Consider the following 72,089-nt stretch of genomic DNA (forward strand, 5'->3'; position numbering starts at 1 on the left):
GATAACTGGTGACACTACGGATAGTTATGGGGTAAATAGATAAGATGAAGGCATCACTGAGACTTTTTCCTTGTACCATTGATGTTGCACATTGTATTTATGCTAATTGGCAACAAATATAGGGTATCAGGTGCTGTGGGAGTATGCTATAAACCTAATTTACAGATGCTATAATCTCACACAGCAAGAAAAACTCTCTCAGGAATCCCAAAGACTCTTTGCTGACAAGCGATAAGAGACCGAATAAATGTACTCTGCAAAACACTGTTGGTGATTCAACAGGCATTTGGACTCATGATTGAATGTTTTATGATCCTAAAAGAAGTGAGGGTAAATTGTGTTTAAGGCAATAACAAACCTCAATCTGTTTAGGTTCTCTTGTTTAACCAAAGAGCGCTAAATATTTGGTGACATCGATCTATGTCCTTCCTTGAGGAAAGGAGGGGTAAGTGACGATTTGCAGACTGCACCACAATAGTATGCTACTGATCCCCAAGGTTTTTATAAGTGTACTCTTTTCAACCTGCTCCCTGGCATGGATCCGAGCTCCCTTAGAAGCACATCTGCTGCTTTAATGATCCACCAGAGTTTATGGAGGTCTCAGCACAGGCCAAAGCTGCACCTGCAGACCCATCTAAACAAGAGGAACAGCACTTGTACAAAAAAGTGGACTCATGACGTAAATATGTCTTCTGTCTTACTTTCTAAAATCACATAATCAGATTGTCTTAATAGTGTGGGAGTGGTTTACATAGTGATTTCTGGGTCGGGTTCTGGCATGCTTCAAAATTCATGGAGTGAGCGGCAGGTGGCGTTGTGAAATTAAGAGAGGGAGATAAGGGGACGGTCCAACTCCACCAAAATATCTGCTCTGCGCTTAACCCAAAATCCTCCCACTCCCCGCTCACTCGAGCTTTGCTCAGATGCTCTGCTTGCTGTCAATTCCTCTTCCAGTATAAAGAATCACTGAGGCCACCTGCACCAGATGCTGGCTAGGATCATTAGGCGTGTGGCTCAAGGAGAGGTGCTTACCCAAAGAGGTGAGCTGTGTACCAATCCCACTTGCCCAGGGATAAGAATCTCCATGGGACTCTTAAGCTGAAAGGAAGAGTGTGCCGAGCCTCTCTTAAACAGATGAAGCTAAATAAAACCGAGGCTATTTATCAGTGTAGCAGCCACTCGACTTGTCACACCTCCTCCTGCCTCCTCTCCATTCAACCATTCATTCATGGCAGCGCTATCAGCCTACACAAAGCAAATCAGATGCATGAATCAGGACGAGCAGTATGGCTGAAGTAAGCCAAAAATGACTTCTCCAGCTGGCCGAGAGGACAAATGAATAGATAGAGTTGGGCACAACTTGAGAGCTGCCATTTGACTTTCATTGCACTTTGGATTATGTTGAACCACAAGTTATGCCTGGATGTTGCTGTTGGTAAAGGGCATTCCCGTGGCCTGGCCAAACACTTAAGAATGACCTGGCAACCACACCATTATCCAATCACCACTGCTCCCTAGGAAGGTCCCTGGGATTTACTCAAGATCACAATCAAACACCACAAATACTGCAGAACACGTCACTGTTTGGTCAGCTGTAACCACCGGTGGTTCCCCTGAACCATCCACGTCCATCTCAAACCTCATCCTTGCAATAGTGAGTTGATTTCTACGCTCCATTGGTCATGTCAGGAGCCAAAAGCTAAATTCTTGTCGGAGCTGAGAGAGTGATTCCTACTGCTACGGTGTATCACTGACGCTGCTCCCTTGTGGCAGATTTTCCAAGAGGCACACAAGGTGTTAGACATATTATTTTCACCAGAGTAACCCTCTCTAGGGGGCAATCATTTTGTGTTACAGTGGAGTTAGTAACAGGGATAAAGGTACTGTCCTCCAATACAGTCTACAGAATTTCACTCCTTTCCCAAAGTGGTATTAAAACAGAAGTGATTATGCATATGTTAAAGAAAATGAATGATTGCGGCCTGTACAAGTAAAGTCTTCCCTCCTTTACCATTACCACTGTATCGTACTGGAAAGACAATATGGGGAAAAGTTAGAAACCTGCATAATGGGACATTTGAAACAGACAACATTTTCTCATTATGATGCATTATACCAACTCCTCAGAGCTGCAGCCTCAGAGGTTTAGTCATTTTGGGCCCACACGTGTATTGTTTAATCAGCATTGTTATCATTACCACTCTTCCTCCTCCACTCCTCAACACTGAAGTGCTGAAGCAGGTGAAATACACCCTAGAACTCCACCACACTCAAGTGGATCTGTCCACTGTGCTTGTATCTGAACCACTAACCCCTCACTAACCTTTAATGATCAGCTAGCGCCCTTAAAAATAGATGTACCTTGCAATAACAGCACTGCCGTACGTGTTTGTTTTTTGAGGCATCATATAATGAGTCCTAATCCTGGAAATTGATACGTCTCCTCGCTTTTGTAAAACCGTAATAATAAACGGCATCAATGCTAGGCAAACCATTCAGTGCGATAGCCATGACTAATGGGGCTATAATGCAGGGTTGAATGGCTCTATCTGCTGGGGAGAGACAGCTCTCAGCAGCCCCTCAGGCCATCGCCTCAGGTCCATTTCAGAGGAAATTCTCAAGAGTTTCATAATTTCCACTAATAAATGGCTTGTTTTGATCACTGAGCTATACCATTATGTCTTTTTAGCAGGAAGGTGGCTGTTTGACAACCCAGACCATCAACTTGGTCATCCTTAAAATGGTTCCTGCTTGTAATCGAAATACAGACAGTTATCTTGTAATTTATATAATCGTGTCACTACTACAGTACAAAATAATCTAACAGTGTAGGCACACAAGATCAGGGTAAGAGATAGAAAAAAAAACCGTCTGGATAAACATGAGAAATGGCTTCTTTATTTATTTTTATTTTATTTCTTTATTCCTGTGCGCTGGTCTCTGAGGAGTGCTGGCATCGATTGCTGATTTAATGAAAGTCTGTTCCTCTCCCCCATTCCTCACTCCTCCTCCAGGTCACTCTGCTTAAAATGCTTCCGTTAATCAGATTTCTGTTAAAAGCCGTAAATAGAATGAAAGGTCTGGTGCCAAGACACACCCCCCCTTTACTCTAGTCTTCACTCTGTTGCTCCCTTCTCTGTGATTTTCCCAACTGCAGTAGTGAATTCGGTGGCCTTCCCTTCTAACAAAGCAAGCACATGCCGATCAAAATAATTGGCAGATCAATCAATACTGAAAACAATTATTTGTTGTAGCCCTGGTTGGTAGCCATGTTGGGATAGAAATACATTTAAATATTGTCTGATTCCAATCTTGATGAGATGGTGGAACTCTGGACAGCTGTTGATCCTATTATACCAGGGACTTTATTTACGTTTGCATAATTGTAATCAGGGTTGTATATCTCTAGCTGTTTGGTTTTTTTGCAATTAGAATGGTATAATTGGCTTATAAATTCTTGATTTATGGCCAAAAATGTGTTTTGTGAGCTCACAGTGATGTTGACCATTACCCACTAAGATCTAATGAATTCACCCAGCCCAGGTGGATGTTTGTGCCAAATCTAAAGCAATTTGCTCAAGGTGTTCCTGAGAAATCACGAGATTGGGACAATTCACTACAATAGGCAGGCGGAGGGACGTACGTCTGACGTACACACACACAACCCAAAAATATGACTTATGCCACAGCTGTAATTGGCGTGGAGGCATAATAATGTTTAAAAGCCACTTGTGATATAGTTCTCTACCTATATCTAGCTCTTGTCCCTTTTGAGATTGAATGCACTTATTGTTCAAACGCGTAACAAATAAATGTAATATTACATATAGTCCAACGCTTACTTCGGAGAATTGAAGGCTAAGCATGCACCACTTCCTGAATTGAGAGGTCTACATGGGATTGACAAAAGTATTATTGCAAGTTCCTACCCTAGCCATTCAAAGATCATAAAAGTATAGTAGTGTGTCACCATATCACACTCAGCTCACTCTTGAATGTGCCTATGCGTGTGTAGACACAGTAACACCAAGGCATGTGTGGGAATAGTGTATGCATGGTTTCATTTATACATCCGACCCCTAACCCTAACCCAGGTGTTTGCTCGAGTTGTCTGTTCAATGAAATGTACTGTGTAATGGTAAATGGTTAATGTATTGTATAGTGCTTTTCTACTCTTCGACCACTCAAAATGCTTTAACACTACATGTCATTCACCCTTTCATAGACTAATGGCAGGGGCTACCATGCAAGGTGCCATTTTTGATTCCAAGGAAACATCAATATGGACTAGCAGAGCAGGGGGTCAATCCTCTGATTGAAGGACAACCCACTCCATCACTGAGCCACAGTCTGTGGTAGGTTATGCTACTGAAATGATTATTGCAGTTATGCAGTTCGCCAAAAAAAAAAAAAACACTTCTTGGGCTGATTAGTTATAAGCTAAAGGATCCTGTAAAATGGGAGACTTTACTTTTCTTCACAGCAGATAAGCAGCACTTAGACTGCCACGAGGGCTAATCATCACATTGTTCCTGATGAATAACCAGCCAGAATGATTATGCACTCTACAAAAACTCTTAATTAGCAAAATCTCTTCCTCAATCAAGTATCTAAATTACATTTGTACAGTTCAGTGATTACTGACCAAAAGGAGGATTCTTGAGCTGTAAAGAATACACTGGGCCATAAATGGTCCCATCGAATGGGTGACCACTCACTGAATGAATCATGTCCTAATAATTAAATTGTATGGCATGCTGAGAGTGTTAACTTTAGTGGATGCGCATTGAGCGGTTCTGACTTCTCAATAGGCTTTTAAAGAAATTAAGCGATGGGCTTGGACAATAATTTCTCTTTTCTGGGTCATTGATTGTTCTCTTTTTTGGCTCCTCCAGACACATTTTGCTCCTCTACTTAAGATTTGCATTCAGGGACTCTTGCCTTATCCCTATAACCTGAGACAAGTCAAGGCAGTAAAGAGAAGCATAAGGCTGAGCTCTCACTGTTGAAATGTACTCGTAGAAATATTGACTTTGAACTTTAATCTTTTAATATATCTCTGGAAGTTACTCACTCAAACAATTAAATTGTTAAAAAAAACAATGGATAACAACAATAAATGTGTATTTCTTTGGAACATTTGGCCATTTAGAACAATTTGTATGCAGAAGAGTCACTTAACAAATTCAAGAAGAAGGACAATCAACACCATCTCAAACAGAAGTGTAGATTTGTCTCAATTATGTTCCCTTGCTCATTAAGTAATGCCAATATTAAGTGTCTACCTGTGCAATGTACAGAGATATGACATTCAATAACAGACAGTTTTAGTGAATCCTCTCATCTGTTAAAATCATTTTATTTCTGAATACATTTTCAATCACAACCATCAGGATAACAATGTTTAAGATCAATCACAATAAATCACAATCTCTATACATCAAATTCTCAATATTTTTAATTTGTCATTAGATATATCATCACTTATGTCTTAGTCTTTAAAGTGATAGGCTGTTCCAGATCATTTTTACTTTACATTTCCACAGAAACCATAATACCATATTAAAATCATAGATTCAGATAACAGAAACAAGCAGCTGTGTTTGGTATCTAAAATGTTTAATTATTCAAGCCAGTCAAAATAACTCTGATAAATTTGTAGCAATAAGAACATTTGTTAAACACATGAAGACTGTCAAAACAAAAAATTAGCCACATCACAGGAAGCTTTTTCTTCTTGTTATGCGTTCATTTTTCTTTATCTTTTTTTTTTTACCTCAGAGAACCAACAATTTGCTGCAATCAGTTGGCATCCAGCTATTAATCTACTGGCTACTGAACAGCCTGCAGGACTGTTTTGATTTAAGGGCCATAACAGCGTCTCTTCTCTCTGCTCGAGCATCTGCATTCCATTTGTTTGTGTTTCTGAGCCGTATGAGCCACCTGTCAGCATGTCATAATATTAGGCCAATAATCAAAGTCAATTAGTGTCCTTCTGCCTTCCCCCTGCCATGCCTCCAGAACTAGAGAACAAATGTAACTGCCTCTCGATTACAGTTTTTAGCTATCCAAAGGCGTTTTACCGATATCAGACTTCTTCCTGATCAATAAATAGAACTGTAGGCTAGTGCCATTTATCACCTCCAAAACAGCCTACCTGCCTCATGATGAGTGATAGATCCCCCGTGCAGTCTGTAATCTAAAATTACTCATAAAGACTGATTAAGGCCAAATCAGAACTGTCCTCTTCTGAATCCTGTACATATCATCAAAAAAAATGCTTTTTAGAGTCAAGCAGCCGTATGATAGACGAGCATTTCCAAGCACGAGGCCAGAGTATTGTGCATGCCATGAAGCTTATTTTATAGGGTCCATGATAGATGTTGTTTAGAGCGATTTAAGCAGCCCTTATGCTGGTGTCAGCATCTGACCCCTCCGCAGTGATAAAGCTATCAGAAAGAGAGAGTAGAACCAGAAGTGAAATATGGAGGGAGGGACGTGTGTGCCAGATAAACTCCTGCATACTGGGCACCCGCCCAGCTCTGGGAGGGGAAAGCCTTCAGTCTTATCTGCATAAAACTTCAGGAGTGCAGAAAGAAGCGTTTCAGTGAAATAGGTTGTGTCCACTAACAACACAACTTTGAAAACATGAAATTATAATCAAGAGCATTTCCCCAAGAAAAGGAAAGTGCAAATTGACTCTGCATTGCATCAATCACAAGTTTAAGACATAATTTAGCTAAGTAATATGTTTGTTTTAACCAAACCTGTCGCAGCTACACAGTGCACAATTCAGTAGTGAATGTAGAGGAACAAAAGACTCACTGGTAACACATGCCTTTGCTTGATGCCAGACGTAAACAGAATAACAAAATGCTTGACAATAAATTACACTTAAATAGAGTGTAATATAATATGGTAAATAACAAGACTACTTATCTAAATTATAAAACAACTATAGAACATTAGGGCAAGGTAGAATCATTAAAAAGGGGGAAAAAAGGCTGGAGATGCTTAGGCCAAAGCTGAGAGGTGAAGACTCGTTATAAGGACCGGCATCTAGGTATTAAATATAAAAAAGTGCATCACTCCAATTAATAAAGAAAGTTGTTCAGCCAGGGAGCCCTACTAGTCGATATCAGCTTCACTGCAATTCAAAACATGCAGTGTCTAAAATGTGAGTTGAGTGATAAGAAGACCCTCAAAAACAATCAATATTAAAAAAGGCACAGGTCACTTAAATCACAAAAACATATATTCTCAATTACCGCTAACAGTGCATATCGATTAGGGCAGTCCTCACCTAATGAAATTCTTAGTCAACTAACACTCATATGATTTTGCCAAGTTATCGTAGCTTGATTTTATCGATCTGTAAAACTCCACAAAGAATTATGTAAAGCACCACTTTAAATCTACTGTTTACTAAAGATGGGCTCATAGGTTTCTTGGAAATAAGTTATTAGGCATAAAAAAGCATTAAAGAAAATTACTTATTACCTAAAGAGATCTTAGTTGACCAAAACAACAACCCAAATTGCTTTACATGTAATATTTGCTTTACATTAAAGACAATTGTCACAATAAATAGTATACCAAAATAGCTATTAGTAATTCCTGTTGGCAGTGTGCCCACGGATGTACAGACAACTATTACTTGATTAATTTATAATGAAGAAAACTTATTAAAAAAAATGTGATGATTCTCTGGCAAATTCTGAAGTTTTAAGGAGCATCTTTCTTTATATAGTTAAGCCTATTTATGGGCATTTATTCGCCATGGACATAATATCATCAGACTGTGTAAGTCACACTGAGTCTAAAAGAAAGGAAATTGCATTAGTCGTGTATTAAGAACCTTAATTGCCTCGATGAGCAGTGTGTCATGGCCACGATACGTGGGTCAGATCAGCAGACAAACAAAAGTCACAAATGTTCTGTTGTTTCTAAAACACTGGCACATACCTGTCCTTTTCACCTCACACATTACCTTTACCTCACAGATGATTGCATCACCAAGTAATTTGTGTGCTAGAAAGCACATCTGAAATATGAAGTTTAGCTGTGATGTAACATTTCAGTAGCTTATAGCCTATAACTGGTAAACAGAGACAATGTTGTATCTAATTACTTTTAACCAGGCCCAGCTTTACAGTCTATTAACACCAGCTGGAGTGATTTGTCCGCTTCCTAAAACTTGCAGACCTTTTGTGTGGCTGATAAACTCGACTATTTACCATCTTTAAACCACAGACCCTGTTGTCACATTGCATCAAAAGCTCTGTCAGTCAAATTAGTGAAAATATGTGTTAATTCCAGCAAGTGAACTCAACTTAATTTGGTCACCACTCATTAATCTCACCATTAAATAAATAATTACGTAGTAATACGCAATAGAAAAGACTTATAAATAAATAAAAATGACCAAATCAGGACTGTATTCAAACCAGCTTGTAATGAGCTAAAATACTGAGAACAGAGAACAATGAATGGAGTTGTACTGCAGGTAAGGAAAAGTGCTGGCACAAAACAAATACTCTTCATCATTGAGGTTACTCTTTAAGGAAGGTATAACACACCCAATGGGACATTAAACCCACCACCCCTCTCTCCTCAAAGCTCTATAACACAGGCCCTGCCTCAAATGAGTAGTTGGTGTTGTCATGTCAAATTGAGACCTATTGGTTGTAATCAGGAAATGCGACGGGCCTGTCCTCTCTGCGAGCAGGTCACCTTTACTCCCCCGCCCTCTTCCTGCTCTGATCTGTTCAGCCTTCACGAGTCCCATGTTTTATTCCTCATTTCTGTCCACACACATTGGCCCCGTCATTTTTCACCCCGCTGACTGATTACCGGTTACACTCTTCAGCCAATCTCCACTTACAGCTCCTTGTCTTCTCTGGCTTTATGACATTATTACATGTCTTTATCACCGCCATCAATACTCCTGACCCCATAGTGAGATGTTTCAACGCTCAGTCCAGACTATAGGCACAAACACTATAAGCTTAGCCCACAAAACTTCAACACGCACTACATTACAGCATTGTGTCAGTTGGACAGAGACCTGAAGCAATAGACATTTAACTAAGTTAATATATTATCAATTCCACATTATTACGCATCATTTATGAAGTAGTGGTTACTTCACTAGACCTACTCTGTTCAGCCTGGGATATCATTATTTTTCTGTCTGGCTGCACAAACTTGACTGTGATAACAGAAGTTCAATAGTTTGAATAACCAAGCATGTGTGAAATTTGTAATGGGATTCTTAGTCCCCTAACTCAAAATGAAATTCAGTTTAAGATCAATGGAAACAAGGCAGTAGTTCCTATATCACCCAGTCTAATAGATAAAAACATAGTAGTGGGGAAATTAAGTCACATAGAGGGCCCATTGGAAAAAGTGGGTGAGATCATATAAAGCAGCAGGGAAGAAGACATCTCTTTATATTGTACTGGGTTTTACACTACTGCATGTGTATGCCTTGTAAGAATACATTCATCCCATTTTGAAACTAATATTTTTACCTCTCTCAAACCACCATAATTCTTTTGGCTGCATCTCCTTTTTGTCTCTGTACACACTACACATTAAAACCTTAACTGTTCACTGTTAAGAAGAGATTACACTGACTTTAAAACGTAATAAAATGGAATACATTCAAATGATGAAAAGAAAAGAGGCAAGAGAGAGTTGAAATTAAGGGAAGAGATATCTCAGCCAAAACTCTAAAACAACAACTGTAGCCTATTATTGAAATTGAACTCTGACCTTGGAGTTCAAGGTCAGAGTTCAATTTCAATCTACGTGTGTGCATATAGAGGTTCAGGTTTTAAGTCATATCAAATGTGACATTTGTTTGTGGATTCCTGACCAGAGGTGGTAGTCGCACAGGTATTCTGTTACAGTTCAGTTCCGTTTATTTGCACAATTGCAAACATTAAAAGAACAAAAATGAATGGCCAAAAATAAAATGGTGTGGCAAGTTTTCCCAAAAGCCCTTCCCAGAATTCAAACCAAGTGGAAGTGAGATTTAATAAGTAAATTTGTCACAAATTGTAACTCAGAAACTCTATGTTTCGGTTAATGTAACATTTTCTTTAAATAGGCACCGACTCTTTATATTCTATCTAAATGTCAAATGCATTTTAAAATCAAAATGCTGATTCATTTGCTCATCGTGGATGTAAGGGTGTCCACAGCAAAGATGCAAAGGGGTTCGTTAATGTTAAATGTATAACTATTTTTTGAGAGTTTTATAGTATGTCATTTTAATTAATGTCAATAACAGCAGTAGCATATTTTAGCTTGTGCATAAACCTCCTCAATCTCCTGTTTGTAATGGGAAGGACTGAGCAATTACCAGACGCTCACCACCGTCTAGTAAATATGTGTCTAATAATAAACATTACAAATGTTAAACGAAAAATGAGCAACACTTATCTATGTTTTACAGTCACTTTTCTCAAATTTAACTGGAAGTACTTGTGTGTGTATGTGTGCATTAGTGTCGGTTATTTGAGTGCAGTCATGCATGCCTGCCCCTGGGTGGGTGTGGGGATGTGCCTCTGTGTGTGTGTGTGTGTGTGTGTGTGTGTGTGTGTGTGTGTGTGTGTGTGTGTGTGTGTGTGTGTGTGTGTGTGTGTGTGTGTGTGTGTGTGTGTGTGTGTGTGTGTGAGAGAGAGAGAGAGTGTGTCTGCGCACACAAGAGCTTGAGCACATACAGTAACTTGATTGAAATTGGGAATTTTAACATGAGAGAAGCGTAATCTCGGTCTCACAACAGGCCGCCTCAATGTCAGAGGAGCCCTGCACTGGTGGCAATTACTATTGACATCACGCTAATTGTAGCTGAATAATTAATCCTTACTGTTCTGGAGTACAGGGACCAGAAAGGGTGAGCTGGATGTGGCAGAGTTGAACTCTTCCACAGTAGAATGGCAACTAATTGGATTTAGGATCATTGTGTTTATTGGTCAATCACAATATTATCTATTCCAGCTAAGGTCATGTTTAAAAGGGACATAGTTGCCATAATTAGACTCTCATGACTACAGCATACCAATTAATAACAATTACAGTATGAATTCAAATATCCTCACACAATGTTCTTAAAGCTTACCATACATTATATACACAATTATTGGATATGCAATAAAGAAAACAATGTAGTCCGTGTCTGTATAAGTGAATGAGCCAAGAGAAGCAATTCAATTTGTAGCACTTGCCTGTCCTCTACTGGACACTACGTATAAATGTCTCGTTCCTCTTCCAATGATTCAGCGCAACGTGTTATTGGTTACATTTTAATTTGGGTTATCACAATGGATTTAATGATTCTTAGAAAGTTTAAAGTCACAGTAGTCCCAATGGTTTAGGCCAAACAAGACAACCTTTATTGGTTATAATGCATGTTTGTAAAATTCCTTTATATTGTTCCAAAAGCTGTAGTGATGAAAACCCACATTATTATGATGCTTTGAGTAGAAAAAGCCGCCAAACAAGAAAACATTTTTAACTTGAGCAATACAAATATTCCCATTATACTCCAGTGTAGCTCTCTGACCTCTGACCTGCCTGAAGACACAAAGAGAAATGTTTGAATACAAATAAAAACTAAACACTAGCTAATAAAAAATAATAATGTGTTTTGTATATTCTCATGGAATTCTATCAGAAACTTGGGTCATTGAGAACTACATAATGAATGTAATAATATTGTTCTCTTTGAGAAAAAAAAGTATCTTTTTTTAAATTTGAAGTGTAGCATTCATCATTTTATCAAGCCATGTTGTTGTCTCATTCTTACATGAGAAAATGTACATCTATTTTGATATTAATCAGAAATGCCTTTGTAAAACACAAATATGTTCTCAAACATTCATTCATTTTTTCTATCTAATTAGCTCTTTTCAAAAGGTTCTCTGACACAGGACATGAAGGGAGGTAAAATCTAATGTGGTTTGAAATGACATGACACCTTGGTTCAGTGACCAGCTTACAGCGGAACAAAATGTACAAGTGAAAAGGTCATTTGATGTACAACAGCGAAAGGAAAATGTGATTCATCCTGCTCAACATGGACGTGTGATACAGCTCTGTAATCTATGTCCATTATCTTCTTATAGTAATTCAGAATGGTGCCATACAACCTATTGAGGTTTCATTATTAGTGGAAAGCTGACTCATCACAGCATTTCCTAATGAGTCACTATTGTAAATACAAGACTAACATTGTAAGTGCTGAGAACAAATCCATTTCCTCTTCCCCACTAAAGAAACAAGAGTAAGATTTAACATTTAGAGAGTAGCCAGACCTTCTTTTAAATGTAACACAAACGGGAGACTCGTTTCTGCACTCTATTGTAAGACAATGTTGCCATCTAGTGAGTGACACAGCACAACATATTGTGAAAGGGCCATTGCCACCTATAAATAGTTTTCACTTACTCTCACCTTGAGTAAATGAGATATTCCAATATTATTTTTTTAAATAGTTGGGTGTAGTGCTTTGTTTTAAACTGAATGCTTCAAAGTGCCTATATTTTGTAACAAGGAGGCGGGAAACTGGTAATGTCTTCTTTTAGCCAAACTGATGGTCATAAAAGTTAAAATTATAATCTATCCATCTGAATTGCCTGTCATATAAGAATAATATAAAGTGCAATTCATTTTTATCAACTTTATCATTTATAAGAAATGTATAATTAATTAGAGGTGAGAGAGTGAGACAGAATACAAAAGTGGGAAAATGTTTTGACAAGCATCAAATGACAGTTGTTGAGCAATAACGTGGTCACTTGCCTGACTGTCAGTTAGCTCGTATAGAGCGCTTCAGACACTTCCTCTCTCCACATTAACATCAGCAACAGTGAACTTGTTTCTCCATGCACACAATTAATGTTTCCAACATAGTTCATTTTATCTTAGCCCCCACAATATTCTCTAGTATTAATATTTTAATCTTGCATTGTTTCATTCTTTTAAGCTCAATCAAATACCCGGGCCAAACTTTTTAAGCTTAAATTGTTTAAATTGTTTTTTGACAGTTTAAAGAGCTCTCTAGAAGCAGCATGGAGTTTTTCCACATGTTTATCACAGCATTATTTTTTGTATTTATAGCCTGTTTTAAAGTTTCTCTTGCTACAATACATTTCAATATAGTGCCAAGGCCAGAATAGATCACTTGAATGTACACTTTGCATTTCCACATCCTTAATAAGTGCTATTCAAAAGTAGCTTAGTGTACGGAACATTTTTTAATTTTTCCACAAGCCAGACCAGTTAAGCCCATCACGATGAACACTGTTAGCTTCAGTAGGCATGTGCAGTTCAGGAAGGGCCTCAACATTTACAGTCATAGCAGCAGGTGTATAGCCTAAAGTTGCCATCCTGTATGTAGTGATATCTATGTTAATGAAGGCAATATACGACATACAGACAAAGTGATCAAGCCATGATGCTGTGTTGCAGGCTTCACTAACATCTGTTAAACAGTTTATAGACAACAGCCTTTGGAACAGTTATTATTAATCCAAAACATGTTTAAATATCTCTCAACATGTCTGATCGTCAAACAGACTTGACTGAGTACGGATAAATACAAAATTGGTACAAGGTTAACTCGGCCCTAACTGTGTTAGAAGACACAGTTTCAATAAGACTTTCTAAAATGTTAATTAAATACTGTAGCTGAATGCAAGCAAACAAGGCACCGTATATGTAAAATTAACAACATTATAGATTGCACAAAAGACACCAAACACATGCAGTATGTCTGCCTAATAAAACCAGCAGCATATCACGAGCTAAAAATCAAGATACCTTTTTAACCACATTTCAGATGAAGTTGTAATATATAACTGCTTAGTCATGTTTTGACAGACCCAACAGAGAACAGTGGCAAGAAGTCAATAACTGAACGCATAGCTTGTTCTGGCATTTTCTCTGGTTCCCCAATTTCTTTGACCTGAACAATAATTGAGACCTTAAGTCAATGTAAGCTTAGTGCACTATCTAGAGGACAAACCGTGTTACGACATGCAATCCGCAACACGGTATGGGATTTATTCAGTAATGATATTTCAGGTGCTCTGAGGAGGGTTTTGAATTTCAAAACATTGCCTCAAGAAGAGAAATAAAATATTTATTTGGAGCCTTACAGTGTGCAGACGTCCTTCTTATCCAGGAGTTCTAAATGCATATGTAAATGGCACAAGAAGCCTTTTAATCCTAATTTATGGATTTAAAATCTGACATGGTTTCAAAAAAAATTCAAAAACATAATGTAAACTGATAAAATAAAAATAAAAATGTGAAACTAAAACTCGCCTGTAGTAATTTCAGGTGATATTTGCTTTGATGGTGAAGTTTCCCAAACAATTTGAGTTGAACATCATGTGTTGTAGGGTGCTAATTCTGTCTGGAGAGGATGCTGCTGTTGATGAGGCTATTTATGCTGCATCAGCAACAGAGATGAGTGTATTGGGTTTTTTAAGGAATACAAACTACAAAATGTATTAATAAATACCAGCATTTCTTTAAAGTTACTTAAATTTTGCTGACCTGCAGCTTTGCCACACATACAAATGACTGCCCTTGTCGGGTTTAAGGGGTGATTAAAACTTTAATGGCAAGGGTGGTTTCAGTAATAAGTGTCTAGCAAGACATGAGAAGGAGCAGAGAAAATTGCTAAATGTAAAAACATCTAACTAACATACGATGTACTGCGGCAATTAAACCAATTCATTAAATCATTTGAATACCTGAGTAAATAAACGCCAAACTCAGGAAAATGTCACACTCAAAAGCCAACATTTCAAAATCAATGTACTTTTCAGCACTCACAATTGAATCAAGGTTATTAAAAAAGATAAACTAACATACCTTTTCAGAGAATCACAACAGTGTTCAAACTGCTGATTTCAAAATTGCAACTTTGAAAACACACAAACTCTCAGCTTCTCTGATAGCCACGTCAGCAGTGTAAGACCATGGAGGCCTGTGGGCCAACACACAGACCCCAAAACCTGTAACACTCACAGCCAATATAAAATCCATGCTGTTTGCCAAAACAACTCAGACTCAAAGACAACAAAACACCCAAGCACCAGTAGACTGTGCATGAATGCAAGATTTGTCCAATTAAATCAGCTGCAGGTTATCAAAAGAGAAACAGTAAATTCCTCTATGCACATCAGTGATTCATTCACAAAACACCTGTTATTAGAAATAAAAATGCTCTTCCGTCCATCCAAAGTCCTCTAGATCCAACAAACCTGAATTACAACAACTGGTACAGTACCAGTCAAAAGTTTGGACACACCTTCTCATTCAATGGTTTTTCTTTCTTTTTTCTACATTGTAGATTAATATTTAAGACATCCAAACTATGAAGGAACACATATGGAATTATGTGCTAAACAAACAAATGCTCAACAAACCAGAATATGTTTTAGATTTTAGATTCTTCAAAGAGGTTGAATGAGAAGGCGTGTCCAAACTTTTGACTGGTACTGTACCTTCAACTGTACATTAAAGTTAACACACACACACACACACACCACACACACACCTACACACACCTACACACACCTTATTTTGCCAGTTAGCAAAGCATTGAGCCCAAAACCTTTGCACTGCTTATTAAAACCAGCGATCATACCTTACAGGTGTTTCTTGTTGTTTGCTTTGCTCCTGATGATTCAGTTCAGTCTTCAAACCACATGTCCAAACTTGAAAAGGTGCATGCTGTCATGGTTCTCTTGCTGGTTTGCACACGTTAGTTGTCTCCGTAGGTTCGCTGTCATCAGCAGGGTTAACATGATCGAGCATCATCAGTGGCTCCATCACAGCAGTACTGGGAGTAAGATGACTTTACCACTGCCTCTCTGTTTGCATCGTGCAAGGTGTCCTCAAACTCAGTGGTGTTATCCTCCTCAGGGAAATGGTTTCTACATTTGCTTCGTCTTATTTCACAACACAATGTGTTAATTTATGTAGCATGCTTGCACGAACTGGTCTGGATGTGCTGTGTACAAGTTTGTTTCCATCTCAAGCGGTGCAACCTGAAGTTCTGTCCTTCTCTACGCGCATTACTACGCATGCGTGCGGCAGTGAAACCCGGTGATGGGGAAAGTACAAAAAAAATGTATTTGGTCAGAATGGAAGTTTTTTTTTTTAGCTTACATTTATACATATAACACGACAAGAACTGCTGGTAATTTTGCATGTCTTAAAACGTGCTTTGCTTTGCAGGACTGTTACAAAAGGCGGGGCCCTTATAATTAAAGTCTACCTGTGCGTTTCAGTCAAAATGGCTGCCATGAAAAAGGTATAGTAAAAATGCTGGGTATAAGAAAACAAAAGCACACTATTGGGCTTTTTGTGATATGCCAATATCATTTCATCAAACATGTGTGAGTAAATTAAGAATCACCATGCTCATAACTTTTTCCAGTCACTCCAATGAGCACCACACACACAGGATGAATGGAGATCATCAGGTGTAGTTTAGTAAGGTTTCATAGCTACTGAATAATGTATTTCCTTTAATAACTCAAAACATGGAATGATTCATGTGAATGGTTATGCATTCTTTTATCAATGCAATAGCCTATTATACTTTAATGGCGGCCTTGCTGAACCGCCTTTCATGTAATTATCTGATTTAGCAAATTTACAAAATCCCGCTCCAGGTCATTTTTTTCTTTGTTGTTGCATCAGACACCAGTTCTCCTCAGCTGCCCTTCATCAGCTCCACAGCAGCATGTGAGATGCCGTTGTATAATTTGTGGCGACATGGCTTGCTTGGGTTAAGCCATGTGGTGGTGAATGATTGAGGGTATTTATCTGGGGGAGTTGGCGCGGTATGATTGCCTTTGTTGTTGCCTTCACCTAGAAGCTCTAGCTGCAGCTACAGCTATGTCTGACTGCAGTTGATGCAGCTGCCCTTTGACTCTGGCCTACTGGAGCTTGTTAACACATTATAGGTAGAACATTTCAACACCATATATTGATGTTTAAGACATTAGAATCGATTAACAATATAATGCAGTGCCTTCAAGTGGGATTGCGTTAACCATGTCCACCAGAATGATGTCCTAACTGGGAATAACAGAGCTGGGCTGTTCTGCTGCTTTGACATAGTGGTCACAGTTAAATCTGCAGGTCATGTGATGAGCTGGCTCCTGGATAGAACAATGACACTTTTTTCATAAACATCTATTGCAAAAAGAAACCACTGTAAATCTTTTTTTTTTTTAAATCCTTAATGTTACACCCATTAATGAATGAATGATTATGAATAATATAGCTATTTAGCTTATATTCAAAGGCCATGCACACCCATGGGACATCCACAAAGGTGATTGCACTTACATTGACTGATTAGACGGACTGTGTTTGATTGACATCTCTGTAACTCTCCTGTAAGCCATTTTTAGATTTCACAGCAGGAAAAGCACAGGTGTGAAAAATAGAATGAATGATGGCTATATTCCATGTAGCCGCTTTAGTTTCAGGGTCCTTGTATTGTGCATACTTGCTCACTGTCACACTGATATGGCCTGCACTTGAATACAACAGTACCATTGTTAATGCTATTATTTGTTCTGCTATCATTGTCCTTGCAGTCCCTTAAGTCACAGTAACCAAAACACTTTGATAGTCAGTCAAGCTTTGCACTATCACAATTTGCAATAACAGGGGTAGATTTGCAAAGAACCCACATAAAACACACAAGAGCATACAACCAAAGGTCACAAACACTGCTAAAGTTGTATTTACCGAATAGATATGATCAGCAAGGTAACCTGAAAATACTGAGCGTGCTTGACAGGGACCAGACTTGCTTAAGTCATGCATGTGGCACTTGGAATCCTGTTATTGGATTCACAATATTGAGATATATTGCCTTGTTCTATTTTTACTAAAATGTGCACTATTTTAGTTTTTTGTTTGTAAAGCACATGTAATTGTAATTGACTTGACAATCAATTATAAATAGACTTATAAAGGCAGTGGATTGAGTAAAAGGTTGCCTTCTCCTTCTAACATCTAAGTTAAAGTGTAACTTCACCCCTAAGTCTCCACCTAACTTTACCTTTAAGTCCTAGCACCCTTTGCATTATTTTGAAAAATGCAAATGATTGGGCATGGACTGAGAGATGAAACCAAGGCCACTACAGTACGACAATCGCTTTTACACAGCATTGACATATGACAGCTTCAGCAGATGGGAAAATAGCGATCTGATAGCTCATTTTCTGTTACCAGTGTAGCGTTAGCATGACAGCATGGTGGAATTTGCAAGCTAAGGTCAGCTAGCTTACTAGCCAGCTGCTGAAAGGGTAAAATTAAAAGACTTCATCTTCACACTCTTGTCACAGCGTAGGAAAGCACATTGATATGGCCTGATTATCAGTCATCAACACTGATTTTTGGGATTTTTTTAATGTGCTTGATTTCCAGTCCACAGAAATGAGTCATCAGGCCTTTTGTTGTGCTTTGATTGTAATGTTGCACAGTGGTTACGGAAACAGCACTATGGGGAGAGGTAAGGAGGGAAGTCTGATTAGAGGGTGTTAACATTCTTTAATTTCATGACATAGATTAGTCCCAAACTGTCTACTCCATTTTAGGATTGTCCTTGTAAGATTGGGACTTATTTAAAAGAGTAGATGGCGTGACTTTACATAATCTATCCGGACATTTGATACATTTTGGTCCACTGACCTTAATTTCCTGCATCCTGGTGAATTTGTGGGGGATCAATTTATGTTGGAATTGTCTTTACTTAGTGTCTGCACATTCTAAATATTTCCTTGAGTAGTCAAGAATAATGTTGTAATATTTTGAGGCAAAAGTTATAATATTATGAAAACAAGGTTGTGTTTTAAAGAGAATATAACATATCTACCTGCCCTAAAGTCTAATTAATTATTGAGAGGATGTCCACCTGATAATCGTCTAGACTTGCCTGTACTTTTACATTCAAACACAACTTCACATTGACATTGAAAGCATAATATTTTCGTCGGCAAGACAGGTCAAGGGACATAATTCATGGAAAGCAAACTATCTAGTGGCTATTAGCAACACTTGTACAACTAGACAGTGATGGTGGATGGAAAAGTGAGCAGAATTCCAATGTTTATTGACAGAATGTTGTCACAATGACGGAGAAGGGGGGTTTTATTGGCAGATGATCACTGATTACCATTAAAACAGCATTAGATAGCGATTGTCAACTTGATAGAGTGAGCTTCCGTAATGTTTTTTGATTAACAGCAGTCTGAACACTTTGTAACATCACAAGATATCTTCGCTCCTATAAGCCATCACTCTTGAGGATGAATATAAACCAGAGTAAAGATTTTCTCAGTAATTCCACTAAATTCTCAAGGTGTAGCCTTAAACAACAGCATTCAATAGAGGTTCATGGGTACTGAGGTACATATAAGCTTCTAAGTGCTGGGTAAATGCTAGTTGACATACAAGAGAAAGAACTGGTTCAGTTCATGTTTCTGAGTGGAAATGTGCAGTGTAATGTTCTCACTGTGATTGGCCTTATATGATTGAAGGTTGGCGATGATAAAATCAACATTACATGCAAACATCTAAGCGGACACACCCCAGAATGAGTTTTAAGTAACCAAACAGTGTGCATAGAAAACACAGAGTCTTCCTTGCACCACCTGGGGAGAATGGTAAGCAACATGGGAGGTAAACCACAGGAGTCCAGATGTCCTCCTCGCCAGCTAAGGTGGCAAGACATTTTTCAAGAGGAGAACGTGTAAGAGACAAGCAGCTTTATCAGTGTGAAGCACTACAGTGACAAAGAGAAGCACAGAGCTGGCAGTGTGGACTGTTTGAAGACAGATTGGTGGTAGTCCCATTGGAGGGAGTTATTTAAAGGGAGGATGTCAAAGCAGCAATACTCTTGGATGCTCAGAGGATGTTTCTTTCTTAAGATGTAAGTTATGAAGAAGGGAGGTGTGCAATGATAAGCAATGAGATGTACAAGAAGCTGGTTATTACTGCTAAATATGTTCACTCAGGGCAACTTGATCCAGCCTATCAAAGTAGTTTTGTTTTTGTTTTTGTTAGTTAGCAGGATGTTTCGGAATCAGAAATGGTTTATTGCCAAGTATGTTACACATACAAGGAATTAGGCTTGGTGATTGGTGCGTGACAAACTTCATAACAGATTTAAATTTGATTAGGCAATTTTCGCTAACAATTGCTTAACCATAAAGTTAATTGGTCCATAATTTGTCCAAAATGTTTAACATTTGTTGGGATATGCTATGCTTACTATAACTGATTGTGAAATAATGTTAATAATTTGCCATACAATTTAGCAATTTTAGACATTTAAATAAGCGATTGTAGAACAATCAGCATCAGTTTCTTGTGACTATAAACATGATTTCTACCTAAGCTTAACCAAGTGTTTTATTATTGTAACAGTAATGATGAAAGTCTTGTGAAATGCAGGATACCTTTAAATGACCATAACTTCATGGTTTAAGTGTTCTCTTGTTGGATTACCATAAAGGTACCATAACGTTCAGTTTAAATTGTAAGAATCTCCAGAAAACTCAACAAACAATAAAATGTTAACACATTGTTAATAATGAATTTCATTTCACATTATCATTTAGTCATGAAGATGTTTTTTTTCAGAAACGCACTGCTTCAGAGTACACTCTGAGTGCACACTGCTTTTTTTACACACAAGAACAGAACATCTGAACTCCTGGTTGTAACATGAGAATGAATCGGCATTACGCAATGGCTAAAAATATTAAGCTAATTAAATAATCATCACTGATGACGATTTAAAAGTAAAAAAGAAAGCCAGAAACAACAAATATTACTCTTTTGATATGTTGTCATCTTCACCAATGGATAAAGTCTTTAACTAACTGTCTCCTAGAAAAAAAGCTAACTGAAATCTATCCAGACAACACTTCCTGTTATGCTACTTCCTCATCCTCCTCACATATCTACAGTTTAAACTGCTTTTCATTTACAAAACAGGACAAACAGCAGGACTCCACTGAGGGAAGTCCTATGTTTCCTTTCCCATTCACTCAAGAACATTACTCTCCCTGGCTTATTAAAACACAAGGGCAAGTTTACAATAGCTTTCAAAGACAGGTGCAACAGGTGAGCACCACATATAACAGATGTCTCACTAGCCACAATAAATGGTGTCACAGGATCCCGAATCCTTTTTTACATTTACCCACACAGACACACATACATTTGAACTTATATACTTGTGAGGACCTTGATGACATAATGCATTCCCTAGCCTCAAGCCCTAACCTTACAATTTCAAATAAATGCCTGACCCCACACTGTTCTCTAAATTGAACCTAAGCCTGCTCTAACCTTGACCTTAAAACCAAACAGTGTTTTCAGCTACTTGTAAAATATATAGACAGGGATACTCTGATATGATGGAATACCAGTTAATCATGAGAAAGCATCTCATATTTACACACAGAAGTGTTTTAGAAAGTGTGAGCTCTTGATAATACATCACGACCTCCATCATGATATTCAGAGAGAGTAGGCAGTTTTTAACAGCATCACAGACAAGACCACTCAATTCATGTTGGTAATGTTAATGTATTCTAAAAAATATATATCTTTAGGTTCAGCAGCTCCATGAAGTGCCTTTGAACTTCCAATATTTTTGAAAATAAAAATTGAGCTTATATCTGTCATTCTGTTATGTCTTTGAAATTCTTCCAGAAAAGCAAAATTCACATTAATATTAAATGAAGGGCAAAATAAGGAAACAGTTTACAGTTGATATTATCGTGGTCTGTTAAGCATTTTCAAAAAAATGAAGAGCCCATTTTCTTTTTGAAAAGAAAATTGTTTGATTTTACAAAGATGGTATGTCTTTCTTTTTAAACAGCATGGGGAGATATTTTTTCTTTGTATCTCACTCACAGAAACAGATATGCTCTAAAGTGTGGCCTGGAGAACAGTTGCAGTTGTGGTTTTCATTTATGCTCCTAGACACAGAATTGAGTCATGTGTGGTCAACATTTAAAATTAAAAAAGAAATAATTAATGACAGAAAGAAAGTCAGAAAAAAAGGGATAAACATTGAGTCAGTTGATCTTTTAAAATTGTCATTTTAATAGTAACAAGACATACAGTAAATCAGCTCTTAATGATCTATAGCATATTAACATTAAGTATCAGTCTACTTATTTTCAAATATGAAAAACTTATCAACAGTTCAGTTTGACCCACATAATTTTAAAGTCACAAATAGACTAACCAATAAGTCATGATGACATGCTAAATCATGTGGTACCCTAACCACATGAAGCCTTGGCGTAAAACACTGACAATGTTTTGTTGATGAGAAGCCCTGTGTCCTTCTTGGATGAGGTCATTTTATTATGTGCAACAGGGTGATTGTAAAATGATCGTAAAATGTTAGATTTTTTTTTTTTTTTATCTTGTACTTTTGCATGTACGCTCATTGTTTATTGTAATGATTAATCCATTTTATTCATGTCTGCATACAAAGTGTCAAAAATGATGGCAATTTTCTGGTGACACTTAGGTCAATGAAAAAGGGGGACCTATGCATGAATGTCAACAAGCATAGTTTGGAGCTTCCAGTAAGTTATCAGTCATTATAAATAGTTACAACGCATTTGTTCCGCATGTTTCCTACATTAAGATTAAATCATGTCTTCCGTTGACAGTACAGTGGGACAGGTAGAGTGAGCAGAAAAAGAAAAAAAAAACTGTCTCAGTTGGTGTCTCTCTGAACACAAAAGACATCTAGCATATCATCTCCCGTTGACTAGTTGGATTGCAACAGAGGGCGCATGCAGACCATCCGGCTGTGCATTCTTAGCTGGGGACTAATTTCCAGTCCTCCACTTAGCTCTGGGTAAACAGCACCGCCCCGATGGTTGTTTGTTTTAAGTGTGGAACGATCCATCGCAGCGCGCCGGGCTCGATTGACACTGTCTGCTGATCTGCTACTGCGGATTGCTCAGAATAACACGGCTGCTCGCTAATTCCCGTCTATCGGGGCTTTCGCCGAAACACCGAGAGACAGAGAGAGAGAGAGAGAGAGAGAGAGAGAGAGAGAGAGTAGGGTCCAACAAAAAAAAAAAAAAAAAAAAAAAGCCAACAAGGCAGGCAAGAACGCCGCGCCGCCGGAGTCCGCACCCGAGAATGGCTTCAGGAGACCTTTACGAGGTAGGATGAACCCATGTCCAAGGGAAATGCTCTGTAATATTGACGAATAATGGAATTAGGAAGTAAAGGGGAGGGCGTCGCGTATGTAAAAAAAAAAAAAAAAAAAAAAAAAAAAAAAAAAAAAAGCGGTGTACTAAGCCCTTTAACAGGCGAAACTAACCCCGATCGTGCTTTGCGAAGACGAGGTTCGTTAATTTCTGCTTCTACTTTGTATCGCTTCTGATATTACTTTGACATAATTTGCTCACGGCCGTAGTAAAGAGATAATATGCCATTTTACGGGCTGAACTCCTCAGCCTGTCGCCGAGTTGAAAGTCGTGGTAAAGTGACAGCAGCGCTGAGCGGACGGACATGGTGAATAGCTACAGACGGAGTGATGGTTCTCAAGGTGCGCATACATGCCAAAAGAGATCCTGTCATCACAGCCTGTACAGCGGTGTGACTGTTTTCACAGGCTGGTTTTTTTTTTTTTGTTTGTTTTTGGGGCACACAAGATGAGACATTAGTTTATTTATATCGAGCGGTAGGGACAAGTCAGCGTGATCTGCTTTCACGGTTGATGTGCGAATTTGTTAAATTATGACTACAGTTTTTTTTTTTTTTTTTTTTGGGGGGGGCGTAAAAAGTTGCCCAAATGGGGCGTCAGGAAGGTCACGCTGCCCTCGTGCGCAACATCACTCAGGATTCCGGTGCCAGAATGTGCATGAAGCCTGATTTTTAACATCAGTTTCACCGAATCAAGCACTTTATTGTCATTAGCACTGGTTTTGCTGACATGGTAGGTCATATGTTTTAGGTCATGGTGCTGACAGAGTGGGTCAATGTCTGGTGACTTAGGAGTCAAACAAGTATAGTTGGACAAAACACGTTTTTCCATGTTTTAAAGTAAAATACACATTTCAGACATGTGACATAAATGTATATCTGAATAGAAAACTCGGGGAGCCTCTCGTGAGTGTTTAAGTAACATTGTCTGTTCACAGCACTGAAAACCCACATGATGAGTAAAGCAGGACATCTTTCAGAAGACAATAGGTTGAATAAGTACGAAGCAGTTTTTAATTGCCTTTACAGAAACTGTTTTATTACAGTTAGCCCTGCTGACTGCAATGTTTCTTTTTATTACTGCTCTTTATGCTCTAGACCCATTGAATTTGGAAAATAAACACAGTGCTGCAAAACAGAGGATCCATGGACTAAAGATATAAAATGTATAGATTTGACAGAAGTATTTTAATACATCATCACCCCCTTGAGTCCATGTGTTTTGGCTACTGACTAACTTTTATTTACTTTCAATTATTTCCTTCACAGTATATTACAAAATGGATTTTAACTGCATATTTTTTAGCTTTATTAATTGGGCTTCTTTCAGTTGTGTAAATGTTCATGCATTCATATAACCTAACTGAGCTGCAAAACCTGTTTGTTTTATGACTCTCGCAAGTCATATCATTCAGTAATTATGAGCCGCTAAGTGGTAAAAACCATTAACGTCAGCCACTGACTTCTAATATGGAGTTGTGTGAATGTAGCCTTACGTCAATGATTTTTTTATTTATTTTACCACTAGATTGAAAATGCTGTTTATTCCATACAGGCAGTTGGTTTGATGTGTAACCTGCCTCATGTGGCAGTATTACCCTGTGGTTACTGGACATTGACAACATTTCCGAGGAGCTGGTTGATGGTTCATCGTTGAACAGTTTTATTGCTCAAAAAATATGATTTCTATTGTTGGTAACATCGTGTTGGCAGGGACGGCCCATCATCATACAGCTGAGTCTTTGGAGTCGTTTCCCTACTTACAGCTCCATCGGTGATGTTTAGGGTGACCAAAATTGATAAGCTGACCAGAGTTTGCTTTTGCCATGCAGCTTTCATTTAAAAACATTTGAAATATAGAAAAACAGTGGTTCCTATTGTTGGATTTTATGGCAAGTAAAGCTTTTGAAGAGTATGTGCATGTTGGGAGTGCCAGCACAAATAAACTAGCTAATAATGTCTCTATCTATGTAGAGATAGTTAGAAGAATCATATTTTGGAATGAAGATATTCAAGGAGGTGGAGCCTGAGCTTCAGTGCTTTGGGATGAGCAAGCAGTGATCTCCAGGACTGAGTGAGAGAGGCTGAGACCCTGTTGGGAAAAGTTCAGTATTTTTCTGGTTTTGTCTAAATTCAGTTTTCAGTCTGTAAGAGCTCCAGTTTTGAGCGTTCCAAAAATGCACGGTCACTCTGATCTATTGCATGCCTCATCGGTAAACTAGGTCATTGTTCTCTCTCTTAATGGAAAAAGTAGGCTGATGTGTGAAAGTATTTTTTGCAAAATTGTGGAAAAAGGTAAGGTTTCCTGCTGACTTTGTGAAATGCATTGAGGCAGCTGAAGCACGGTGAGTAAACGGAACAATGTAATTGTCAATTCCACAATGTAGTTAAGAAGACAACAGTTGCTGGGATCAGTTGCTGTTCCAAAATGCTCACTGCTCACCCTTTGTATACTAAGCGCATTCAATACTTGAACATGGATGCACACATTAGCAGAAAAAAATATCCAAGAGAGCCTAATTACTTGTTTAATAAGTGTAGCTTTAAGTTGAGGTTTCCCATATTCTTAAAAACTTTTATCAGGAATTTTTGCATTTTGTTATTTCCAAAGTTAGCAAAAAATTGTAACGCTGTAAGTTTTTAAATTGTCTGCACCTACTGCATGGAACAATCTACAGGCTGATCTTAAGCCGCAAGATACAATAACCCCTAACTATGTCTTTGATATAAATGGGACAAACCTGGTTAAATAAAGGCTAATTGAAATAAAATAAAATACAATTTTGTTTACAACCAACACCTGTTAAAAGAGCAATATTCCACATTCAGAGTAATAATATAAATATAATAGATATAACCTTTACATGGTAAAAAGAGAAAAAGTAAAAGCAATAACAATAAAAACAAAGCAAATAAATGAAATTATAACAGTAAGAAACAGTAACATTACATTACAAGCATTACAGGTTAAAAGCAGATTTAAATCAGTGAGTTTTGAGTGCAATATATGAAAGGAAAGAATGAGGCAGAATGTCTGAGGAGTTGGGGGAGAGATTTCCAGAGGTGGCCAAGGTAGAGTACAATGTTACCGAGGGGGAGCATGTAGAGGATGAAGAGGAGGGGACCGTGCACTGAACCTTGGGGGACACCTTGAGAGACTTGGACTGTCTTACTGTTGAATTTATTCATACTAATGAACTGGTGGCGGGCGAAGAGGTATGATCTGAACCAGGAGAGGGATGTGCCAGTGATATGGAGGGAGTACTCAAGGAGGGTAAGTAGGATGGAGTGGTTGATGGTTTCTAAGGCAGCACTGAGGCCAAGTGTGGTAAGGATGTTGAGGGATCATCAGAGGAAAAGGAGGAGGTCCTTGGTGATTCTTTGCTGTGATGGGATTCTGGAAGTGGTCAGTTGGTTGTAGATGTTCAAAATGTGGCTTTGTTATACCACAAACAAGAACTGTGATTGGTCAGCTTGGGCTGCTTGTGTTTCCTTCTGCAAGTTTATGTTGCCGGTAGAGATTTGTAGTACAAAATTTAAAATGTTAAAGAAATGAGTCTATTTCTATTCAGTAACACACAGCTAGCAAAGAAGTGCCTGTGACAAAATATTTATCTCACATTGATCCAACACCCATGTATCAAAACCTATGCCATGTGTATCTACGGTGAGACAACCTGTAATCCTACTATAAATCCAGCTACAGGAGGAACATTTTAATATTTTCTTCTGTGCTAGATTCTATCAGAAGTCTGCTGGTTCATATGAAGGTACACAACCGTGAAAATTCACAAGATCAGAAATTGGTGTCATTTGGCAGGCAGTGGATTTTTTTATATTTATTTCAGTTGAAATAAGAGGAGACCTGCCATCGCCTGCTGTTTGTTAAACCAGAAATGGAGGATGGTTGAAAAGTTTTGAAAAAGAGTTTTAATGACGCTGTGGTAATATCAGCAGGCCATTGCCTTTGATGTGTGAACTGCAGGGGAGCCATTGAAATGAACAGGATGTTTGAATGCTTACGGTCCCAGATAATGTCATACTTTACCATATAACAGCATAGTAGAGACAGATGCAAGGAAAACTAAAGTGGAGAAGGCAGATAGAAGGCCCAAGTAGCATACACAGACCAAAGCGGTTTAGTAACACTTGGCGCTTCAGTGTGAGCTGGAAGAATGGAGGTGGGCATATCCTCCCACAGCTGCCAAATGCTGTTTCAGCATCGACTAGCCCAAAGCATAGTGAGAGGAACATACAATGGTCTGTTAGGGATTTCAAGACAGGTGTGTTTTGTACACCCTCACATCACTTCTGGGTGTACTTACAGGTGCAACAGAGCCCACGTCTGACCATACTCAGTCATGCTAATTTGCACTACTTAACTGTAATAAAACTTACAAGACTAGGAAGTAAGACCCAAGCTACATGTACAACCAACAAAGATATTCACTGGAAACATCCAGCCAATGACAATTGACATGAACTGAATATTCTCTGTAAACCAGTTGTAAAAATAGCACTAATGGGATTTACAAGAGCCAAAAAGAGGGTTGTAGAGGAAAAAATAATATTTGGAATGTAGGAATATATATAACAAAAACAAAATTATTGGCAAGAATTATTTAGCAATTAGGCTTAGTGATATCCCGAGAACCAATACTTCAGAAATCAAGTCAATGCCAAAATTCAGAAAACATGATGGTACTCTTTTTTTATATAACAGTTCTGTAGATACAGTCTGGGCTCAACACTACCGACGTCCCATCGAGCCAGGGCCAAATGGAAATGTGTTTAGGACGCAGTAAACTCTCAATCCGCATGTCCTGAGGACACACCCTTTTTTTATTCCTGATAATACAAAATTTGGAGCAAAATCGTGGTTAAATTGGCACAACGTGAGGTTGTTAACACAAGCTGTAAGCAGCTGGTAAGCACAGTCCTGCATGGATTTTAACATACATACATTTAAAAATTATAATGATGTGTTGTACAAACGTAATCTTGTACAATTTGTTGTTGGCAAGAAACTGAGATAAACACAGTTGTATGACGGAGATGTTTTTTTTTTATAGACTGTATGTTAGAAGTAGACGGTCACCATGACGTCACCCATTGGTTTGTGGACTGCCGTTTTAAAGCCTCAATTTTGGCATTTATGCCGTCACCATCTTTGTTTTTGCTGCTCATCATGAATGCCCTGAATGAGCACATAGATTATCCCTGCAGTGCAGCTGTCTAGGGAGAAGTGACACCGGCACTTCCAGGGTTTGAAGCAGCTCTGTGCCTGAGTGGGTTTGAGAGAGGGAACGCTCTCCAGACAAGCCTGGTCGTAAGCGCTCTTGCAAACACTTGCGTGACCATCTTCATGATTCCCTTCACAGGTCAAGCCATGAGGTGCTTGAGACTAGTAATAACGGTTATTTTTATTTAATTTTGTGCACAGTGGACAATCTTTCAAAGGGAACATCTCTTATCTTGGAGTTTGAGGTGATACTGTGTCACTGAAAATTAAAAATGTTTTAATATTTTGCCAACTAAAATGTGCGTCACATCCTATTACATCGCTGTCAAGCGCCTTTCCCAACGATGCTGGCTTACCAGCATGCTTATGTGTGGTGAGAAATTAGAAAACAGCAAACTGAGCAAAGTAAATATACTTTCACAAAGGCCTAAACATGCCAGTGTATTTAATTTTATCCTCTTCATAAGAGTTTGATATTGTTATAACAGGTAAAATAGCAATAAAATGTCAGGAATTGTCTTTATTATTGTTCTATAATTTCATAAATACAACAAACTATAGTTTTTGTATATATAATATAACTATATATAAAACTTGATTTTGTGATATCAAATAGCTTTTGCGGCTCCAGACAAATTTTATTTGGTGGAAAATAGGGCAAAATGGCTCTTTGGATAGTAAAGGTTGCCGACCCCTGGGTTAGGGTAAGCAGCCATGCTGGAGAAGATGCCAGGGATGAAGCTGATGTGCTGTCACTCTTTGCTCACGTCTCTTTTTGATAGTGTACATCAATCAGTAGGGGGAGACCACTTGTGGTGAGTAGATGAGGAATCAGCAGTGGTGGTGGAGTTTTTACGCTAATACTCATTACTATAGTACTTCTGTAGCCCCGCCATGTCTGGGAGGGACTTTCTCAGGTTAATTCCCTACCTTGCAGTCAGTCCACTGTCAAAAGATTATGCTAGATTAAAGCTGAGGAGAGCATGAGAAAAACATTTCAAAAGCCTAAATTCAGTGCAGGCTGGAGACGGTTGGCTAATGACCGTTACCTAGCGGAAAGTGGACTAGAAGACACGCCACCAGTAGAACAGGAAATAGCACCATGGACAGCGCTAGCGGCAGCACGTGATTCTACTTATCGTCATTGCCCCAGAGAGAAAGTGCTAGTACCGACCACCTGATTTTACACTTGTTAAATGCTGCTGCAAGTTGTGCTCGTATAGGCAACACCTTGGCTATCCCTCTAAAGACCTTGAGAATTACAATGAGCGTAGACTAGAGCAACCATTGTTCACCAAACAGGACTAGACACATCCTTCTTTCTGCACTGGCCTATAATTGCAAAGTGGCAATCGTAAATATAACTGTAAACAACTTTAATTTACTGCAACTTTACTTTAATCTCTATGCAAATGTCTCTGTCTCCAAAAGATTTCCTTTAATGACAGAGATGATGGTAATCTTTGGCCTTGCTGCAAAGAAGAGAAGCTTTGATCTTGACAGAAATGGGCACCGGGCATTTCAGTATGAACATCAGAGAAAATGAAAAAATATTGTGTCCGAAAAAGTATTCATTGGTCAGTCACAACATGTAATTATAACAATATACTTACATCTTTTTTTTGTAATTTGAGGTCAACTTAACAAGGTGTAAATACAACATTAATATATTATCCCCTTATAAAGTTCATATTGTTGCTGTGGCCAAAAACATCATGAGGGTGGTAACACCAAACCAAAACAGGTGGTAAAACAAAAAAAAGAAGAAAAAAAGAGGTATGGGCTCATCATTATGAGGGGGCATTACGTAACTACAAACAGGTCTTAAATCCAAAGTTGAACCTAGTTATTTAAAATGTTCATTTGGAGGTGAAACATAACGTGAACTCCACCAAAATGTCTGTTACTGCATGGACATCCTCATCATATTTGTTACATATGATGTTCATTACATTTAGCTGAATGTTTTCAGAGGTGTATGTCATACTGTAGGTTGTTAGTGTGGCTTGGATGTTGTCATTTCACTGCACTGGAGTGATGCAATTCTCTGGACTTGTTTGGGTCGGTAAAAGATGAGTACCTTTCACACAAAGGTGGAGATATTTGTAAATTACCCCCCACCACCCACTCTAAAACACAATATTTCTAGCCCAAAAACAGATTCGAAAAAATGGTTTTCAGCTTGGTGTTAGAGTGTGACCTTTTTCCAAAACAATGATATAAGTCCCGGTATGCCTTTGGTCCCCTCTAACCCTCTCTGTGAACTTTCATTTCAAATGTCAATACAGTCAAACACAACGCACAGCTGTTGTCATAAACTGTATTTATGCTTATTTTTTTCCGGCAATATAACAACCATAAATAACAATTTCTTCATTTGTTCTATTGTCAAAGTCTGTTCCCTCTTTGAATAGCGTTTCCCTCGAGTAAGAATTGTGTTGTCTGTCGCACATTCCATATGTTGGCCGTGATGCTCTGTTTTGTTGTTTGCCAAATGAAAAGAGGAGGAAGAAGAAAAATATTTCTGACGCTTTTGATTGTTCAGGCTTTTCACTGTGGACAGAGGTCTCTACGAAATTGACCCCGGAATCCCTTGTGCTGACTGACGCAAACCGTTTAACAGGATGATGGTCTTTAATAGATGAGACAGCTTAATGTCTCATCAAATGCCTTTCAATTTGGTCCTCATGTCAACATTGCTGCTGATGGTTTGTCAGAATCTATACACACCATGTAATGAAAACAGGACCATATGGTTGGTATTGGAGGATACTAATGCCCCACATTTACTCATTCTCTGCTCTTACTTAAGCATCAAGTGTTTCTAAACAGCTCTCCCCAACCCTTTTCCTTCCTTCCCTCCCTCCTTACTTACTTTGCATGCTTCTCTCTCTGCAGTGCTGTGTTTGACACTGTTTGGGACTGTAAGCAACCTAATCGTCTGTTCATTTCTGTGACAGCCCTGCGGCTCACCAATCAAAGGCTGTTTACTCCTGTTAATGTGCGCAGCACATCTGAGAACATGATGAGCTGTTTTTACCACAGCTGCACTTAATGCTCTGATAAAATCTTCCAACCATTATCTATCAGTGTCATGGCCCAAATGTATTTATGTCCTATGAATATTGTTTAACATACCATTACTGAAACTTATCAGAGTCTAAAAGAGCAAAAAGCTGTTTTCAGCATTTTTATCAGAAGAGTAACTGTCAAAGACTGCTGTATCAGAAGAACATTCCATGAGGTCTGAGGAAGTTATGCGTGTGATTTTTATAATGCAAATATGTTAGTCACCATAAATGTGTCATCATGTGAGGGAATGTTAAGAAACTTTATGTGAGATATCCAACCAAAACCTGCGTTCAATATCTGTCAAAAATGGTGCAAGTTTTGACTTTTTTTCATTTTGAGAATGGGTGATGCTAACCGTCTACTGTAATGGTTCATTGTGGTGTGTATGTATGACTGCTTGTTTGATGTTTTCTGCGTGTTATGTATTTTTTATGAAGCGATGATGTGTGTGGCTGTTTGTGATGTCTCAGTTTTTGTCTGTTTTACGATGGACCAAAGGTCTGACAGTACACTGTTTAAGGCCTGCAGTTTTTGGCCCCTCAACCTTTTAGTGGCTGCTCTCATTGCACATATTGTAATCAATGTTTTAATAATAATTGCGTTTATTAACAGATGTTTAGAGACATGAGCGGCTGTGGTGTAGTGGAGAGCAAGGTAGTTCTCCAATCAGAGGGTCGGTGGTTCGATACCCGGCTTCGGCAGTCGATGTGTCCTTGGGCAAGATACTTAACCCCAAGTTGCTCCCGAAGGCTTGCCATCGGTGTGGACTGGATGTTGTATGAATGTTAGTTAGAGTCTGATGGTCATCAGTGTGTGAATGGGTGAATGATATGTAACATACTACTGATTGTAAGTCGCTTTGGATAAAAGCATCTGCTAAATGACTGTAATGTAATGTAGAGTTTTCTTTTGAAATAATCAAAAATTTGAATGTCGAGGTTAAATTTGTAGACTGAATATTATCTTGTAAATTGAAAAAACAGCAGAAGTTAAATTGATTGAGTTAACATATTCAGTCACAATATAGTGTATATCAATTACCAGTCAATAGAAAACAAACATTTGGAGTTGGCCTCCAACCTATTGAATGAACAAAAAAGAAGACCATAAACAGATATCAGCCTGGATACATGGTGTTTTAAGTGGCAGCAGTGATTTCAAATGGTTGTAGGACAAGAGGCTGTGGCTTTGGTTCCTCTGACAGTGCTCCAGACACATGGCAACACCATGCTTTAAATTTATAAAAAATGAAAGAGGTGCTTTTGGAAATTGGTGCAGAGTGCTACCATTAGCTAGCTGACTGTCACTGAGATGCCAGTGATTATGGAGTATGAATATCCAGAAATCTTCCATCCCGATTCCTCTGAAGTGAACCTTCTGAATTGTAAATCTACCATCAAATCGAACACTTGATAATTTCAGTGATAATACACACATATAATGTGACACTTTCATTGTTAGTTTCTGAGCAGATGATAAAATACGTATTTGCCCTGTTCAACAATAGCAAATTGCCTTAATTAAAACAAAAAATGTGTTGTGATAGCCTACAATATATCTTATGTAAGTAATTTTACCAACAAAAAAACAGAGGAAGACATCTGTACCATTACTATTTTCTGTCTCTTTTCAGGCTTTACATTTAGCTAAGAATTGTTTAGCTTCTGCCTATTGTCACCTTTTACACTGGGTTTATTCAGTCACTGCACACAATTAAGTTGACATGGGAAGATATGTTGTCACGGTTATCCTGGCCAAAATAAATGCGATTAACAATATCATCCCAAAAATCATCAAAATATGCTTAAAACTCTTAAAATGGCAAAAAAAACAAAAAACATACAGCAATCACAAAAAATGTATTGCATTGAACACAATATTTTTTTTAAAGAACATTTGTTAGTGAAAAACAAACATCTTAAATAATGTAACAACAAGTCTCCATAATATAAATTATACATTTAAAAAAGTTTTTCTTACATGATAACTCCTTTTTATATTATGCAGCTTTTTCCTTAAAAACAATGAATAAACTGATACAAAAATAATCCCCCTCAATCATCATTTATGATCAACTACAAGTGTGTGTCTGTATCTGTATCTGCAGAGACCCAGTCCTCTGCCACTATTTTCTCTTTCCTTCTTATTTTGCTGTGTTTGTTTCTGGGCATCAGCCTTTGGGCAGTGGGTGTGAAGCCCCAAGCCAATAGCAGTGCGCAGGTGAGGACTCAATCAAAGCATAGCGAGGTCACATCGCTGTCTCAGTCTCTCCCCTGCTCTCTGTCTGAGCCATGGATGTGTAAAGAGCTGCAGGTCTGTGTGTCTGTTTGACCCAGAGCGGGGGTGACACGCACACACACGCACACACACACACACACACACACACACACACACACACACACACACACACACACACACACACACACACACACACACACACACACACACACACACACACACACACACACACACACACAGGTGAAGCAGAGAGGCCACAGCACAGAGTCGAGCTGACAGGATGAAGCGTTAGCAGGGTGGTGTAGGTTGTGTTTATTTGTGCTGTAGAATGTAACCACAGTGAAACAATCAACCCCTCGCTCTATTCATTCACTCTCTGGCTTGTTCGACCAGGGCTCTCTCTCTCTTTCTCTCTCTCTCTTCTCTCTCTACCGTGATAGCGTGAGCTAGACAGCTTTTTCAAGTTACTTATATCGTCCCATTCCTTTTAAGTGTGAAATAGTAACAATTGCTGATGCATTGTGGGCAGGCATTTCCACTTTGGGTTTGACCTCGAAAAGTTGATGTTTAAGGTTTCTTCATGATAGCAGCCTGAAGCTCATCTCAGCTCTTATCTTTCCACTGCAGGGAATTAGCTATTATCTTACACTTGACATATGTCACAAAATGTACCTTTTGTAAGATGTGACTCTCCCTAGCAATGTCTATGATTCAACATAAAAATACAATTTGACATTAAACAATACACCATTATATACTGTGTACGTATGTGTAGATACAGCGGGTAAAATAAGTATTAAACACGTCACCATTTTTCTCAGTAAATATATTTCTAAAGGTGCTATTGACATGACATTTTCACCAGATGTCGGTAACAACCCAAGTAATCCATACATACAAAGAAAACCAAACAAATAAGTTCAGAAATTAAGTTATGTGTAATAAAATGGAATAACACAGGGAAAAAGTATTGAACATGCTTACTGAAATTTATTTAATACTTCGTACAAAAGCCTTTGTTGGTAATGACAGCTTCAAGACGCCTCCTGTATGGAGAAACTAGTCGCATGCATTGCTCAGGTGTGATTTTGGCCCATTCTTCCACACAAACAGTCTTCAAATCTTGAAGGTTCCGTGGGCCTCTTCTATGAACTCTGATCTTTAGTTCTTTCCGTAGATTTTCTATTGGATTCAAGTCAGGTGATTGGCTGGGCCATTCTAGCAGCTTTATTTTCTTTCTCTGAAACCAATTGAGAGTTTCCTTGGCTGTGTGTTTGGGATCAATGTCTTGCTGAAATGTCCGGCCTCGTTTCATCTTCATCATCCTGGTAGATGGCAGCAAGTTTTTATCAAGAATGTCTCGGTACATTTTTCCATTCATCCTTCCTTCAATTATATGAAGTTTGCCAGTGCTGTATGCTGAAAAACAGCCCCACACCATGATGTTCCCACCTCCAAACTTCACTGTTGGTATGGTGTTTTTGGGGTGATGTGCAGTGCCATTTAACCTCCAAACATGGTGTGTATTATGGCATCCAAAGAGTTAAATGTTGGTCTCATCTGACCAGACTATATTCTCCCAGTATTTCACAGGCTTGTCTAAATGTTGTGCAGCAAACTTTAAACAAGCTTCAACATGCTTTTTCTTCAGCAATGGAGTCTTGCGTGTTGAGCGTGCATACAGGCCACGGCGGTTGAGTGCATTATTTACTGTTTTCTTTGAAACAATTGTACCTGCTAATTCCAGGTCTTTCTGAAGCTCTCCACAAGTGGTCCTTGGCTCTTGGACAACTCTTCTGATAATTATTTTCACTCCTCTGTCAGAAATCTTGCGAGGAGCACCTGGTCGTGGTTTATGGTGAAATTATGTTCTTTCCACTTCCGGATTATGGCCCCAACAGTGCTCACTGGAACATTCAGAAGTTTAGAAATCCTTCTGTAACTAATGCCATCAGTATGTTTTACAACAATAAGGTTGTGAAGGTCTTGAGAGAGCTCTTTGCTTTTACCTATCATGAGATGTTTCTTGTGTGACACCTTGGTAATGAGACACCTTTTTATAGGCCATCAGTTGGGACTGAACCAGCTGATATTAATTTGCACTGACAAGGGGCAGGATTGCTTTCTAATTACTGATAGATTTCAGCTGGTCTCTTGGCTTTCCATGCCTTTTTGCACCTCCCTTTCTTCATGTGTTCAATACTTTTTCCCTGTGTTATTCCATTTTATTACACAAAACTTAATTTCTGAACTTATTTGTTTTGTTTTCTTTGTATGTATGGATGACTTGGGTTGTTACCGACATCTGGTAATATTTCATGTAAATAGCACCTTTAGAAATATATTTACTGAGAAAAATGGTGACGTGTTCAATACTTATTTTACCCGCTGTATGTGTGTGTGTGTATATATATTTTAAATTTAAGTGTTGATCCCAAGTATACAGTTCAGCCTGATGATGCCATTACTGCCCGAAACAAAATAAATCATCCTCAGGGGATAATGAATATTCACAGCAAACGTCAATGTTGTGGCAGCCAGATCCACAATGCAGCTGTGTGTGGTACTTGGCAATTAAATACACCCACAATGAGGCCACACACTCCCACAGGGCCCAGCTTTTCAGCAACATCAATTGTTTAATGAGCTGTTTCATATTTATACGCTATATAAATTACATTTCCTGTTTTTTTAATTTTTATTATTTAACATGAAACTGTCTTTGTCTCATGCACTGTGAATAGTTTTGCTGATCAGGTTAATCAGTACATACAGTTCATGTTTCTTAATTTCTTGAACCCAGAAGTATTTGGGGAGTGGAAAAATGAGTATTTCTGTAGAATGAAAATGTTTTTAGTAAAGACAATACTTTCTTTTTTCTTCCTTCTGCTGCCTTCAGGTGGAGCGGATCGTGGACAAGAGGCGGAACAAGAAGGGTAAGTGGGAATACCTGATAAGGTGGAAAGGTTACGGAAGTAAGGAAGACACATGGGAGCCAGAGCACCACCTACTGCACTGCGAGGAATTCATTGACCAGTTCAACAGCTTGAGACTGCACTCACACAAACGGCCCAAGGTTCCAAAAAATCGTCAAGAGCTCCTCATCACCAGCCAGCCATCTGCTACAGAAAACGCGAGAGCTCGGTCGGAGGCCCGAAAGAAGAAAAGGACTTGTGGCCCGGCTGTTGGGGTTAGAGTAGGAGGTGTTCTAGGTATTGGGAGTGGAGGGTCAGGACCCACTCAGAAGCAGAGGAAGGTGGGTGTTGGACCTGGGAAACATGCTTTAGGGGACAGAATTAGCAAAGTCATGACGTATAAGGCTCCTCCATCGGGAGGGCCTCACTTTGTTCCTCCAGTGAGGGTTCCTCATAACGGACTGCAAAATGGGGCGATGGATCCTCTTATGTACAGGACTGCAGCAAGGTCCCATAGACTGCCCTCGGACAGTGTGGATAGAGAACTAGGAGGCATGGATACCACTGGACAGAAGTTCACAGCTGAGCTAGGTAAGTTGTTAAAAATGGAATGAAAAAATACAATTTAGTTCTGGTGGCGCTGAATTTTTTCTCGACAGACTTGATATTATTATATTATGAAGAAAATATGATAACATTAAAACAAGCCAAAGTGAACCCCAAATTCCTACGTTTTTCCTTCCCGAAGTAAGACAACCTCATTAAAAACTTTATTTATATTTTTAATAATGCAAATAAGTACTAATCAAGCTCTGGAACAAAACCTTACTAAATAGTAAAATAGTTTACTCCACATGCTTAGATAAGGATGATAATTTAAAGAATCTACTTTTTTATTTATTCATTGTTTGTATTTTAGCAGCTTTTAACACACACCATCTCCTATAACCATCACAAATTGAAATGAGTGACAATTACAGTACAGGAAAGTGACAATAATGGTACAGGATGATGTTAAATGCTAAAGTAAAATGTAACATAAGCCCATAAATTCAGCAAACTGACTCATTAGTGTCAGTTACAGGTCAATATCTACCTAAAGTTTGTTAACTTAAGCCACCATAAGCTTCTGGTATAGCTACATACCAGACCACGTAAAGCTGTAGCAGCAAAATCTGTGAGTGTACTCAGTTGAACAAGGGTGTGTGTGTGTTTTGTTTAGGTTTTTTTGCTCAAGAATTTAACTTTTATTTTTTAAGATAATATGTTTTTCTTCTTTCTTCAGTGACATAGTCTGCCTTTAAAGCTCATGGCTTGACAAAGTTTTTTTTTCATTCTCATGAAGTAATTATTTAACTTTATTAAATCCTAAAGGTTTCAATTACTATAAGCAGCTGCTGTAGTTGCCAGTTTGTCTTAGAATATGGAAGGAAACACCAAAATTACAATTATAGAAACATATTTTATCTTAAATTTAGTTAATAAAGAACTGTGAGCTGTGGATTTATGAGGGGGTCATTTTAGGGTTACAACATAGAACAATTGCCTGTGCCCTCCCAGTCTGACTTCAGAACTCTGAATCGATACCACCTGATAACATAATTTCAGCGATTGTTATAGTTCAGTAAAACTGTGAGCAATCGGTTTAATGGCGACAATGGTTTCTAATTTACCTCAAATACATCTTTGGCCCATCTGTACTTCAATTTATTGTTGCTTATTAGCCATCATACATTTGTAGACACATCTATATATATCTGGGGTAAGCTTCTGAAAAGTTAGGGCAGCTACATACATAGACATTTTGAAAGAAAATAACATTTCCATGAGGAGTATTTTCTATTTCATGATGGGTAAATACAGGATATTTTAGCAGGTACACTTTTATAGAGACTTGTGCTGCCACGCTCTTCAAAGCTCCCTCTATGGTTTTACTACAGGCGCAGCTGATAACACCTTTAAATTTCACTCCTGGGTCACAGTCCATGGCCTGCACCACTATAGTTAATCATTAAATGCGTTTTAGAAAAGTCATTCACAGCTTGTTTAAAAGAACATCCAGATCAGAACGTTTTTCATTCACATCTGAATTACAATACACACATGTCAGTGGTAAAATGAATATGGAGTTTCTCCATTCTCACTGTCCATAATACCCGTTAAAGGAGAGTTTTGTCCTCTTGGTGCCGGCGACCTTTTCTTTTCTTTAGATACACAGAGCGTTGGTATATATTGGTATTAATTACGTGCTTATGATGCTCTCTCCGTGATTTTTAGTTATGCTATTTGTTATTGCCCAACTCCCATAAACCTCAGTCATGTGATTAAATGTTTTCAATTTATGGCCAGAATGTGAAGTTGAAAATAGAATATCTCCACTAAAGTTCTACAAAGAGTCCGTCAGATGTGCACTCTTTTCAAAACATCACAACCTGATAGTGAGACCTTGTCTTCTCTGTGTGAGAACATTAGGACTATCAACCCAACCTAATGGCTATTGGTCTGGCAGCCATTCTGGTTCCTAATGACCTAATCCTTGAAAGACTACGCGCTTACCTCATTCAGCACCCTCAGCTCCACCCATTAATCTGATGTACTGGCAGAGGGCGTCTCTGTGACTGTCGACGGTCATACAATTTATTTGTAGGTGTCATCCCTGAAGCTGGTTTGATTGACTTTTGTTCATTAAACATTCCCTTCAAATTTCTGTTTCACCACAGAAAAATATTTTCCATAACCTAAGGGGAAAATCAATTCATACTGCCATTATCATTTAATAAACTTTGAAAGCAAACACATGGATGTTGCTGATGTCATTCATTTTACCACAACGATTTAGATGCTGACATCTCAGTGACAGTCAGCTAGCTAATGGTAGCACTCTGCACCAATTTCCAAAAGCACCTCTTTCATTTTTTATAAATGTAAAGCATGGCGTTGCCACGTGTCTGGAGCACTGTCAGAGGAACCAAAGCCACAGCCTCTTGTCCTACAACCATTTGAAATCACTGCTGCCACTTAAAACACCATGTATCCAGGCTGATATCTGTTTATGGTCTTCCTTTGTAGAATCTAATTGAAACAGACTCTTCATCTGAAATTCACTTTTATAATGAATGTTTTATTGCAAAGTCAAACTCCACATAATTATGTTTGCCAGAGGAACCTACCCCAGATTTATTAAGTTTAACCGTAATTTGAATTGTTATATGTTGTGTTTGAGTTTGAGATGGAGGGATGATACACTGCAGACCTTTTTATTGAGCGTTTAAACATCTTTTGACATTTCTTATATTTCCAGCTGTAATACCATAACTTGTTTCTATAATACCTTAGAAGAATACAACCTTTTTTCTGAATTAGTTTGCTGTTGCTGTTTCTATTAGTGACTCACTTAAAAGTCAAGTTCCACTGATTTTTGAAGGGCCGACTGTGACTACAGCTTCACTGCATTATTCATCTTGAAATCACTCATGGTTAAAAACACAGACTGAGGCGCCTTTTGAGAGCTTTTTTTGTAGTTTAAAGTCTCCACTGACTTTTGTCATACATGTCAGACCCACGTTTGTATTAAAACCCCAGCTTTTGTATTAGTATTATCACAATTGCTTTAGTCTTTCATCTATTCAGCTGGTGACGATGCAGACCTGAGATTGGGTTGCTCAGCTTCACAGTTACCTTTTTTTTTTTTTTTTTCAACAGTTTTTGTTGCATTCATAATGGTCCTCTTGAGATTGCACTGCACCCATAAATTAAGGTTTCTTTGTGTGAAAAGGCCTGAAAATTATGAAAAAGAATGACTTCAAATGTGAAAGTTTCACAAAACAGCAAAAATATATTAATCTCTGTGTGTGGTATCCAAGCTTGAAATATTAATGCAATCAACAAAAGTCTAAATTCAACGCATCCCGCAGGGACAGCTCAGATATCATGCAGAGAAAATACTGTGGCATGACTCAGAAATAGGCGATTGCTTTCGTAGCAAATTGGTGACATTCCTGCCAGCTGTAAATGGCCGGAGAAAAGTAAATGGTATATGGAAAATAACTATTGAATTCAAAATAATCAACGTCCCTGAGATAACAACAGACAGCTGAATTCCTACAAACAACAGTGTACACTTGGTGTGCATGTACAATTATCTGACTGCATTCAAAGTTTCTCTTAATGACATATTTAGTTAAAAATGAAAGATCCAAACTTCATGCTTTTACAATAAGTTCAGATGTTCTGATATGTTTTAGTATACAAGTCACATGTGTTTCATGCTGCAATAAGATTACAAATTCTGAAAATGTTAGCTAGGAATAGCTTCCAAAGTATTCATTGTAAAAACAGTATGCAGTATGTTTACTTCCAACCTTACGTTAACCAACCCAGGTTGAAAAAAACAAAACATTTTACACACTGTTTTTTCTAATTAATATTACAGACGTTTCCGTCATGGTGGAGTGTTAAATTTAACTCCATCAGTTGGTGTCTGATAGCTGCACAAGTCCGTAAAGACCCATTGACCTGTTTTGTCATCCCCCTGTGTCAGGCTCCCCTCTGGCCAATGGCAAGATGCATCTACACAGCTCAGTAAAGCGGAAGTTGGCCGAGGAGAAAGGCTACGTGTTCGACAAGCGACTCAGGTACAACGTGCGACAGAACGAGAGCAACTGTCGATTCCGAGATATCGTGGTCAGGAAGGAGGAAGGCTTTACGCACGTCCTGCTCTCCAGTCAAACAACAGACAACAACGCTCTGACACCAGAGGTGAGATCCGGAATGTACGTTTGTCCACTAAGTTTTTGTGTTTCTCTGGTATGCATCACAGTATGAAGTGTATGTATCATTGCCATGGAGCTCTGTCTGGGAAAGTTAAATATGAAAGGTTTCCTCATTAAGTGTTGTGTATATATATGACCTGGAGCTATGCACTTACTCCCCAACTGCTCCAGGGAAGCTTTTCAAGAGACCACTTTCGAAAACTGTGGTTTTATTTGACAGCTGCCAGTTGTGGATATGTTGAGCTGCATGAGTCCTACACAGGGCATTGTTGAAAAATAGGAAGGTTGGAAATAGCTTCTGGGCTCTGTCCTTAATACTGACACAGAATTTCCCCAAAACTAGTAGAGTAATTAGGGCTACATATAATCCAGCATTATGCCATCTGTTGTTATTGCAGCAAAATGCCAGTTGAACTAGAGATAAAAGGATGCAGAAGGTTCATAGAGGAGAGCATTATGTTATTTTTCTCCAAGAGAACTGGAGACCCTAGACCCTTCCAATCATTTCCAATGCTTGCTATGTAGAAAAAACACTGACATCTAGGCAAGAGATTGCAGTTTTTTATGCATACTTTTGTCCAATTAGCGTCAGATCATTTGGTTCAAACAGGCAGTTAGCAACAAGACATAGTGATAGCCAATGATAAAATGTCATGAGGACTGATAACGAATGTTCGTGCTTGATAAAATGTTGATGATGAAGTAAATTATTGATACATTGCTGATTTATCATTACATTTAGCACATGTAGATTGGGCTGGGCAATATATTAATATGGTAGTGATAGATATAGTGATATGAGACTAGATACCATCTCAGATTTAGGATATCTTAATATCGTAATATGTTATAAGTAATGGCTTTTCCTGGTTTTAAAATCTACATTACAGTTAAGTGATCTCGTTTTCTGAACTTAACAGGCTGTTCTAGTATTTGCCTTTACCCCGTCATTACATCCATATTAGTGATGATTAATAATCAAACATCTCATTTTGTAAACATTTTGTGAAAGCACTAATGGTCAACCTTACAATATTGTTGCAATATTGATATCGAGGTATATAATCGTGATATTTGATTTTCTCCAAATCGCCTAGCCCTACATGTAAACATAATCATCCTATTTTTAGAAAAACATTGGATTAGGTCCGATGCTGGACCACTTGAGTCTCATCTATGGGCATTTAGGATGTGTAATGTTTGGTTCTGGCAGGAGTGGGTTTAGTTATTTGCAAGTATAAGATTTTTATAATTGATATTAATAAAATGATTAATAGTAATATAATTATTACATAATTATTAATAACAGGGCACCACCCTGGGATCAGGGACCAATAACCAAACTGTGGATTAAGTCTCAAATATAGCGTTCACTCAAAATGTAAATAGTCAAAGTTGTATTCCACAATCAGAGTGAACAGTGAAGGTTTGAATCCAAGCACTGACTATAACATCCAACTATTATCACAACATGCATGCACAACATAATCATATAAAACTGCTCTTTTCTGTTGTTCAACCAGCGAATTTATTACCTGTTTTTTTTCTTTAAAGTTTTTTTTTAAAACATTGTATCACCCCCTCTTAGCAACGTCAGTCGCATGGACGGCTCACGTTGCTAAAATAATGCGTCGGTCTATATATCCTTGGTAACGTCATGGCTGGGTCACAGGGACTACCTGGGGTTCCCGTGGCGCTCTTCCAGGCACCAGTGGTGTGGTTTGAACAAAATCTCCCAAGTAGGTGAGATTCTAACACCTGATGGGTGGTTGGTGCAGTTCCACAGTTTAGGCTTTCGATTTTACATGCAGGCCTCTGTCTTTGTTCCACCCACATGGTGAAGTCCCAACAGCAATCTACAAGCTGTGCTCACTGGCTTTTGTCATGTTTTCTCCCAGTCTCCTCAGCAATCTGTTGATCACCTGCTATCTCCACATCAATCGAAGATTTAGTGGCAGATTCTTTATTCAGGAGTTGTGCTGTGATTTATTCTAATCTGTCACAGTGATGGACAAAGATGTAAGAGTTCTATCAAAATTTATAATATTAACATGGGATCTAACACTATTCCTGTTTTGGAGTGTTTGATGTGTAGACTTCATTGATTGCCACTGTCACAATGTGCTGCTTTAGATGAGCCATTCTCAATGAAGAGGTTAAAAAAATGACAGCTTAATAATGCTGGGATGTCTGCAACAAGAAATGTGGTTTAATGGCTCTCTGCTCTGATGCTGTAGCTTCTTGCATCGTGATGATCCACTTTTGGATGCTGCCTGCAGGAAACTACCAGCCTGTGATTGGTTGCTCATTTCCACACTCCAATCAACAACAAGCTGCTCCTTTAAAACTCCCCCTAGAAGTGTTCAGTCACTTGCTTTCACAGTTCAGTAAAGCTTTCCCAAGTCTGTTGGCTTTTGGACTCTTTGTAGTAACTATTGCAACCTTTTTTAACCTTCTGTTTAATTTAAAAAAAGGTTTGATTTATGAATTATGACTTTTACACGATCAACATGCCTTTTTATACCGATATTGACCCTGCAAAGTGGAGAGGTCATATGTCATTTAGGTAGATATTTACAATTGGCTTTGCTGATTTAATAATAAAGCATGTCATAAAGACAAATCTCGTTTGGACATTTTGTAAACATTTGAAAACGTATTCTATTGTGAGTTGACATTTAGAAAACATTAGTTAGTTGTATACAGATTCCTTAGAGGTCTGTTAATATAATAGTGAGTTTAGCCACAGATAAAGGTATATGTCATAATCTTCCACCTCTGGATCATAAATCTAGGTGAACAGGATTTCCTCCTCTCAGATTGTAGGATGTGTCTAAGATCTACCACAGAGGGTGGTTCTTGCTTTGATACAGCGACGCGTGCACAGCAAGCTGTACTTCACAGGCTGTACTTCACAGGCACTGAAAAGACCTAAACTGTGTCTGTGTGTGCACATGTGTGTACTTTCATGTGTGACAGTAAGCCCGTAAGCCGTGGGCTTATCAAACAGCTCCGATAGCTCCCTCTCTGTTGCTCAGTCTTTGAAGCTACAGGAACAAGAGAGTCTGCCGATTCGCCTATTGAGTGGCTTTCGAAAAATCTTCAAAAATATCCCTGAGCGTTGTTTATCCAAACACTCACTGCCCTGAGCTATTAACTGGTCCTCCTTCTGTCACCTTTCTGGCTTAACATCCATTCCCGTGTTGTATGACTTTCTGATAATTCTATCAAGCAACATAAGGGCTACAATAACCTGCCATTATATTTTAGCATATGAGTAAACAGAGAAGTATTTGAATATTTCTTTTAATGGGAAATTATCTAAATCAAATTGGAAAGTGCTTGAATCTTGATCCTTCGCATTTGGCATCTGTAGCTTAATTGTATGCAAATAATGTACATGTAGACCTTCACACCTGCCTTTTAATAAAGCACTAATTAAGACGAGGAGAGGAGTCCCAATAGGCCTTATGTAACAACAGACATTTTGACGTGTCATAGCAGGAAAAGCACAGGTGTAGCAAATCACATTAACGTTGCTGGCTCTGTTCTATCCAAATGTCCCTCTCTCCTCCAGTCACCCATAAAAATGTTCCTCTTCTGCATAATGAAAAGCACCCTGTGACCCTAAAAACTGAAGCAACTAAATTAAATTTAGCCATCATTAATGTAATTTTAATATAATGAGGCTTTTCTGATTCTGACGTAATAGAAATCGACATTAGAAAATGTAGGACTTTGGTAGAGCTTTCTGAGACTACTGGACTGTGTCCTAAATCATTCCCCATGTACTGTGTAGTGCATCATGTTGACTGTCTGCAATTTTATTTGCATTTAAGCATCTCTGTGGCACTCTACTGCGCTCTAGAGTAAACCACTGTCTGTATTATAGGGAGCAGTGAATAAGTGAACAAGGGAGTGGTTACGGGTATAGCACCAGAGAAAGGCAAGCTATTTAAAAAAAAGAAAAATGAGCTCACAATATCAAAAGGAATTCAGGAAACTGGAAAGAACTGAAACTGAAAAATAAATCTGTCAGACCTATTCAATTAAAAACAACACAAAAAAACATGATTGATTGACTTCTACCCACCCCTGTAGGTGGTGATTTAATTTCTAGAGAGCTGATGCTTGCTGTTGCAAGTTTCTTTGTTGTGGATACCATCTTTGTTTGTCTCTGAATGTCCTCCAGGCATCTGCTCACTGCACACGCATGTCACTTTGACTGCTCTCTTCTTCCACTCTGTTTCACAGACTGGAACCAGCATCTGCCCATCTCTGCTTCTTGTAAACGAGCAGGATTTTTAATTCACCTTGCTAGAATAATGTCACTCGTAGTCACACACATACACACACACACACACACACACACACACACACACACACACACACACACACACACACACACACACACACACACACACACACACCACATCCTGTTAAAATTGGGGAAAGATTATGTGCTTTGTGAGACAAGGTGAATTAAATTCACGTTAATATGGGTCAGGGGTGATATTCTGATTAAAATGCAAAGAAGAGTGTGAGCAGATTGACTGAAGACAGTGATGTGGCGATGTGGGTTTCCAGACTTCTTATCAGGTCGGCTGTCTGACAATGAAGGCTTGCTCTTCTTCCTTCACATGAGACAAAGGCCAAGCACTTGTTGATGCTAAACAATGCACTGCTGAATTAACTCTCTCTGCACAGAATGCTATATCGTACTGCAATGCTGACCATTGCTAGATTTTTTTGATATCCCTTTGATTATTTACTAAGAATCAATTAAGACAATAGCCGCAATCTGGCTATCAAGGAAACAAGCTGCCCAGCAAGTTGTCATGTAAACATCTCAACTGCATTCAGAGGTGCTCAGAGAATAACATAAACATGCTAGAAACAAAGTCACCACCAAAATGTTATTTGTATTTACCGTATACCTATGACTTACCAGCATTGTTTTCTTAAGCAATAAGCATTCATGCATTCCTGGTGTTTGTTATTATTTCTAGTCCTATCTGGCAGGTTTCTTTTGAGTGGATGTCAAGCCTTATTTCACGGATTGAATATCAATATTTAATCGTATTTTTTGTCAACCTTTCTTCAGTTGTGAGGTGAGTTTTAAATATAATATGCATCTCCTCCTATTTCTTCTAAGATCATGAAGGAAATGTGTCGAGCCCTGGGTAATGCAGCTGCTGATGACAGTAAGTTATTATTGCTCAGCTCCGTGGGGACCGTTTTCTGCAGTGGCCTGGAGCCCTCGTACCTGATTGGCCGTCTGTCCACTGACCGCAGAAAAGAGAGCAGCCGCATCGCAGATGCCGTACGGTAAGAATGAACACAGACTCTCTTCTCACTTGCCATTGGACCTGATGGAGTTGGTACTTATTGTTCTGTGTCTCCTTTAGGGAGTTTGTGTTGGCATTCATCCACTTCAAGAAACCCATTGTGGCGGCAATAAACGGACCTGCTCTGGGCTTAGGGGCCTCCATCCTGCCCCTGTGTGATGTGGTGTGGGCCAGTGAGAGAGCCTGGTTCCAAACTCCATGCGCAGCCCTCCACCTCACCCCCTCTGGATGCTCCTCTTACACCTTCCCTCAGATCTTGGGCGTAGCTCTGGTGGGTCACAGCAATAATAATAATAATAATAATCAATCCTTTATTAGTCCCACAATGGGGAAATTATTTCTCTGCATTTAACCCATCCCGGAGGAGCAGCGGGCTGCAATGAAGCGCCCGGGGAAATATCAAGGCCTTTGGCAAAGTCCAATTAATCTAATTAGATTATTCCTATAACCACTTGATTACCCTGTATTAGTTTACCAAATCAAATATTTTGATTGCATGCCATACTGAATTCACCCTCCTGTCCCCAATGACAGGCCAACGAAATGTTGTTCTGTGGAAGAAAACTCACAGCACAGGAAGCGTGCAGTCGAGGTCTGGTGTCACAGGTCTTCTGGCCGACCACATTTAACCAAGAAGTGATGCTGCGTGTGAAGGAGATGGCATCATGCAATGCAGTGGTAGGTCCTGATCTAGATGACCCAGAGGGCTAAGGTTTTTCTTGAATTTAATCATATGACCCTCTGCCCTTTCTGTGTGTTTTTTTTTTTTTTAAAGGTTTTGGAAGAATCTAAATGCCTGGTGAGGAGCATGCTCATGTCAGTCCTGGAGGAAGTGAATGAGAAAGAGTGTCAGATGCTGAAGCAGCTGTGGTGTTCAACCAAAGGACTCGACGCACTGTTCAGTTACCTGCAGAACAAGACGTATGAGAAGTAAACATCCTCACCTAGAGAATTGAATGAATGTGGGACAAAGGTTATCTACAGAGGGACATCCAGGATGACAACGGTGTGATCTCATACTGAAGGAATAGTTGCTTTAAGGGTCTTTGTTTCTGTCCATCAGCAGAGGGGATTCTCTGGAGTTCTGTTTGCTTACATGTCTACCAACAACAACTGTATTACCTTCTTGCTTTGTAAATCAACTTGTATTTTATATTTATTGGACCCAGAACTGTCCACATGTTTATTTTCTAGGCGTCTAAGAGCAAAGTGCCCACGGAGGTTCTTCAGGGAGGTACAGTGTGTTTCTGTACATATGCCAGACTTATGTGTTTATGAAATTATCAGGAGGTATGAAATCAATGTATGTCTGATAGCACGTGATAATATATATTAATATATATTTATTAAGTGTAAAAAAGAGTTACTTTCTGAATATAAGGGTTTTCTTTAGTTGCTTTTTGTTTAGAGCTGAGGTTTAAATCAAAGTTTGCATGAGGACACCGTTTCTTGCTCCTTACATGCACATCATAAATGCTCGTTCATGTCAGTGGATCACGTTCAGTGACTGTTTGAAATTTCACGAAACACTCTGGATATTTGAAAGAAAATGTAAGCTCTTTGTGATCACACAATTCATTGTTCATACTGTTAACGTCCGTATTACACATAACAGACATCTTGTTTGCCGGTTAATTTGCTATCATTATCATAATCACCATAAATTTGCTCCTGTTATATGAAACCAAGATTAAAGCTCATGTACTAATGAGACCGTCTGGTGATTGGTGCATAAGCACATCAAATATCATCATCCTGTTGTCAACATCCCTCTGTCTTAAGTTATTTTCAACTTCAACAAAAACAAGAGTTTGATTAATCTTTTATTTATACAAATTCAATTTCATAGAGGTTAGGACTTTTCTTTCAAGCAAGACTTATTTGAATTGAAAGGCAAATCAGAATGCTAAGTGGAAATAGAGAACACTGGAAGCCTCATGAGAATGATAGCACTAAATATACAATGTATCCATTCTTAATCAAATGGCATTTTGGGTTGAGTACAAAATATATGAATAAATTAAGTGTGGCACATATGACATGGAAGGATTAGTAATGGATTTCATCCCATATAGTTTCAGCTACGTATAGAAGACGTACATGCAGCACTGTGGTTGTTCATATATGTTTAACATGGCTTCTAGTTATCAGTGCAGATAGTTATTGTGTGAAATGCGTGATCATCGTCATAATTACTTTTAGTTCTGATTTTTTTTTTAGAGCGCTCAAAAAAGATGATAATTGCTTGGTCCTCATGTTAATCACATTGTGACTACACTAATTATCAATGTTCTATATTGTGGAAGTGCAACAGTCCAGTCCTGTAGCTGGAGTCGACTTTGTCCTTATCTGCATGTGATGATTCAAGATTTCAAGAAATTGTGTATCGCAATGTGCATTATATGTAGGGATCAACTTTGTTTTGCCCCAAAAAAATGTACGTCTGTGAAAATTGTTTCGTACAATTAAGAAGATATTTGTCAATTTTTGCAGTTGTACACATGCAGCACAGAATAATATATAACGTAGACTGTCATGTGTTACTAATTGCATGTAACATACTGTACATATGAATGTGTTGCCTGCCTGGACACCAGGGTATGTTTTGTATAAACATTGTAAGTATTGTTAGAAATGGTGCAGTATATTTTTGTATTTATTTGAGATAACTGTTTAGATGTGCAGTGCCAGGTGGTTTCCTTTGCTCTAGAAGCCCCCCATCCCCCCCGCTCTCGTAAACGCCCTTTCCAAATTATCCCATAAAAACTTTGATGAACTAAATGGGTCAGATAATTTATACATATATAATTTCAAAACCAAAATGTGTAAACACTTTTGTCACTGAAATGTTTACTTTTTCATTTGACATTTTCAGATTAAGTATTTTGTTGTAAATTATCAAAACCATGTCAGATAATTTCATAATATTGTATTTTACTGAGCTTTAGAAATTGAACAGATGATCAATAAAATTGCCCTTTATTTTATTTCAGAAGTGACAATTTCAAGCATATTGGATCAATAATGCTCCATCAGGTTGTTTAATGTTTTTTTGTGATCAGTTTTATGGCTGCAATGGTTTGATGACTCATTTAAGTCATTGAGTACTCAACTAAAATGTTTTTTTCAAACAGCAAACATTCGTTCATGAAAAATAAAACTATTTGTGGTTGCATTTTAGTGCACCTGAAGTTGTCATTTTATCCTAACTTGCCAGATCTACAGTCATCTGAAGAACAGGCAGTTTGGCGACCAAAGACTATAGGTTTAAATAATCTCTCAGTAGTTGTTAGGATTTTTCTTCTTTTTTTTTTAAGAGGGGTCCCTACATCGCTTCTTCCACTTTATTCCTTTTCTGTTGGTAAATAATACTTAATACCGGCTTTTGCTTGGTTTTAGGGTCCCAAGAAGAGGAGTGAATGACCTGTCTAATGTGGCCACAGAATGTACATTTCTCAGGTCCACTGAGCGTTAATCGCTGATCCTTTAACACATCGGCCTTCATGTATTAATTCATTTTATTTAGTATGTAAAATATTACCAATCCTTTTCACCTCCTGAGATATTAACGCTTTCTTTACTTGTTTTGAACTATTAGTTTCTGTTATACACATTGGATCCAAATTCCCACCTCAGCATGTTTGAAGTGATTTTGAAATTTGAAGTAAATAATTTGTAATTGAAAAAAGAACTACTCATATTTGCTACACTATTTATTGCAAATGACTGTGGTTTTGACAGGTTTCTTTGTTTTGTCTTTTATAACCACAATATCGTGTGTTCTTATGTATGCGTGATTTATCGTTCATGGTTTTTTTCATCAATGTCTCAAAGCACACCTTGGGGTGCCTTACAATTTAAATATATATGTCAAAGATTGATCCATACATTGTGATGGGTAGAGTGAGCTGCTTCAATTAAAAAAATTGCTTTGACAATGTATTTTTTGTCTATACGTTTTTCTAACCACTATCTAGACGTTTTTCGATAGATTTCTATTCACTTTGAGTCAGCTGATGTAACCTTACCCAACATGACTTTGATTTAGAAGAGTAAGGTCACATAGGGAACGCCTAGGATACCTCCTAGAAATAATTATCAAGCAAATATTCACAAAAATAATCTACCATTAAGAAAATGCATATTCACAGTCAGTCTCTGAATTTTTCAGTTACTGGAAAGAGGTACATGATGTTTCCTGTGATGGTTATGAGGAAGTAAAAGTCCCTTAGCAAATGATATAACAAGTCTGCTACAATCAATTGTTTGTGTTGAGGCCTACTCTCAAATAACTAATAACTAAAATAGTTTAAATTAAAAATTAACAATAGACATTTGGAAACGAGCTTATGTCCAACTACTAATGATTTTAAGCCGACAACAGCATCTTCTGGTATTCACTCAGCAGATGGATATGGCTCAGGTGTCATTCCGTGACCTAAATTTGAACTTTAAGTCAAGTGAATACCTGCATCCTCAACCAAAAGCAAGTAGACAGTCAAAGAAAGATGAAGGAGAGCAACCTTAGACAAAACGATGTCATATGACTTGTTCAGTCATATGACGTCAATTATTATGTCCAGACCGTACTCGATATACAGAGGCTTAAAACTCTCCCATGAGCAAGCAGTGCTACTACTTAACATGTGACCATAGGATCCTATTTAGGTGACTCGATGACAGCTTTACCAGCTCCAGTTGCTGAATAAAAACCTTGCGATGCAGTTGAAATCTCTAAAATATAAATAACTTGACCCGTGAGCTTAGATTCTCTTTACACCATGACCAGTGTTTGCTTTTAGGACTTTTCAAGACTTGCAGATACCGATTCATACTTTGTTTTACAATGACGAAAACATAACATTGAAGCATGGATGCTGAAATTTCATTATAATTTTACTTTATTAAAAAGCAATCAAACTTATAACAAATCAATACGATTCCCTATTTAAATAAACTTTCAAAACCTCAATGAGTGAGTACAGTATGTAAGTCCATGGGTGTATGTTTGCCTTGAGAAACATAGCTACAGGCCATCCTGTTTTGGTTTTTTCTTACATGCATCTCTGATACTCTGAGACTGATTCTCCCCGTTCCCATGAATAAAACAGCTGCCAGAATATCCTGATGTGTACTGCAGACATGAATAATGTTTGATGAAAAGGTTCTGCCAGCAGCTAAATTATTATTCACAAAGAGACAGAAGACATAAAAACACCATGGGAGGCATGTTACACAGCACCATTCTTAATTCAATGTCCCATAATCGGAATATTTTTAACAGTGGCAAAGTCATAGTAAAAATGTCCTTCACAGCTGCTCCTTGGGTTTTGCTTTCAGCCTCTTTTTCATCTCTTGTGCATGCTGCTTGCTGCGCTCCCGCTTATCCAGTCTCTGTTGAATATTGAGGAAACAAGGAAATATTGATTAAAAAGCCTTTTATTAAAATAACAAAGCTAAGAAGTCAGAGAGCTTTATGCATCACATTCACAAAGTGCATAAAAATAACTGACAGACCTCTTTCTTCATGCACTGACGCATAGCGCGGTCCACATCGTTACACGTGCCGAAGAACTTCATGACATTGTGCTGAGGGTAAGATGAAACAAGAATTACATTGCTTTGTCTTCTGTGTATATGAGGCACACAGCGATAAAATAACTTAAGAGTGTGACATACCTCCGTGTGGCACTGCATCAGACGAGTTATCAATTCATTACACTCATCCGTGTGGAGGTGAGGTGACAGGTCAGGGTGCATGCTGAGTTAAGGGCTTACTGAACCAGTGCGGCAATACTGAAAATCCACAAACAAAAGGAGCACTGATTGAGGGGGATTGAGTTGACAGTTTCTGTTGAATATATACAGTACCAGTCAAAAGTTTGGACACACCTTCTCATTCAACTACTTTGAAGAATCTAAAATATAAAACATATTCTGGTTTGTTGAGCTTTTGTTTGTTTACCACATAATTCCATATGTGTTCCTTCATAGTTGGGATGTCTTCAATATTAATCTACAATGTAGAAAAAAATAAAAATAAAGAAAAACCATTGAATGAGAAGGTGTGTCCAAACTTTTGACTGGTACTGTATATAGATCTTATTTGGTGGTTACATGTTCGCCCTTAAACACAGTTTTCAGCTGCACTAAACTTTTCCATTACATAGGAATGTGCGGAACATATAAAGCCTGCAACAAATCCTTATTTTCATTATTGTTTTGGTCTATTAAATGTGTCAAAAGGCTCATCACAATGAAAAAGGTGATATCTTCAAATTGCTGGTTTTTCGTGGCTATAAGTCCAAAATCCCAACATTGATATAAAAACAGAGAAAAGCAGGATATATTCTCATATCTGGAACCAGTGGGTGTTCTTTTTTTTTGATAAATTGCTTGAAAACTGTTTTTTCAGTGCTACTTTATAAAACACCATGGCACCTCAGCATTGCTACACTTAGGCAAAGGACATGTTTTCTAAAGGATACTAATGCCTCCCCATCCCTCTCCTTCCTGAGATGTCATTGTGATGATAGAGATTGTTTGTTTTTTTCCAGGTGGACACTTACCTGCAAACACAAAGAGAGGGAGGTATACAACAATGTGATAAACTAACGTCACCTGCATTCACCCTGGATCCTCTGGCATAATGGTAAGAATACAACACTACAGGCTATACATCTACTAGTTTAACATACGCATTTTCATAACACTTTGCACTTTGATTGTCTTACCAGTGGAGAAGCTGTGTCATTTGAGAAGTTTTCCAGCAAACCTCGGTGAAATGTCAAGTTAGCCAGCGAAATGCTAGTTAAGCCTCAGCTAACCGTGTGTATCCCAGCAGGTTCAATTCATGCAACCAAGGAGGAACTACGGTTGTATCGATGTCCCTGTAGAGCAACGAAGCAGGCTACTTTAATTCTTCAACAATTTCGATTAACTCTGCTCGCCTTGTCCTGACATGAGTGTAACCTACAAAAACAGCAAGGACCAGGGTGACATGCTGCCTGCTTTCGTAACTGTTTGGCGAGGTGATTGACAACTGTAAACAGCGAATCGACATCCGCCTTTCTACTTATCAACCAATGGTGTGCGTTCTTCTCTCAAAGGGCGGGACATTCTATGACGGAGGGTTACGAAAGGCGCAAGACGGTTCTCCGTAACGTACTTCCGGTTTTGCTTTTGGATGCGCTAAACTTTAGACACTTACAATTTTTTCGTATTGTGCTGTTGTGACAACTTTATACAGTGTGTATGCTTTCTTATTTTAATGAAAGGCAATATAATGTCAAAAGAGCACATTCTGTGGCATTGTTTCAGTCCTGGGGACAAGTGGCCCAGTGTGACCTTAATTTACTGAACCAATGGGTTTCATGGTGACTGGAGTGTGTGGATCATGTGAACACTTTCCTATGAGACAAAGACAAGCAGCAGAGAAAATGTAATATTTTAAATGTAACTTGACAATGGTAAAATGTACAGGGATAGATATATTGTCAAGAACTTTACTTAAATATATAGTTATTAGTTATTTTTTTAAAGACTGATAAATAAGATGAATTTCCCCCTCTTAACTTCTAATATGGTTTAATTCAAATAACTAGAAATTATCCAAATGTTGTACAAGAACGATGTCTGAAAGTCTGAAAATTGAAAAAAAAAAGATTTGTGTATCAGAGCTTCCTGTGCCATTAATTATCTCACAATCCCTCAGATTTATGTTATGACCTTTTGGAGGGCACCCGACCCCAAGACTTAGAAATACTTACCGAACAGTAACAGTAGTTAAAACTAGCTCCATCTCAACCAGTTACAGCAATACAATGCTTTCATATATAATAGTATTAACAATCGTTGTCACAGGGGACATTTTACTGCAGAACCAGTACTTATACAGTACCAGTCAAAAGTTTGGACACACCTTCTCATTCAACTACTTTGAAGAATCTAAAATATAAAACATATTCTGGTTTGTTGAGCTTTTGTTTGTTTACCACATAATTCCATATGTGTTCCTTCATAGTTTGGATGTCTTCAATATTAATCTACAATGTAGAAAAAAATAAAAATAAAAATAAAGAAAAACCATTGAATGAGAAGGTGTGTCCAAACTTTTGACTGGTACTGTATATGAAGTAGCCTAGATTAACTGACGATATTTATGTACTTTTAGTTAAGTAGGATTTGAAATGCAGGCATTTTATAGTAGTTAAATACATTTAAATTGCTTTTTTTTTATTGTGGTCTCACATACTTTTTGTAAAGGGGGTCTCACATTTTTTTGTAAAGGGTCTCACATACTTTTTGTAAAGGGTCTCACATACTTTTTTATAAAGGGTCTCACATACTTTTTGTAAAGGGTCTCACATATTTTTTTATAAAGGGTCTCACATACTTTTTATAAAGGGTCTCAAAAACGTTTTGTAAAGGGTCTCACATACTTTTTATAAAGGGTCTCACATACTTTTTGTAAAGGGTCTCACATATTTTTGTAAAGGGTCTCACATACTTTTTTATAAAGGGTCTCACATACTTTTTGTAAAGGGTCTCACATATTTTTTATAAAGGGTCTCACATACTTTTTTTGTCTCACATACTTTTTAAAGGGTCTCACATACTTTTTATAAAGGGTCTCACATACTTTTTATAAATTCAATTCAATTCAGTTTATTTTGTATAGCCCAAAATTACAAATTTGCCTCAGAGGGCTTTACAATCTGTGCACATGCGAAAGTGAAAGTGGTGAGTGTGTCTGCCCCCCGGACTGAAACTGGAACCTGGTTCCACAGAAGAGGAGCCTGATAACTGAAGGCTCTGGCTCCCATCCTACTTTTATATACTCTAGGAACCACAAGTAACCCTGCATTGATTGAGCGCAGATTTCTAGTTGGGTAATATGGAACTATAAGTTCCTTAAGATAAGACAGTGCCTGGCCAGTTAGAGCTTTGTAGGTAAGTAAAATAATTTTAAATTCTATTCTTGATTTAACAGGGAGCCAGTGCAGAGAAGCTAATACTGGAGTAATATGATCTCTTTTCTTAGTTTTTGTTAGAACACGTGCTGCAGCATTCTGGATCAACTGTAAAGATCTAAGAGACCTATTAGAGCAGCCTGATAATAAGGAGTTACAGTAATCTAGTCTAGAGGTAACAAATGCATGAAAAGTTAAAAGACAGATCCTGATCAAAGATAACTCCAAGGTTCTTAACGGTAGTGCTGGATGCTAGAGCAATGCCATCTAGAGAAACTATATCGTTAGATAATTGATTTCGAAGGTGATCTGGGCCTAGTAGGATAACTTCTGTTTTTTCAGAGTTTAACATTAAGAAGTTACAGGTCATCCAGGTTTTTTATGTCCGTAAAACATGCTTGAAGTTTAGAGAACTGGTTAGTTTCGTCTGGCTTAATTGATAGATATAACTGGGTATCATCTGCATAACAATGAAAGTTTACTGAGTGTTTTCTGATAATATTCCCCAAGGGAAGTATATATAAGGTAAATAAAATAGGTCCAAGAACAGACCCCTGTGGAACTCCGTGACTGACCCTGGTTTTCATCAAGCTTTCATTGTTTACATATACAAACTGAGATCGGTCTGATAAACACGACTTAAACCAGCTAAGTGTGGTTCCTTTAATGCCTATTAGATGCTCCAATCTCTGTAATAGGATTTGGTGATCAATGGTATCAAATGCAGCACTAAGGTCTAGCAATACAAGTACAGAGACAAGTCCTTTGTCTGAAGCTATTAGAAGGTCATTGGTAATTTTCACCAGTGCCGTCTCTGTGCTATGATTCACTCTAAATCCTGACTGAAAATCCTCAAATAAACTATTGTTATGCATAAAGTCACGGAGCTGATTTGCTACTGCTTTCTCAAGGATCTTGGAGAGGAACGGAAGGTTAGATATAGGTCTATAGTTAGCCAACACCTCTGGATCAAGAGTAGGTTTCTTAAGAAGAGGTTTAATTACAGCTAGTTTGAAGGCCTGTGGTACATGGCCCGTTAGTAAAGACAGATTGATAATTTCTAATAAAGAATTGCTAATTAAAGGTAAAACTTCCTTAAGCAGCCTAGTCGGAATCGGGTCTAAGAGACAGGTGGAAGGTTTAGACTTAGAAATAGTTAAAGTCAATTGTTGAAGGTCGATGGGAGAAAAGCCATCTAAATATATTTCAGGTTTACAGCTATGGATCGATCGGTACTGGTTGAGGGCAGTAGATTATACATTTTTTCTCTAATAGTTAGAATCTTATCATTAAAGAAGTTCATGAAGTCACTACTACTGAGGTTTATAGGAATACACGGCTCAACAGAGCTGTGACTCTCTGTCAGCCTGGCTACAGTGCTGAAGCGAACCCTAGGGTTGTTCTTATTTTCTCTATTAATGCTGAATAATAGGCTGCTCTAGCATTACGGAGTGCCTTCTTATATATTTTAAGACTGTCTCGCCAGACTAACCACGCTTCATCCACATTGGTGGAACGCCATATCCTTTCAAGTTTTCGCGATATTTGCTTTAAATCGCGGGTTTGAGGATTATACCATGGAGCAAACCTCCTTTCTTTTATTAGCTTCTTTTTTTAGAGGAGCTATAGAGTCTAGTGTCATTCGCAGTGAGCATGCAGCACTATCAACAAGATGGTCAATCTGAGACGGACTAAAGTTAGCGTAGGAGTCCTCTGTTATATTGAGCAATGGTACTGAATAAAACCCTGAAGAAATCGCTTCTTTAAATTTAGCTACAGCATTATCAGATAGACATCTAGTGTAGAAACTTTTGCCTAATGGCGTACACTCTGGTAGAAAAAATTCAAAGGTTATTAGATAATGGTCCGATAAAAGAGAGTTCTGTTGAGAGACAATTACATTTTCTATTTCAATACCATATACCAGAACAAGGTCGAGGGTATGGTTAAAACAGTGAGTCCGTTTATGTACACACTGACAGAAGCCAATAGAATCTAATAATGAACTAAACGCAGTACTAAGGCTATCATTATACACATCATGAATATTAAAATCCCCTACAATAATAACTGTATCTGTCTTAAGGACTAAACTAGATAAAAACTCACATACTTTTTATAAAGGGTCTCAAAAACGTTTTGTAAAGGGTCTCACATACTTTTTATAAAGGGTCTCACATATTTTTGTAAAGGGTCTCACATACTTTTTATAAAGGGTCTCACATACTTTTTATAAAGGGTCTCAAAAACGTTTTGTAAAGGGTCTCACATATTTTTGTAAAGGGTCTCACATACTTTTTATAAAGGGTCTCACATACTTTTTATAAAGGGTCTCACATACTTTTTGTAAAGGGTCTCACATACTTTTTGTAAAGGGTCTCACATACTTTTTATAAAGGGTCTCACATACTTTTTATAAAGGGTCTCAAAAACGTTTTGTAAAGGGTCTCACATACTTTTTGTAAAGGGTCTCAAAAACGTTTTGTAAAGGGTCTCACATACTGCCACTGTGCAGTTGGTAATGACAGTGCCTAAGGTAGTACCACTCCAACACAGCAGGTGGCGCTAACGGGAGAAGGAGGCGCCTGAGTCTTCCCTCAGTATCTGATTGGTCCATTCGTGTGTTCTTCTGTCGGCGGTTTGTTTGGATTGTGCTGCTGCTGCTGCTGACGTGCAGCCGGCGGTTTAATTTAAAATCTTCCAGTACAAGCGCCAAGCTCTACGTCATAAGAATGGATGATTCTACCAAACGTTTACTGAAGCGGCTCATGAGACGGATCCCGACTCAGATGCTGAGAGAAACGCTGGACAAGTGGGGCCGTCTGACCCGGGAGCAGCTCCGGTCCATGGACTACACTCAGACCAAATGGGCGTTGACGGAAAAGCTGCTCGCCATCTGTGAGGTGAATACGAGTTGTTCTCTAGTTAAACAAACATGGCAACCTTGTAAGTCAGCTCACCTAAATAACAGCACGGTCCTGATTATAAACGCATGTTTGAGTAGGCCGTGGGATCCGTCCACACGACCTTTAAAGTGACGTCACTTGAGATGAGCATCATCAACACTACACTATGAATCGTTTGTGTCTGTGTCTCCTCTCCCTTTAACCTTCCTTATTCGTGGCGTTTCAGGAAAACGAGTTGGCAATGAAACACCTCACAGAACTAGAGATGTTATGTAAGTAAAGGATCTACTTTTTGGGGGGCAACCAAGTTAGCTTTAATCATACAATGCCAATCCTAAAGCTTCTTGTGTCCCTCTTTGTCTCTCAGATATCATTGACAATCCAAACCAGGGGATGTGGTATGCCTTCCAGCTCATGGACCCTGAAGGTTTGTCTAAACACTTGCACCATTCAGGGCTGGATATACTGTACATTTTTTTATTTTATTTTATTGTATAATATGTTGTATGTATTATCTGTTTCTGTGTAGTTGAGCTGCTGCAACACCCGAATTTCCCCCATGGGGATCAATAAAGGAATATAATAAATAATAATAATATAAATGTGCAGCTTTTCTATTTAACCTGAACTCTGCAGCTGGTGGTGGGATCAGGGTTTTCTTTCTGGTTGAGAGTTTGGTATCTTCAATCAGTCAAATATCCTGCTGGTGTCTGGATCATCATGCTATTTTTACAGATCTAAAATATTATTATATTACTAATATACATTTTTGCACTGTTTTATGGTCTTGTTACACATATATTCTTTATCAGTTTGTTCCAGGTTTTATAAAAGCTGTTATGATAATATTATAATAGTTTCTGTCTGTATATATAATATTTCAGTTTCTATGAATTCTTACTGTTTTTTACTGGGGGGGGGGGTTGCTTTTTTTAATTGCTCATTTGCTTATTTATAATACTTATTTTGATCTTGTTTTTTTGTTTTACCATGTCTCTTGTTTGCACTATCCTCTATGCTGCTGTAATCCTCTAAATTTCCCCGCTGCGAGACTAATAAAGGATTATCTTATCTTGTCTTATCTTAAAGTTTTGTTTACTTTTGCTTATTAGTACTTATTGTCCCGTTTGATGTCTCTGTTTTACAGATGATGCTCAATCTTTAGAGCTGACGCAGTTCAAGGAACAATTTAAATCCCATCTCAGAGAGCTTGTGAGACATGTAAGCCTGATATCCACCCCCCAACACAAGTTAATAATTATAAAGTTGCACCATTGAAACACATTGTATGGGCTTCTCTGTATTTAATATCCTATAATAAAAGTATACTTTTGACATTGCATTCAAGGTGTCTATCAAAATAAAGAAGCACACAGATGACGCTGTATGGATTCGTATTGCATGGGGAGACACCTTCTCTCGACCGAACCACCTGAAACCAACATATGTCGTTCACTATCTTCAAACTCCGTATGTCTTTGTGACCAGCCTGACTTCAAAGCAAAAGCCCCTGTTATCCCAGGTGAGGATTCAGTTTCATGGTTAATTCATGACATTGTTTGTGCATTTGCCAGGTAGCATTTATTTTCTGTCTTTCCATTCCATTCTAAGTAAGTGATGTACTTTGCAGGCCTTGGTTCTGTCCACCAGATGTCAAGCTATCAAGGATGCTAACCTTAATGGACGGAAACTCACTGCCATCAGGGACCTTCTGATGAGGAAATATCAACAGGTAGGCTATTTCTAACTACAACCACCATACAAAGCTCTTCGTGCCCGGTCTACCCCACTTAATCAAAGATTGCTGATAAGCATTGAAGTGTTTATAATTGTCCCGTTACCAAGCTCTGCCATCATTTAATGAAGAGTTTCTAATTTTGGAGTAAATTTTTCGTTCTAATCTTATTAACCTCAATGACCACCTGTTGAGGAAAAATGTAAGTTCCCATGTTCACCCTTTATGAACCTTAGCTACACTTAAATATTTACCTTTTTGTATAAGAAGCTTGATTTATTCTTATGTTTTAATATTAATAACACCAAACGTTTACTATGAAAGCATCACACGTTGTTGTCATCCCTGTTTTCCATTAGATAGAGATTGTCATAGTTGTTACATGAATCATGATGCTAAACTACTTCCTGGTTCAGGTTTGACCTTTGCACATGCAACATATTTTGACTTTAAATGTCACAGTTCTTGTCGAGGGATCCACTGAACAAAGAGGAACTTTTAGCCTTGTACCAACTTATTTTAACCCTTGAGAGTTTTCTTATGAAAATTCAAACTGTGGTAGATAGCTTACAAAAAGTTTGCCCCAATGATTTACATTCAGAATTTTGTTTTTGCTTTTTCTTTTTAGGTGTTTCCCACCAAGTATCCAAGTCATCCTCCAGAAAATAATCAAACTATCTCAAGTATGTTTATCAAATAATTTGATCTGAGCGAAGGTGCTTTTATATTTTTTCATATGATCACACATACTTAAACATTGTTTTTACCCTGACGTATTTGGCCTCTATGTGTGAGAATTCTGCATTGTGATTCTGTTTGTTTGGCTTTTGTCCTATTTACAGACCCGCACATAGAAAAAGAACAAGCTGAACCTGCAGCAAACAGACTTCAGATGGCCTGTGAGGCTTTCGGTGGTGGAATGTTACCTCAACTCCAGTCTGCAGTTTACAAGGTATCCAGAGGCATGCTTGTTTGTTGATAATACCGAGTCTCACCCTTTCAGTTGTAACCGCTGGGTATGAAAGTTAAACAAACAAGTTCCTGTCTCACTATATCAGTTTGAATATCAAAAAGAAAGGTCAGTATCACTCTGTGCTGTGATCATCTTTTGTTTTCTGTTCTTTCCTCAGCTGGAGACAAAATTCAGAGACCACTCCAACAAGACCATGACAGAGCGGGAGGAACCCTTCAAATGTGTTGTCAAATTTGCAAGCACTAACCTCCTGGAGTCACTCAGACACTGTGCATCTTCAGGTATCAAGAATTTGTTAGCCAGAACCAATATGTGTCTTAACAAGGAAACAATACTAAGATTGAAATTTAGCAAATCAGTAAACAATGTTTTACAATCCTGGCAATTCCATAAATGACCACAAGAGGGCCCACATGTACACTCCAGACTAGAGGAAATGTCCCCACTGTAATGCTCTCACAATATTATCCATTATGAATATGTCACAGTGCATTCAAAGTGCATTCACATTTTTAACCATACCAACGAAATCATAAACAGTTGTAATTTGTCTTTTTTTTTAAGTATGCTGAACTCATTTTAATGGGGGTTTTTTTGTGTGTATTTTACAGGAATTGCCTCCACTCCTGTCACACCTCTGCTTTCATGCATACCACTGAAAGGAAGAAATTATTTTGTCATCACAGACAATGGCCCTGGTCCCTCACAAACACGCCAACCACAGAACTGATGGCCAACAGACCCCTTGATTTAAAGGATTCACAGTGTGGCCTGCCATATCTAGTCCACCCGTGGTTTGCTTTTATCATTACATTCCATTTCTTGTTCAAGTCCCTCTCTATGTGCTTAAAGTTGCAAACAAGTCCATTGTTGGCAATAGATAATTGTGATTTTATAATCCTTCGTTGGTGTTTAAGTGGCAGAATGTTACTGCCATGGAATTTTCTATTTTTACAAATTGAATATAAAAGCAGGATTTTTATTATTCTTGTCTTCTCTGCATGTCATTTCAACCCCCACACTAGTCATCTGACCATCTTTCTTTTGTTCTGTATTTTTCATCAGCTATAGTGTTATAAAAATGTGTTGTGGAGTATTGGCTTTGTCTAAAAGTCTGCTGGAAGTAAACTCTAGTAAACCAGCTTTTAATAAGTTGGTTTACAAACCATTAAAAGTACAGTTGCACATTATTTAAGTCTGTCTTAAAATAATACTCAGATGTCCATACGTACATTTAAGAGAGTTTATGGTTTCTCCTGTCCAAACTGCCAGTGAAGTGATCTCTTTCCAACACAACTACACTGCAAGAGCTGGGGTACTAAGTCCACAGTCCTTGTGCTGCTCTAAAACATTCAGCTAATGTAATGCTTCAGCACTCTGAGTTAGCAAAAGGATGTATATCTTTCAAAGATATAGTCTTTGTATTCCAATAGTCCCTTTTCCCCACCCACTATGACCCCTTCACAGGCTTTCAAGTCAATCTGTGATACCAGACAAAAGTGAAAACACATAAGAAATACAACTTTTTAACATCAATTTACATTCAATTGATGGTGGACAAGCTTATGTAATGGCAATACTGTTTCTAAATACCTCCCAGCAACTCTGCACGGATATTTCCTATTACTTGGATGAAATATTGGCTATTAGTTTAATCTCGGACTGTGTTTTGGTCTTATAAGAATGCTGCAGTTCCTCTTTCAGAGCCTGGCTATGGAATAGCTGACCAGGATACAGTTTTTTCTTTATTTCGGCATCAGCTACAACCCACAACAACCTGTGATCGATTCGCACAATTAATACCTAGCTTTTCTGTGTGAGATGAAACTTTTTAACCCAACACACCTGGTTGGAGTCATGATAAATGTATAGCTTTTAAATGCACTCTTCCAGCTTAAAACATAGACTGTGTATAAAGTAACGTTTAAAAAAAATACTACAGACACACAGGTGTTATTTTATTAGGAAAAGCAGAAACATTCGAGACCAAACGGAAGTACAACACTATACAGGATATGACGTATGCTCAGCTGTCCGAACGCCCCCGCCCTCTTTGGCGGAGCAGCAGCCTTTCAGACAGAACTGAGGGACGGGAATGCCACCTCGCATCCAACGCTGTTACTGGGGTTCTCTGCCCAACGCAGATGGACTGTCAACATAGAAACATGGCTGCCTCTGCGGCCAGAAAGGCACTGAACAGAGACACCGCGACCGCTGACAGTCCGAAATGCCACCAGGAGTCTCTGTCGCAGTCACGGGAGATAATCAAACCCACCATCACGGAGCTGACCAAAGAAGTGAGGACGAACATCCTCTGCACCGTGGAGGGATGTGGCAAGATCCTCCCCAACACACCTGCGCTGAACATGCACCTGGTTAAGTCCCACAGAATCAAGGTGAGCTCTTACTCGACCCGGTAGATGGTCGTAATACTTCAGGCTCTCGCGTGACTGCAGAGCTAACATGGCTAACTCATTATCGAGAAAAAAAAACTGTCGTAAAACTGTGAAATACGCAAGTCATCCATCACTGCTTGGTTTTAGCTAACGTTACACACACACACACACACTGTGTTTTATTACACGTTTGATACAAGGTAGCTCCTTATCAATATTATTAATTAACTCTTAATGATTTGGATCGCACGTGATGATTGGGCTTCACGTCACTGCTGTTTTTGATGCACGAGCTCCCCTCTTAGATTGGCCTCGTACTTGAGGACAGGGATGTGTGATTTGTGTGCAGACTGATAAATCAGATCTGTTTATGGCTCTAACGTAAAGTTAAAGGGCCTTTTCACTTTTTTTTTTTTTTCTTTTTCTTTTTTTTTTTTAAATACGACAACACGATACCAAATATATACCAACCAGTCAGCAAAGAGGAGGCAAGACAAAAGGTCAACTTCTGACCCTGGTCCTTCTGTCCTCACTGGTGCTGGGCTTGTTTCGTAGGAGGCAGTAATTCACTGGGTTTTTTTTCTCCTTTCCATGAATGAAGTTCTTTCCTGGGAAAGGCTGCCTTTTGTCCTGCAACAGACTAAGCTCTTTGTTTAAAATAGGTGAATGTTAGAATTTGAATTAGGTCCGAGAACTAGTTCATGTTTCACAGCTAGAATGGTGTTTAAAGGCCCCAATCAGTGATACCACTATGTAGATTAAAGGTACAATCAGGTATATTTTAAAGTTTAAAGTCTATTTAGATGCTGTTAATGTCCATTCATTCCTGTAGGCCTATTAAAAGACATGTGGGTTACTTTGAGAGTATCAGCAGGTTCCAATCCCGTATTTTGATGTTTCATTGCTCAGCCACACTTGCATCACATATTGTGCCTTTTTAAAGGTGTTTAAAGAGAGAAAAGGAAGTGAGCAGCATATTAGTTCTCAGCAGTGGTAGTGATATACTGTTTGACAAAATAAATGTTGGGGGGGAAAAAGCCCCCTCTGTATCCTTTGTCTGCAAAGATAGAGGCACGGTGACGTTGGACACGTCTGCTTACCTCCACTGTAGCTCCACTGCATCATTGCACAGATGTAATGTATTAAATCACTTACAACCTGTTTCTTTTTGGTTGTGAAGACTTATGCATTCTATTTGACCTCGCTTCACTTATCCCAGTTCAGACTCTCTTCATAAGTTTAACCTGAATGTTCAGGGCTTTGCGTTTAGCTGTCTTTCGATCTATATCACTGACCTCAGCAGCAGGAGAAGCAGAATATGACTATTACTCTGACTTATCACTGTATTGAACAGTGTCCCAGAAAAGGAAATAACCTCGGCAATGGCCACTTAAAAGGCAGTGGACTGAACCTGATGTGGCAAAGACAGGGAATCTTGAGTTGCTCCACCTTTGGGCCACAGTCAGCTACTGACCGATGATGAATAATGCCTTGACATGACTCAGGCTTCAGCCTACGACCAGATGATGTAGCTGAAGCCGACTGCAAGAACATTTATTTTTAGCAAATTGTCTGCTTATGCTAACTCCTTATGATAAACCAGAGGGTGTTTGTCAGCTCTAGCTGCTCTGCTCCCTCCAGTGCTACAGCAGATGGAGGTGACCTTGCCCACTGGAAGGCTAAAGTCATAAGGATTACGGAGGGTGATGGGTTGTCAGTTTTCACCATTCAACGTTCATTCGCTGTAGGTGGTGTTACTGTATTAAGTAATATTAAGTATGCTATCCATTGACTTTAAAGGTTCTATATGGGATTCGGAGCATTCACACAGCTGTTAACACTGTTCAGCCGTCTCCATGTTGAGAGCAGTATGGAGGCAATACATGCTCTGACTTCTGTATTGAGCACCTTTTAAATATACAATGTGCTGACAGCTGCTTTAGCAAGTCTGCCTCGGGACTACAAGAGAAGCATTGTTACAGCAAACCGTTATATCCCATCTGCTGCAAAGCAAGCCCTTAATTATTTTTTAGACATGTAAAGCAGAGCCTAGAAATAAAGCACGGGAACCATCACTTTATGTTCCAGAGTTATAGTAAAACCTTTAAAATAGAAATATTTTGTAGTTGCACAGCATAGTTAAAATGTAGTGCCTTTTACAGCAGTCACACTAGAATAGTTGTGGGTAAAGTAAAACCTTAGTTCAGCTTAAATCTTGGAAAGTCTTCCAGGCCTTTTTGTTTGTCACTTGGTGATCAAGGAATTTGCGGTATTCTTTAACGCCTACTGTTAGAAATTGCCACTGAGAACTGGTATGATATAAACACCCGAATTGCAAATGTTTCTCTGCTTTGTCCTCTCTCTTTTGTCTTTCACTGGTATCGTCACCCTCAGGATGGTATTGTAAATCCTACGGTCAGAAAGGACATGAAGGGCTCTCAGAAGCTTTACTGCTGTCCGATTGAGGGTTGTCCCAGGGGGCCCTACAGACCCTTCTCCCAGTTCTCCCTGGTTAAACAAGTAAGCCTTTCCTCCAATGATATGTAATCCTATCCCCGTGATCAATGAAATAATGAGGTCTCAGTTTTGTATATGTTCCAAAAATCTATTTTACAGGAATTATGTAAAGAAGGGTAAAATCCTCTTAGATCTTTAAAAAAAATAAAAAATAAAAGCAAATGTATGCAGTTTATTCTTTGGTCTGTGATCTCATTGTAGCACTTCATGAAGATGCACGCAGAGAAAAAACACAAGTGCTTCAAGTGCAACAATGGCTACAGCACAGAGTGGGACCTAAAGAGGCACATAGAAGACTGTGGGAAGACCTACAGCTGCACATGTGGCTGCCCCTATGCTAGCAGGGCTGCTCTACTCTCACATATCTACAGGACCGGTCACGAGATTCCTACAGAGCACAGGCATGTACCTGCATATCCCCGATTGATTTGTTTTAAAACTTGACTTGAGGTTTGGCTAAATATTAATTTGGCTGGCTTTCTCTGTATCTGTTACGTTTCTTTTACAGAATTCCTCCAGTAAAAAAGCGAAAGATGGAGAAACTGTTAAGTGGTCCTGAAAAGGTCAAGACATACGAGTCGACCTGTCCGATCATGCCCGCTCGTAAAGAGCTGACGGAGGCTGTGCTCCCTGCTGACACAACAGTTCATATCCCAGACTTGATGAATCAGAACTCCAACCCTCGTAAGAGCCTCCAGAAGTTGCTCCTACCAAAGCCCAAGATGGCGTTGGTCAGTGTTCCTGTGATGCAGCTGGCCCACCTGCCCGTCCTCCTTCCGTCTACAGAAAGCGGGGCTCTGAGGTCTGTCGTGCTGGCTGTGGACAGCCAAGGCTCCGTCAGCACCCTCCACCTCCTGCCGCAAGGAGCTATGGTCCCCCAACTTGACGGCAAGAGTTTGTGTTTCAAGGACAGCATGCCCACTTCACGCTCTAGCCTGGGGCCCATTAGCACCGGGGTGCAGGTCAGTCTGGAACCCGTCAGCACAGATGACTTGGCCGGCCTGGCAGGACAACGAGGAAGAAGCACGTCCACCAACATTCAGACGGACAAATCGTACTTGTCAAAAATGCCCACCGGAGTCGGGGTTGGGGAGGGAATGGGGCTGTGCTCTGCGGGCGTGTCGTCGTGCTCCCAAACAGACATCAGTGTGAGTGCCCAAGTCCTCCTGCCAGTCAGTGTTGAAACCCAGACATTCTCCTCCCAGGCAAAGGTCACATCCTCTATCGGAGCTCAGACGGAGGGTCAGTGCGTCGGTCAAAGTCCTTGTTCCTCTTCATCTGTACCTCCATACAAAACCAGGCAGACACAGACATATTTTGCTCTGCCACAATCAGATGATAAGGCTCAGCAACAGGCTATCATGTGCTCTGACCTATTCGACAGTGACTCCCTCAGCGTCTCCACTCAGACCGCATTGGACATAAATGCCACTCTCGCAGAAAGCAGTATGTACGAGGACTCAAAGTCAGCCGTCAGTATGTGTTTTGGGGTGCAGACAGACGAGCTCAACTCGAACAACATGGCAGATAATCAGACCCAAACAATGACCTTGTTAAATGACCTAGAAAACATCCTGTCCGACAGCATGTCAGGCCACCAGGTGCTCACAGGGGCATCCGAAGGCTGCGGGTCAGTTCTGGGATCTGTTCAGGAGCAACACAATGGCATTGACTTTGACTTTGAGGAGTTCCTCAATGCTGTGCACATCCAGACACAGACAGAGGAGAGTGAGCTGGGAGGACTGGGTGGTGACACGCCGCTGGAGTCTCTGGACATCCAGACCCAGACAGACTTCCTCCTGATGGATGAACTGGACCAAAGCGAAGGACCAAGTCGAACCCAAGCCAGCGACCTGGAGCTATTTGATACCCAAACTCAGACTGACCTCAATTTCCTGCTGAACGCCGGAAGCCACATGCCCTTGAGCAGCATTCTACGGCATTCAAGCTTTTCCATGAGCACGGAGTCTTCGGATACAGAAACACAGACGGATCTCCCTTTATTTGCCACAGGTCTCTCTGCTCAGACCCCTGTGAGTCAGGGTGAGCACGGCAGACTGCTGAACAGCGCAGAGACGCAGACTGTGACCAGCCAGGCAGAAGGTCTGGGTCACCTCTTCCTCACGAGCAATGAAACACAGACCGTCATGGATGACTTCTTGTCAGCGGACCTGGCGTGGAATATGGAGTCCCATTTCAGCTCTGTGGAAACCCAGACGTGCGAGGAGCTTTGTGCTCTCTTTCAGCACCCTGAGAAACCCAACAGCTGAAGCCCTCTCGCTGAATCTGCCTAAGCTTTTTGCAGTACAGGGTTTCTCATGTCTGCCTGGTCCTGGAAGAGGAATCAGTCGACGCTGTCCTCCAGCGGACCACAGTCTTAGCAGTAAGAAGTCTGCGAAAATGTCTTTGAACATTCCACTGGAGACGTCATGTCCAGAGCCTCTCCAGGTACATATCCTGACAGCTCGGCTGCACTTTATTTGCTCCACGGGCATGATTCATCAGCTCCTGTGAAAGTTTACATATTTATTTGCACATAAAGTAACCTATTGTATGTTTTATTGTCTGAAATGCCAGTTTACTTTAATATTTTGGTGAATTACCACTTGAAATGGTTTTCACTGTTTTGTCTTACTAGCAGTTAAAAAAAAACAACATTTCATCAATGTTAGATCTGCACTTAAAAAGGGATGGCATCTTTAGCTGTGCGTGGTTGTCAACAAAAAGGCTTATAAATGTGTTAGTCTGTATGACCGCTCTCAGATATCCATTTACTGCATGAAAACAATGTCATCTCAGATGTACAACAAATAAGCTTGTACATTTAGTTTACGTTTGTTTGGAAATGTGCATGAAGCGTTCACGTGGTCAGCAGCAGAGAAACATCATATATATCTACTCGCAGCTTGTGCATCTAATGGCTGCCTCGTTGATGTTGCCTTGTCAGATGCAGCAAGGCTATAAACTCTAATAACATCCTGCGAGCTTTGCAGCCAGTGGAAAACGTGACCAGTGAAAATCTATCAGCTTTATGTTTTCCAAAATAAAACCCCACATAGCCTTTAACAGTGAACAAGGCTTTGCTCTAAGCTGTTAGGCTGCGTCTCTGAAACATAGCGTTACTCATACAGATGTGGCACAAGTAAAAATGAATTGTTTGTCTTGTAAGTTGTTGCACACCTTTCATTGAGATGTGATTGTGAAGTTTGATGTCGCGTTAAACACTTTTTTCGTGTCTGGGCCTCTATAGCTAAGCAGTCAGTTCAAGTCAGTAAGCAGACTAGGCTGTAATTGTGTTTGACTTCTTCATTAGCTGGGTGTACGTGTATACAGTAGCAGTACTAATGTTACTGTACAGAAACACATAGTGGAATAGAGCGTGGATTAGCACAGAACCATCAGACGCATTCACCACCTTATGACTGAAAGGAGTCCTGTTACGTATCTTCCGCTAAAATCACCAGATTTTCAACCTTTATTGCACGCAGTATTTTAATTTATTCCTTTTTTTAATTTTTTTTTTTTTTTTTTAAATCTCCTCACCAAGTAACTTAACTTAATGTTTTTATTCCATTATATTGTTGCACTGAGTTACCTCATTAAACACAGGCACCACACTTAGACAGTGTTCTACTGGGGAACCTAGAGCTAAAGGCCTTGATCACTTGTTTATTTTGTTACGTTGGTGCCTTAACCCGAGTATTAGCTTTAGTTCTGTTCCAGACAATGTGCTGCTTTAAAATAATTAATAATTATCTGAATTGCACACGATTTATGTTTTGGAAAACAAACAAACACTGAAAATTGTCACAATGTTTTTTGGTCTTGTCTAATTAATTCTGTTTTGGTATTTTCATCATGTTTGCATGAAATATTGGACTGTCCCCTTTATAGGTGTTTTTTTTTTTGTCACATGAAAATAATGCTATGCAGCATTTTATTGAAGAGAATTTAGTTTGAAGGTTTTCATTGAAGGACAGTTAATGCTGTTAAAGTTTATAGATATTTGTAGAAACTGCAGAATGTACAGAACATGACACTGTGCCCAAGTATAACATGCTCTATTTTTCTGCATCATTTCCAAACAATTTAGGGATATTTTCCCTGTCTTGTAAGGACTTTGACTCTCATATTGAATTTCAACATTTCTTGTATTGAGATTAGTAGTTGTGGTTTGTGGTTCTTGAATTCAAAGTCAGAAATATAGCTTCTCCCTGCTGGTTGATTGGAACAAGGATTTGGTTTTCACTAAACTTAACTATGTAGAAGCCTTGTCAATCTCAAGTGTCAGTCACAGTGCTTTATTTTCTCTTTGTAGGGAGTGCATGCAGATATTTTCCCAGCACAAAATATTTCTTTTTAGCAGAATTCAACTTTGTTGCCTATATGTGTAGAGTTGATGGTTGCCTTGATTAATTGTTGAAGCTACACTACCGATGTTCTTAATAAACTGCTGCAAAGTGTATATTGTGCTCATTGTCACTTATTATAGAACAAAGGTGGAAAAAATACCATTTGCGCTCAAACAATACAAAAAAAAGAGCAGTCACGATTGAATGTGTGTAATCACAATTTGTATCCACAAAATACAAAAGGGTTCACGCACCTAAATCGGTCACTATGCTGCTCTCTAGTGTTATGAAATGCACAGACATTTTTGTGATGCTTTCTTGAACGTCTACAACATTTTGTTCACCTGTGCTAAACATATAAACAGAGCAACATGTATGAGATTTGGGCTTGCAGACCATTTTATTGTACCTTTTATGAAAGAACATAAAACCGTATGATATTGTGTCTTTCATCTTTTTTACCTTGATGCAGTGACATCTTACCAAATATAGACATGCTGAATCCTGGCTTGTGTTGCTTGTAAAGCAACCCTTTACATATCTGTCTTAAGCGACCATTTCATTCTACATGCACATTCAGGTAAGAGTGAAGTTTTATCTAATTAGCTTTCCACAGCAGCTCTTCATTATAGAACAAACGGATCATTTAATCAGTGCAGTTAAAACAACAGAGGTAGTATAATAAAGCAATGTGACAAGATCATCCTAATGTAAATAAAGCAATGTTACAAGATGTAACAGTTGTAAATAATGTTGTAAATAAAGTATTAGGAATCTAAGCAAAATGCTGCACTTACAACCCTTGTACATTGCATATTCCCTGAACCCATCCACAACCATCAGGAATCACCTACTTACTTAAGTTGTATACAATTACATTTAACCGAGCAGATGCGGTTTGGCACTGGTTATGTCATCATCATGTACAGCCACAGGCTACAGTGCTACACTACACAGTTCTGACAGATCTGTAGCTTGGGGCTGAGGGTTAAATAGAAAGTGTGAGGCAGGCGCACTGCCATACTTCTTATGAGGTAGTTGCACCGTTGCTAGGTAACTAGAACAGCTGAAAAAGCACTTGTGGGAACTAGCGAAAGCAAAACAAAGGCGCCAATGACACTATTAGCTTCACATTTAATGATCTGTTCACTTGACTGTTATGGTTGGTATGTTCTGAAACATGTCAGACTGATCACCAAACCAAAGGAGTTACCTCTGCGATTAGTTACTCTTATGAACGTGTCTCAGACCTTGGTTTATTCTTATTCTTCATTGTAAAATGTGGTGAGTCTGAGCCATTCATCATAAAAAAAACCCAAGATAAAACCGGTTGTTTTTACTTTGTTGAAC

At 38.8% G+C, this 72,089-nt stretch overlaps 4 protein-coding genes across 4 annotated transcripts; 3 read left to right on the forward strand and 1 right to left on the reverse strand.

Annotated features, from left to right (window-relative positions):
• The first annotated feature begins 23,189 nt into the window (after positions 1–23,189).
• Positions 23,190–50,796, forward strand: LOC129101086 (chromodomain Y-like protein 2). The gene is made up of 7 exons (XM_054610711.1): positions 23,190–23,256; positions 36,753–37,359; positions 41,309–41,526; positions 46,696–46,868; positions 46,949–47,159; positions 47,423–47,566; positions 47,664–50,796. Exons 1-7 carry the CDS (start codon positions 23,233–23,235, stop codon positions 47,820–47,822), a joined length of 1,536 nt encoding a protein of 511 aa, XP_054466686.1. The 5' UTR covers positions 23,190–23,232; the 3' UTR covers positions 47,823–50,796.
• A 978-nt stretch (positions 50,797–51,774) lies between these two features.
• Positions 51,775–53,913, reverse strand: cmc2 (C-x(9)-C motif containing 2). The gene is made up of 4 exons (XM_054618880.1): positions 53,623–53,913; positions 52,568–52,684; positions 52,406–52,477; positions 51,775–52,282 (listed from the first exon to the last, which is right to left on the reverse strand). The coding sequence occupies exons 2-4, from the start codon at positions 52,646–52,648 to the stop codon at positions 52,199–52,201; spliced, it is 237 nt and encodes a 78-aa protein (XP_054474855.1). The 5' UTR covers positions 52,649–52,684; positions 53,623–53,913; the 3' UTR covers positions 51,775–52,198.
• Positions 53,914–58,497: 4,584 nt separating this feature from the next.
• On the forward strand, positions 58,498–62,648 carry cenpn (centromere protein N). The gene is made up of 10 exons (XM_054618544.1): positions 58,498–58,763; positions 58,993–59,038; positions 59,134–59,193; positions 59,914–59,987; positions 60,115–60,288; positions 60,397–60,498; positions 61,130–61,184; positions 61,344–61,453; positions 61,632–61,755; positions 62,086–62,648. Exons 1-10 carry the CDS (start codon positions 58,593–58,595, stop codon positions 62,202–62,204), a joined length of 1,035 nt encoding a protein of 344 aa, XP_054474519.1. The 5' UTR covers positions 58,498–58,592; the 3' UTR covers positions 62,205–62,648.
• Positions 62,649–63,525: 877 nt separating this feature from the next.
• Positions 63,526–70,838, forward strand: atmin (ATM interactor). Its single transcript, XM_054614214.1, has 4 exons — positions 63,526–63,870; positions 66,265–66,390; positions 66,589–66,788; positions 66,896–70,838. The coding sequence occupies exons 1-4, from the start codon at positions 63,619–63,621 to the stop codon at positions 68,655–68,657; spliced, it is 2,340 nt and encodes a 779-aa protein (XP_054470189.1). The 5' UTR covers positions 63,526–63,618; the 3' UTR covers positions 68,658–70,838.
• The last annotated feature ends 1,251 nt before the right edge of the window (positions 70,839–72,089 follow it).

This window comes from Anoplopoma fimbria, chromosome 2 (genome assembly GCF_027596085.1).
Source record: "Anoplopoma fimbria isolate UVic2021 breed Golden Eagle Sablefish chromosome 2, Afim_UVic_2022, whole genome shotgun sequence".
Lineage (NCBI taxonomy): Eukaryota > Metazoa > Chordata > Actinopteri > Perciformes > Anoplopomatidae > Anoplopoma > Anoplopoma fimbria.

Excerpts from the sequence above, each read along its gene's own strand:
- cmc2 (XM_054618880.1), bottom strand. The coding sequence starts at position 52,648 with ATGCACCCTGACCTGTCACCTCACCTCCACACGGATGAGTGTAATGAA. Across the intron at positions 52,478-52,567 it reads TGATGCAGTGCCACACGGAG|CACAATGTCATGAAGTTCTT; the intron begins GTATGTCACACT and ends TCTTACCCTCAG. Across the intron at positions 52,283-52,405 it reads GTCAGTGCATGAAGAAAGAG|AGACTGGATAAGCGGGAGCG; the intron begins GTCTGTCAGTTA and ends AATATTCAACAG.
- atmin (XM_054614214.1), top strand. The coding sequence starts at position 63,619 with ATGGACTGTCAACATAGAAACATGGCTGCCTCTGCGGCCAGAAAGGCA. Across the intron at positions 66,391-66,588 it reads AGTTCTCCCTGGTTAAACAA|CACTTCATGAAGATGCACGC; the intron begins GTAAGCCTTTCC and ends ATCTCATTGTAG. Across the intron at positions 66,789-66,895 it reads GAGATTCCTACAGAGCACAG|AATTCCTCCAGTAAAAAAGC; the intron begins GCATGTACCTGC and ends TTTCTTTTACAG.
- LOC129101086 (XM_054610711.1), top strand. The coding sequence starts at position 23,233 with ATGGCTTCAGGAGACCTTTACGAG. Across the intron at positions 37,360-41,308 it reads GAAGTTCACAGCTGAGCTAG|GCTCCCCTCTGGCCAATGGC; the intron begins GTAAGTTGTTAA and ends CCCCTGTGTCAG. Across the intron at positions 46,869-46,948 it reads CGCATCGCAGATGCCGTACG|GGAGTTTGTGTTGGCATTCA; the intron begins GTAAGAATGAAC and ends TGTCTCCTTTAG.
- cenpn (XM_054618544.1), top strand. The coding sequence starts at position 58,593 with ATGGATGATTCTACCAAACGTTTACTGAAGCGGCTCATGAGACGGATC. Across the intron at positions 59,039-59,133 it reads CACAGAACTAGAGATGTTAT|ATATCATTGACAATCCAAAC; the intron begins GTAAGTAAAGGA and ends TTTGTCTCTCAG. Across the intron at positions 61,756-62,085 it reads CAGACACTGTGCATCTTCAG|GAATTGCCTCCACTCCTGTC; the intron begins GTATCAAGAATT and ends TGTATTTTACAG.